We start from the raw sequence: 72089 nt of genomic DNA, 5'->3' as shown, positions 1-72089 counted from the left end.
AAATACGATATTATTTTCCTACTAATAAATTGCAGTAACTATAAATTTATTAATTGCATCCAATTAATCAAAGCAATAACAGGTTTTTTTTTTTCACAGCTTATAATCATAACCACATAAGCTGCATCTTTCCATGTTTGTAGGATAACAGAACTCACTCCTTTTGAGTTTAAGTTCAAAATCATGAGAAAATTACTGTCTGAATAGAGCTAAAGCTTAAAATTCCAATGGATGCAAAGCATTAAAGATTGTAGCACAAAACAATATAATTTCCCTCATAACGTTGCCTCGTTGCATGTGTTTAGCACCACTTAGACATTTGCAATAAAACCAAATGTTTTGGTTGCCATAGCTGCCTGAATCTAATAGAAAAATAAATTGACCTTCACCCAGTATAAACTCCAGCTCAGACACAAATTGTTTCCTTTTGTCTGTCAAAGCCCAAAATAAACAAAGCCATGAACATTTTCAGAAACAAGTTGATAGATAATTAACTGAATCAATTAACCACACAATGCATTATTAATATTAGCCTGGTGTAATCTGGTATAAAAAAATAATAATTAATAAATATAATTATATATATATATATATATATATATATATATATATATATATATATATATATATATATATATATATATATATATATATATATAGTCACTCTTATGTTGTAGCTGTCCTAACTTTTCCTTCCCAAGGATATTTGTTTCGCTCTCTTGTGTGCGCTGTCTACATCTGCAGAGCACTTTGCAATCATAAACCACTTTTCGACGTGAAAGCCCAAGATGTTTGGAGAAGGCTGAGTGATTTAAAAGATTTTCTCTTTTTGCATTCATCTCTGGCCTTACAAATCTGGCAGCTGTATTTGCCAGAAATTCAGAAATACGGTGACAATGTTTCAGGTATTATGAGATGGCAGTTTGATGCCTGCAAAATTAAAGATTATAGCTACAGGTATGTCAGTATTAATAAACCCACTTACTTAAACTACAAACATATTCTATTTTTGTGTATTTATTATATTGTACTAGTTTTTTTGTCATTGTTTGAGCTTGACAAGCTCTGGTCATAATTCACGTTCTATTGAATGATAAGGAGCAGCATAAACATTGATTTAAAATTCTTCTTTTGTGTTGCATATTTTGTAAGTCAGAAGGCTTTTGAGTGTCACAAGGGTGAGTAAACGATGACAGAACAGTTACATTTTGGGTGAACGGTTCCATTTGCTGTCCTTTTACAAATTACTGTATTTTCACCTTCGCAACATTTTCAATTCAATTCATTTCTCCTTTCCCCTTATACTTGCTGTCTAAATCTGCAGTGCAGTCTGCAAATACGACCACTTTTCAAGGTGAAAGCCCAGGATATTTTGAGAGGGCTGGCATTATGGTTCCAAAGATTTATGGCAAACAGAGGAAATTCTTTATGAGTTCAGTTCTGCACTGTAAAATGTATTTAGCTGTCAGAAATTTGTTTTAAAAATACTGTGATGTCATTTTAGTGTCTGTATATTGAAGTTTTTATATTGTTAGTACCAGCCAACAAAGTGTACTCATGTTATAACTGGTTTGCAAATAAACAAAATAAAAGAGAAGGGCGAGAATGTCAGCAGATCTGTTTGGGGTCACTTTCATGCTTTATTTAAGGAGCATCAGAGCACACAACAAGATTTCCAGTTCCTCACTTTCATTCTCCTTCTATTTGAGTGTCATAAGAATATGTGTACATTTATGGAATTTTGTTTTTGTTTTTGTCTGATCTCTGGCAATTATGTTCACTGAGTTGACTGATGACAAATTTTAATTGTCTGCAAGAAGATTTATATATATATATATATATATATATATATATATATATATATATATATATATATATATATATATATATATATATATATATATATATATATAAATGCTTTATTCTGCATGACAATATTTTAAATCCCTTAATCTTATAACAAAAAATAACCCTATAGTTAATAACCTAACCCTAACCTATAACACACCTAAACTTAACAACTTCCTTCCTAAACAGCAAATTAGGAGTTTATTTAGGCAAAATCAAAGTTAGTACTATTGTTAATACTAAGAATTGGTCCCCAAACTAAAGTATGACCTATAATTTAGAAATTGTTCATGGTGTTCAGACATTAATTAATAATGAATAATGAATTGCTGTGCCATTTAAATGGTTCAGAAAAGGATAATATAAAAGCCAATAAGAAATCCTCACACACAAACCAATAAGACAGAACTGACTGGGTGAATATTGAACTGTCACTGGTTTCAGTGAACAAGGAATTATGTTCAATTCTGACCTCAGTTTATTTGCATTAAGCATCCAACAACACCATTAAATCAAGCCTCACTCACAATTCATCACCTCATCTAAAGAAGGAAAGCGGTCCAGAAACAATATCTTCATCTCTGACAATGTGTTAATCAGGCCACAGAAGTCTTTCCTCAGGATCTGATTGCTGAAGTCCAAAGGCGCTGAGTTGTGATTGCTCTTGTCATTTAACTGCCAGCCACTGTGATTGTCATTTCTCTCGAATGTTTGCTGAAAACACCTGATGCATTGAGCTGAGTTTATTCCTTTATGGATCCTGAAATGAAAATATGTGACATGGTGACAGCAATAAATGCTTGTCTGAATGTTTTTCTATTATAGTGAAAACATAAAATAAAATGCAGCCAAATATGGCACCATAACTTATATACACACAACATTTTTAGTATGTTTATTTAAAATTTTAGTCAAGCAGAATTCAAACCTGAAACTCTTGTTTGTCACTCTTAAAAATGAAGGTTTGTTATTGGCATCTAAAGTTCCATGAAGAATCTTTAATATCCATTTGTCTGCAGTACCACGACAAAACTCGGAGAAGAAGCAGCTTTTCGGAGAAGCATTATTATAGCCGTCACAGTAGCAAATAAATATCAAATCATTGAATCGTAATTTAAAACTACAAGAGGACAACAACTACAAAAGGGCAGCGACAGAACCGAAGAAGATCACATTCTTTCAGAGTTGTACCACGGCAGATCAGCATTTTTTGTCGCTGTAGCACAATGAGTGAGAGTCACGGACACAGACGAGGTTATTGAATTGCCAGACAAATTCCCCGGAGGGTGATTTATTGAACAAAGTAAGAGAATACTGTGAACGGTGCTCTGAAGTGGTCGTGTTCAGAAACCAGGCTTCGTGCAGGGTAGTCTGTGTTCGTGGGAAGTGAAGCGTCGATCCTCAGTCGCTGGAGGCTGTAAGCACACAGAGAACACAATTTAAGTTCTGGAGACCTAGCTCCCCCTTCCCTTCTCTTTTTCGGTTTATATCGCGTCCTGCTGATGCAGTGCAGGTGTACATGATCAGCAGGTGTTCCTCGTTGAGTCGCATACAACTACTGATGTATAATGCTATGTAGTATAATAAATGATAAGACACTTGTTATTTGCTTTGTTTTATTTTATATAAGAAAATGTAACTTTAAAATATATTAAAGTGCACACACACAAAACTCAAGTACATACGGAGGGAGGGATTTTAGCAAACCAATCACAGCGCTTGAGGTCCGCGTAGAATTGATGCGCTGTTATATATTTGGAGAGGTGCAAGTCATGCCATGGCGTAAGGGAGTGTGTCTATGTGTAGGCTATGGTGTTGAGGTATAAATAAGCCTGTTTCATGTGTTTCCATGTGTGTTTTCGGTAACTTACAGTGACGATGAAATGAGCTGAGAGTCATCTGAAAGTTTCAGATCAAGTCAGTTTTAGCTGCTTCCATCAGTTTTGTGTTCTTGTACAAAACTCAAATGCTCTGCTCTCTACTCAAATATTAAAGCTGCTATTGGTTAATGAAGATTTGATGGAAGAACTCGTGGCTCGATTGGACTCTTCTCATGTCAGAACTGACAAAACTTTGAGCATTATGGAAGTCGCCACCTTTGATTTTACTTTGGTCACTGTGGCTATAGAAACTAGTAAGTTTACTAGTTTAGGCGGGCTTAACGGACTCACACCCATAAGTAAATGCCAACGCTATCTCACGGCCAATTCGTACGTATATTACAAGGTGGCTTATTCATACGAATTTGTACGACCTCACTCATACGATTTTATACGATTTGTCTAAACCCCCGGTTAGGTTTAGGGGTGGGGTTAGGTGTAGTCATTTGTACAAATTCATATGAATTGTTCAACTCATAAAATACATACGATTTGGCAACAATCGTATGAATTTGTACGAGTGTGGTCGTACGAATTCGTACGATTGAGCCACCTTGTGAAAAATGTACGAATTGCCGTGAGATCGGGTTTGTAAATGCAGTTGTCAATCCCAAAATCTGAAGGTGTGAACAGCCATACAGAATTGGAAAAGCTTTGGCTGAACAGGAGGTAAAAATGCTGTGTTTTGTAATGGATTCAGGCAAAATGATAATGCAAAGCTTTTGCTTGCCTAAAGGCTCAAAAGACAAAAAACTTAAGCATGACTCCAGTGGATTGAGACTCATGAGTTCACAGTGTGTTCATGTGTTGCAAAGGGTCTCTGTCAGCCCATTCATTTTCTTTTAAAATGTTTAAGAGTGAGTTGGGTTAAATTTTTTTTGCCATAGCAAAATGTAACTATATTAAGATCATGTGTCCGGCAGAGTTCTGCTTCATTGCCATTCCAATGCACCTAAACAAAAACCTATCCAAGTTCTTTGGTTGTTTGAGATTTGCAAGTAGGTGAGTTTGATTAGAGATGGAGCTAAACTGATTTGGGTCAATAGTCACATGCTCACACAGGCTCTCACTCTTTACAGTCTGGTCCAATTCACTGAATTACTAATCACCTGCATCTATTTCTAATTCCCATTCCAGTCACGGACTGCATATACACTTGCATTCAATCAGTCAATGCCTGGTCTAAAAGTACTTACAGACACCTATCACTTGTGTGGATAATTCTCTTTACACTCTATGGGGACTATTATTTGCTTTGAGACAAACTTCACAAAATCGCTTTCAAGCAGAAACCACGATTTTTGATTAGACCAATTTGAAAATGCACTTTATATAAATGACACACATTTTACATTTATGTAATTTTACTTTTTTTTCAGTGTGGTCTTTATTATACTCTCCTCTAATTTACCTCTGTTTTGTATGATGGATGGAAGAAAAAAAGTCCTGTACCAGACTGAAATCTCTCAACACTTGCCCAAACTTTATTTTAAGGTCCAATTCTCACTATTAACTATGACCTTTGTCTCAATAAACTCGTAATTTGTTGCTTATTAGTTATTAAACCAGTTGTTAAGTTTAGGTATTGTGTAGGATTAAAGGATCTAAAATATGGTCATGTAGAATAACACATTAATATGTGCTTTAAGTACTAATAAACAGCCAATATGCAGGTAGTGAGAATTGGCACTTACAGTAAGCTGTACCCAAAGTATATATTAAGCCAGAATAAAAGATGGCTAACACGTCTGTCTTCTCTTGTTTCTTCTCCTTTTTGGTGTCTTTTAGCTAAATTGAGTGACATGAGTGAGACACGAGACTAAGTGCCCAACAGTAACTAGGTGTTCTGTAAATACTGTAGTCTTAGGATGCTCCAGTTTGATTGATATTTATAATACTTTGAAGGATAAAGAGTGGCTAGATTGTCATAAAAAAGACCTTCTAAAAATACTCTGATTACCATTCTTTCCACTCTGAAGACCTACTTCTATTGTAGTGTAGAGCACAGCTCAAAGAGTGCTAATGATTGTCTGAAATGGACAGCTCAGGGAACCATAAGCTCAGCAGTGCTTAAAAATACCCCTTCTTAAAACCAGATAATAGACATTAAATATACACAATCCCAAAATTACTTGTTAGTATATCCTGCATAGATATTTAGTATTCTAAGAATTCAAATAAGTACAGATTACTGCACTAAACCACTGTCATTTTTATTATTTCTATTGGGAAAAGACAAGAGAAAGATCAATAGCCATACCTAAGCATCTAAGTGTTGTAGATACTGTGGATAACATGTATCATTGGAGGCAATGGAGACACTACAAAAAGACAATCGAAGATCTAAGAGTTTCTTTTATGAACAAGTAGAAAAATACATCCAAAAGGAAACATGGTTATTTGCGATTAGCTCTTGTAGCTTGGATTTCGTTCTTCTTGCATCATATCCTCTGGAGCCTCTTCACGTGCAAGTAAGAATTTATTGAAGAAAAAAATTCGACAAATCAAGCATTTCAAATATTACATGATGTGATATACAGTATAATCACAGCAAGGCAGGAAAAATCCCCATGATATACCAGACCTTGATTACTGAAAACAAGAGGATGTATATACATATATTAACTGACTGAAAAAGATGACACAGGTGGATTTAATCAAGGAAAAAAACTATGACAAAAACTAAAAAAAAAAAAGAAAAAAAAAAGTACATTTGATCATTAGTGCTTGAAATTATAGTTATTTTTTTTTTAGGAGAAGCTGTTTGAAGAGTTGGCACACTCTACCAAATACTCTCTATAAGTATTTTTTTTCACCATCTGCCTTTTTGTTTCTTCTTTGAACTGTGTTATTTTTAAAGTGAAAGGAGATGTCACTGCTCGGGGGACTTTTCTCCACTGAAATGCACAACAAATCCATCCATCCATTTTCCAAACCGCTTGTCCTACGTGAGCTGCTCTTTAGGCATAGCTGAACTCTGCAGTCATCTTCCTTGAACCTTTGAAAGTCAGATTTTAATTACTTTCAGCTTTCATTTATTTAATAATTGCTGAGAATAATGCTGTCTTCTTGAAGTCATAATTATTAGTAATTTTTGTGTAAGTATAAACTCAGGTTTATTTCAGGATATTTAAAATTATATCATATATATATATATATATATATATATATATATATATATATATATATATGTCAGCGCCTTCGGACTTCAGCAATCAGATCCTGAGGAAAGACTTCTGTGGCCTGATTAACACATTGTCAGAGATGAAGATATTGTTTCTGGACCGCTTTCCTTCTTTAGATGAGGTGATGAATTGTGAGTGAGGCTTGATTTAATGGTGTTGTTGGATGCTTGATGCAAATAAACTGAGGTCAGAATTGAACATAATTCCTTGTTCACTGAAACCAGTGACAGTTCAATATTCACCCAGTCAGTTCTGTCTTATTGGTTTGTGTGTGAGGATTTCTTATTGGCTTTTATATTATCCTTTTCTGAACCATTTAAATGGCACAGCAATTCAAACCGCTTGTCCTACGTGAGCTGCTCTTTAGGCATAACTGAACTCTGCAGTCATCTTCCTTGACCTTTGAAAGTCAGATTTTAATTACTTTCAGCTTTTATTTATTTAATAATTGCTGAGAATAATGCTGTCTTCTTGAAGTCATAATTATTAGTAATTTTTGTTTAAGTATAAACTCAGGTTTATTTCAGGATATTTCAAATTATATCATATATATGTGTGTGTGTGTGTGTGTGTGTGTGTGTGTGTGTGTGTATATATAAATATAGTAATTGACTTCTGTTCCTTTTGTTATCCCTATTTAGGTCAGGTTCCGTTCCTTGTTTTGTTAATTGATTAATCCCCACCTGTTTCCATTCCTCTCATTACTTACCTAGTGTTTAAAAACTCTCTGTTCAGTTCCTTTTTGTCCGCTATTAATATGATGTTCGTTTATTTGGTTTTCTTAAATAAATAAAAAAATTCTAATCTAACACTAGCTTTTTAGATAATTTTTCTATTCCATTTACTTGTTTTTATTTGTGTGTGTGTGTGTGTTTGTGTGTGTATATATATAAATATATATAAAAACCTTTCTACGTGTACTGTGGTACTGTGTTGGGCTAACATAAACTTGTCATAGCACTTGAATTTTATAGCTCTTTTGTTGGTTTTGATTGCTTCTATTGTCCTTCTATTTTCTGTTAAACGACTAAATGGAAAGGTATCTAAATGTGAATATATTAACTACAGGACTTTGAACCAAGACCTTCAAAAACAAAATAAGCCCTTGTAAAGTGATCGTGTAGCTAAAAAAGTATATCATACTGCTAGCCAAGGTCATAAATGTGTAAGTTTACATCACTGTTTTGACTCCATGTGGTAAAACTGTTCTGTATTTGCTGCTTTCAGAAACCCTGGTAATAAACACTTGAAGTGTGTTGTACCACATCACACATCCGATTTGAGGTTTATTCAACCATGATTGCCAACAAAAACAATTAAAATGTTTGTCCTAAGAGTGAATGCACAATTTAACTATATTTAATTATAAGATTGAATTTTCCATGTGCTTTTATATATAATACAAAATGCACTTATCTAGAAAAATAAATGTTAGGTTCTGAAGTACTTTCACAGTTATGCCTAAATGAGTTAATGTGTGTACGTAATAAATAACTCTTCACATCTAGAGATTTAACCATGTTATCTAATTGCAGGATGACAATCATCATTTTGACAGAGACAGCAGTGGTCAGACATTCCCTAATTTGTTCCTCACACTGCGGCTCATTACCTTTCAGGTCATGATTGCCATCCAGGTTTAGTTCTGCTTTCTCTGTTTCAATAACAATATGATTTGTGGATCAGACATTTTTTTATTAACCACAACAGGTTCAACTGGGAAGCCTTCAGAGTGCTTCAGAGACAATGAAAGTACAATCAGGTTTCCAAGTCAAAGCATTCTTTGTGCATATAGTATTCGTATGCAATTTAGTTTCTTAGATACAATAATCCTATTTCAAGGATGATGAAAATAAAACTAAAGGTTGCTTAAAAGTAGATATAACACTATACTGTGCTTTTCATATTTCTTCCAGATACAGGTTTTCATTATTTTTGAATGAATAAAGATAATGACCATATTGAATAAGGATAAGGCCAGCTTTTAGTTTTGCATGGCATTTAATTGAAGTAGTAGAAGTGTGTGTTATGTGTAGGGTTGGTGTAGGGCGATATGAAATAAAGTTTGTGGAGTATAAAAACTATTAAGTTTATGGAGAGTCCCCGTAAACCACAAATGCAAGTATGTGTGTGTGTGTATGTAAAAATATTCAGATGAAATACCTTTGTAATCGTTAACATTTCCATAAGTAACTAATTTAATTACACTTTTTTTCTCAGTATCCGTAACAGATTACTTATTTATTTGGTAATTAAATTACATATCTCCGATACATGTACTGTAACTAGTTACTCCAACACTCTTTATAAGTGCTACTAAACAGTAAATATGTGAGTAACATATATGATGATAAGCAAATAGTTAATAGTGAGAATTGGTGCCTAAACTGGTGTTACCAAAAACATGTTTTCTGTACAGAAAAAAATGCATTCAAAAAGCATAAAATCCAGTTTCATCACTTCTCTACAAGACATATGAATACTTCTCAAATAATATTTGAGAAGAAATGAGTTTCCAAGACAAAAAGTGTTTTTCCCAGTGATTCCAGGAACAGTAATAGTTCATCTCTGATTTATTTGAGCTGTAAGAGTCTTGAGTATGGTCATAAGAGGTAGAGTCTACAGAGACAGATGAGCAAAGGCTGATGTATGAGGCTGTCAAACCAGCTGGGAATCCCATTGCAAATGCGGCTGAGAAAAATGGCCATGATTTTGTAAGTGAACATGTTGAGAGAATGGATGTAATGGTTAATGAACATCCAGTTGGTATGGGGGTAGAGGAGGTGTTTGTGGGCACATGTTGCTGCAGAGACCTGCTGGTGACAGGAAGGATGATGTAGTATTGTCACATTTTCCCAAAGTAAAAGACGATTTGTTGCATTTGTGGTCAAATGAACAGCATGAACCACGATAACAAAGGCATTCATGAGAATGGAGGTTTAAGGGACAGTTCTGCTCCTGTTATAATCACTGAAATAGCCTATACTGCATAATCAGTCTCATATGGCACATAGACACATGATGTCTACATGCTGCTGGTTATGACGAGAGCATTCACAAGAGTATGTGAGCTTGTGCTGAGCAAAACTCTGGCCATTGCATTCAACACTGGCTTAGTGATCTGTATGTGTTGACAACTTGGTCAAGTTATACATGCTAATATGTTAGTACTCATGCATAACAATTACATAGTACATGCATTATGCTGAAGTAACGAAAAATGTATATAAACAAACTAAAACACCATAAATGGAAGGTTTTTTTTTTTTTTTGTCTTTTAGGACTACGGTCCCACAGTGTTCTAGAATCCTCGAAAAGGCAAGACTGCTCTTAAATATGAGACACCAGTGGTTCAAGAGATTATTCGATAACTGTTTAAATTTCTATTTTTTTTTAAGGCATTGCTAGATGCCAGTGTTTCTTGTCATATTTGCTATTGTTATGATTTTAAATCTGTATTTAACCTCAGTAACAACCTCAAAGTAAAAAGAGCTGCTAAAATCTGATTTTGTAGTGGCTGTGCTTTAAAATAATAAATTTTAAACATTCATTGGATATTTAGAAAATGAATCAAAAATGAATAAAATGCAATCAGGTAAATTACTATAATAAAATCACAAAAATAGTTACACTTGTTATTAGGGGTGTAACCATACGTGTATTCGTACTGGACCTTTTCGGTACAGGGTTTTCGGTACAGTGCACGTGTTACTGAATGACCGAATGCAATATTTTGTGTGTGGAACATAGGTACATTTTCATGTTCCCAAACGAACATACTAAGTGGCAGAGGTATCCGCGTTCAGCGCAAATCCCGCCCTGCAGCCGATTCAAAAGTTTTCAAAAGGCATAACGTGAGTGTGAACATCACTACAACTAGGAAAAAAGAAAAAAAAAAACGACCGTAATTCAAATGCAGCTCCCGTCGGCATTTAAACAGACCTTTGCTCTTAATCCCGATCGGTCCAACGCAATAACGAAATCTGAGCAAGTCTAAAAACTGAAACTGTGTTGCTGCACTTTACACTTTGGAAAAGTTATATATATTTTTTTAATATGAGCAGGCCTACAAGCTGGAATTGGTAATGCTGCACTGTAATCATAGTTATTTATTTATATTTTTCATTATATTTTATTATATGTTATTGGTTTGGACGTGGGTATTTTATTTAATGGAGAACTTTGCAGCAGTATTTTATTTCTTATTCTTTTTTTTATTTATTTATTTATATATATATATATATATATATATATATATATATATATATATATATATATATATATATATATATATATAAAATAAAAAAAATTTGTGTTTAAAAAAGTGTAAACAAATTGTAAAAAAAAACTTTATAGTAATAAACAACCTGCAGTTTAATGTTTGCATTTCTTTCCCTTACTGTACCGAAAATGAACTGAATCGTGACTTTAAAACCGAGGTACGTACCGAACCATGATTTTTGCGTACCGTTACACCCCTACTACTTATATTTTAAATAGGGTAAGAAGTAACCAGTGTTGGTGTTACCCAAGAGGGCACTCTTCTGTCTCTCAGCTAATCTTCTAGAGTCTTGTCACATCTTAGCTGATCTTCCAGAACCTCATCATGTCAAGCCTGTCAAGCAAAAGCCTGCTCATGTGAAGTCTTCCAAGTCAAAGTCTGCTCACATCAAGCCTGCCAAGCTTCAAGCCTGCTATTTACTTAAAGCATGAAATAAACATGAATGAACATCAGAACGTATATTATTTCAACCATGGAAAGTCATCAATACACAACATTTATCAAGTTTAAGTCCACCGGAGTTAATCTACTCTCATTATGACAGTCCAGATCATCTGTCAGTCAAGTTATTTGCAAAGGGTCAATTACATTAATAAATAATAACAGTAAATAGAGCAGAAATTTATAGGCCTAATGTAGGCTACAAACAATTAGCAAAATAGCTAGCCTATAGGCTATTTTAGTCCTCCTCACTCCACAGAAAATCTGTTGAATTTAAAACTATAACTAATTAATTTAAGTGTAATGCAGTGTTAAGAGTTTGTTCACAACCATAAAGCCATGACAATCAATATAGCATTAATAAAAAAGATTTTGACATAGAAAGCACCACTTATAATTAAGGTGAACTCTACGTTTTCACATCTCATTTGCTGTTTGAGGACAAAGAGAACTGAAGATAAAGAAGACAACAACAGGTTAGTGCTGCATCGTTATCTACACTTTATAAACAGAATGCAAATGGACTCTGCAATGCACAGTACACTCACCAAACTAACTTATCAGTCAACAAAGAGGGAAAATTGATAACAAACAACGAGGACAATTCACAGTTTCCTGTCCCTAAATTCACGTAGGAGTGAGTTAGAGAATGCAAACAAGGTAGAAGTTAGAAAGACTCAGAGATGAAAGAGACACTTGAAATAAGTGCCTTTTGTGCAATGGGGTTCAAAGAAATTGAAATGTCTCATCTGCATGTAATTCAGCCTAGGTGAAATAAAAAAATAAAATAAAAAATGAGTCATCACAGTCTATATGCTCTTTCATTGTTCTTTTCTATAAACTCTGAGAGCACACACATTCTGCACTGATTTAGTATATGATTATGCAATTATGGAAATCATTTAACAGCACAATTGCACCCACAATGATTTGTGCTGAACACAGTTTGCACGCCGCAGGTCTTCATCTTGCAGGTTGTTTCACAGGTTGTGTAGGATGCAGCAGATTACCACAGTCTGACATACTTTACTGATTTATTTCACCACCGCAGTAAACTACAGTCAGTAAGAGTTACCTAAACTGTGTGTGATTGATGGCAGTGATTTGTTTCAAATGCAAAGTGTATTTTTATAATTTACTGTGGATTTCAATATACATTGTAACCAAATGAGCACTTCTGCAACACTGCATAAAAGACAAAGTTATTAAAGCAAGTACATCAGTAAACCATTTTTTTTTTTTTTTACCAGAGCTCTCCTCAGAACTACCCACCTTTAATTAATTTCTACACTGAAATAAATAACTAAATAAATAAACTAGTTTTATATACTTCAGTGTGTTTATTACAGATAAATTGATTATTAAAACTACAAAAGCAGTTCAAACAAGAACAGCAAGCTTTTCTTTTGTTGTTAGATTTACATTAATGAGACAGACAGCCTATAGACTGCACATATCTAATGTAATGTTACACATCTGATGTTTTTCTCAAACATTCACTTAGGACATAACAGATTAGGCTTGCATGAATAGCCTCCACAGAAGTACTGTAATTCTGTGTATAAATTATGTATGTATATTGCTGTCAGAAGTGCCTTTATGTGCGCAATTAATATGTCAGAAATACGTCACTATCCTGAAATAAAGTTGACAGCAGCTTCCAGTTTATTCAGACTTTAGCTTGTGAATTGTAAAGTGCACTGGATTGATACTACACACACACACATACACACACGCGTGTGTACACGTAAGTATACATTTAGAATTAAAAATGCATTTTATGTGAAAAGCATCATTTTAGTCATAGGGAAAAGCCTTTTTCCTTGAATAAAGCAATGACAGATGTAAACCAAAAACAGTAACACTCAGCCAGAGGAAGTTTGTATGAGGGATTGAAATGGAAAAAGTATAAAAAACCCTGTTAACCTTCACCGGACTGCCGGCTGCACCATGATAAGATGCTTCTTGACAGCTTGAAAGAGACGGCATTATTCACACAGTTCATTCAGGGAAACAAATTCTCAAGGTAAGAGGGGTCTCACACAATTTTGCTCTTAAGTGAAATGAAATGGTCAATACTTATTGTTTTCAATGAAGCAGCATATGTTTTAGCCAAAGTGTGGGATTCTCCATTGATGGACGTATGTCTGATTCATCTTTATTGCCAGTGGGATTCAGCGCAGACCACAGTGTTGACTCATCAGTCCTTGCCTGCAGCAATGTCTCTCTTGTGTTACCAGGGTTTATGTTTCACTTCACAAGATTTCTACACTGCATGCAGTTTTCTGCCAGTATAAATATAAATATACAGTACTACAACTACTCATTCTATATTGATATTATTTCCTATTTTAGATTAATAAACTGTAAAATAACACATAAGGCATAAATTAGGCATAAGATGCTAAACAGTATTGACTACACATGCATTCCGCACAATTGCTGACTTCTTTTTCTTCGATAGCTGGTCCAACTCAGTCATCACCATGGAAGATTAAAGTGTTCTTACCTCAGGGACTTCATGTGATGGATTAATTACTGCCTGCAGATATTGAGATTGACATTTTAAATATTAGGTATAGTGTATTACTCTGTGGACGAAGCATTTAAATATGTCACAGCATTGATGTTTTCCTCCTGGGTCAGACAGCTTAAAACATATCAAAAACGATTTGTTATGTCAATGCAGCTTTGAGTGACAGCAACACTTCCTCAAGCCAGCCAACTGCCTTGTTGACTTAGGGTTTGGCTTGTCACGGATCAGTGTTTCTGACAGATTCTGCCTACTCTTAGAGGAATTATCAATCAAGGTCCAGCAGAAGGTCAGGTGTGTCAGGACCAATTAGACAGCATCTTCACATACATTTCATGCATCTGTTTTGCTTTGCATAACCTCAAAAAATTAACAAGCAATTGCATGCATTGTGAGCATGAATAAATTGCAAAAATGGATTATGTGGAGCTATAACAGCCCTGAATGAAAGCCGAATGAACCCAGTATGATGACTCGGTATATCTTCGTAAAGTTTTATTTCGGTGGAAATGCCTCCTGGCACTAAACACTTTGTAGTACATCATTTCAGATTATCTTAAAACCTATAGAGCCTTTAATGAGGAAAGGGAAAGAATCAGCAATAAGTGCTTCTGCAAAAAGCTTCACTCTAATGCAATTTACAGTTCTGTGTTCATGAATCATTTTAAACTGAAACATCATTTTTCCACTTGCTTTATGATCACGTACAAACAATCAGTTTGAATGGTGTGTATTCGATGCCCTTGCAGATAAAAAGACAAAGAGACGGAGAAAAAAAAAATAAAGAAAAAATAAAGAAAGAACAAAAAAGGGAATGCAAACGGATAGGAGAGATAGCACACAAACAATGTCACACCTTTATGAATCTGTGTTTTTCTTTTGTTTCAGTCTACATCCAGTCATCCTGTCAATGTCTGATCATCACAAGAGAAGTTTATAAAGAATCAAGGTCATATCAGGAAAGCACGGAATATAGTTTGAATGTATTTTGGGGACCTGGAGAAGTTTTGACATGCCCTGACATTTGTGTTTTTTTCAGTTAGGATTAGTCTCCAGTTTCCAGTTGTGGATAAGGGTTAGGGGTAGAGTTAGAGACGTCTCCAGTTGCGATCGACAGATAATGAGAAAGAAATAAAACGAGAAGAAGAGGAAATGTTTGAGCTTCTGTATGCACAGCAATGAGGAGGACTAGACTCTAAATTATGTCAATATGAATATATGAAGATATTTGTAAAATGCATAAATACAAGAACATAGGAAGAGCATGTGCATGACAGACGATAGACTAGATGAAAAAGATTTGACACATACGGTGACACAGATGTTTTATTTATAAGATTTTGCAACCAGACCATTTTCATTAAGATTAAAAATTTTCAAGGATAAGAGAAGTGAATACAAATTATGGGAATAACTTTAATTAAATGGCAGGCAGCAGTACTGAAAGGTGAGATGAACTGGTTTTAGACACTTTAAAATATTCTCTCACTGACTCAAAGAAAGGGGAAAAAAGTGGGGAAAGTTTTTCACTAGTTAGGGGTCTCCCAAATATAAGCGTAAACAGTTTAAAGCTGAATCTGACACTATCAGTAAATATTATAAAATGTTAACTAGCCAGCACAAAGCAACAAGCATTTATTGCATTTAAACAATGTGTAGCACATAAATATCATAAACTTCAGTTACATCCTAAATATGTGTTTTATTTTAAATAAACAATACCAATGTGAACTTTACTTCTAACCTCAAGCACTATTGTCATGTTATTCCAAGATTCTCGGTCATTTTGCATCAGACTTGGTCAGTTGTTCCAACTGGATCACTGAATTATTAACTTAAGATTTGGGACCAGATCAGTCCAGTTTATTAATGAATCATTCCATGTGATTTGTGCGTCAGCTTAGTGCAATTTGGAAAATAATTGGGTAAAAAAATGCTGCATAATACAAGTCATTAAAGGTCCTGTTCTTCGTGATCCCATGTTTTAAACTTTAGTTAGTGTGTAATGTTGTTGTTAAAGTATAAATAATATCTGTAAAATTCTAAAGCTCAAAGTTCAATGCCAAGCGAGATATTTTATTTAACAGAAGTTGCCTACATCGAACGACCCGTTTGGACTACAGCCCTCTAGTTCCTGCAGTAATGACGTCACTAAAACAGTTTTTTGACTAACCTCCACCCACATGAATTCACAAACAGGGGACGTGGCCTTGTTGCACTCCAACGGAGAAGAGGAAGAGCTGTGTTTGTGTTTGTCACCATGTCATCGAAACGCTGTTATTTTCATCTCTGAGTCCAATCACCTTTGTTTGGGCTTCCCAGGGACGCTGTACTTAGAGATCAATGGTTACAATTAATGTTTAACTCGGTTCCCAAAAATTATAATCCACATGTAAAACTACGTGCAGCACATTTTGCTGAGGACAGCTTCCTCAATCTCAATCAGTTTAATACCGGATTCACACAAAGATTATTCTTGAAAGATGGAGCAGTTCCCTCTTTGTTTGGAGAAGGCGTTGTTTATGGACCAAAACCGGTAAGTGTATTTTATTATTTAAGTTGGTGCGTTTAACAGTTTCTGTAACTTATTACACAAAGGGCAATGCTGTTTAGCTTTGTTAACTAGATGTTAGGGCTGTGCAAAAAAACGAATGTGATTTTCATGCGCATCTCGTCAGTAAAAACGCTCCTGTGACTATAAATACATCTCCAGCACCTGCGTTCTAGCCCAATCACGTTAGCAGAAGGGCAGTCTGCTCTCAGCTGCTGTCGAATCACAGCACAGGAACCGCTGGCCCAATCAGAACTCGTTACATATTTCTGGAGGAGGGACTTCGTAGAACAACGAAATCATCAGCCCGTTTTTATGACAGTGAAAACAGCGGTATACAGATAGGTGAATTGTGTGAAAAATACTGTTTTTACACGCGAAACATGAACACATGTTTTATTGCACACTGTAAACACAATCAAAGCCTAGAAAAACATGACAAACGTGACCTTTAATATAAAGTCTGTGTGTATTACAATGATATATGTCTGCCTACAGACCCTGAGTCTGACAATAAAGTTTAACTAACTACAATTAAAAATCTGCTTGGCTGAAATATCTGTGGAAGGATCTCAGTTAAAAAATGTTATCTCATGTATCCATACAGACAAGAATTATATACCCTTTCATCATCACCATACACAAAATATGATACTGCAACTTCTATTTTAACACAAATCATTCAGCATTATCAATATCAGTGCTGAAGTGGCCATTATTACAATCTGGAACTTAAAGCAGTCAATGCAGCTGAAGCACAGACTAGCCAAGTGCCTCCTGTTTCCTTTTAATGAGCCTCCAGAGCTTGTTTAATGAGATGTTTACAGAAATACCTATATAGATATTGGCATATATATGTCTCATCTGCACAAATTGATAACACAGAAGCCAGTCGTGCTTATAGATTTATAAACAAAGCAAAATCAAACTCTTGCCAAGTACCCCCTTGAGTACTTGTAGACAAGTATACCCCTGACTGGGAATGACTGCACTATATAACTCTAATCGTGTTTATCTACTCTTGTGGATTTAGACCTCTAATAAATGCATTTGGTTTGAACACCTTGTTTAAATCTTTAGCAATACTTTCTCTGTATCACAGTTCATTGATGAAGGATTTCAGAAAAAAAGCAGGAGACATTTCCTTGTATTTGAAACTAAAGAAAAAGGAGTTTTATGTAACATTAATTGAGTTTTCTTTTACTTATGTATGACACCCACAGATGTTTTATTCTGTAGAAAACGACACCTGTGATTTATAAAGTTTGAAGACTAGCAAACATGTTACATTGCTAATGAAATCTGCATAACGTGAATAGCTATTCCCAGATGCCCTTATTATCAGTTTTAAAAATATCAATGAACAGATCTCTGTGAGGTGAGCTGGTGCAATTACAGTCTGCAAACTTTCATTTGAATAAATCCACTAGTTACTAACTCATTTAAAAACTTCTCTGATCTACACATAGCTATTTTGGCAAAGAAATAAAGAAAACATTTGGGAACATTATTTTGAAAGTCCACTTTATCAACAATAAGTAAGTGGTTGCATTTTTTTTTTTTTTTTTTTTTTTTGTTTTTTTTTTTGTCAGTGTGTGCACTTTCCTGTACTTACAGTGTAGTTGTATATGAAAATCTTGGGAAATGTAAGGTCACTACATTATTGTTAGTGTCACAACAGGTCAAGAAGGCAAACAGGCAGATTCAAACAAAGCAGCCGTGTACCAGGGAAGGCTCCTGATCCTGATTTGTACCCAGGGAGGGCTCTTGATTCCCTGTTGAGCCCTGTAAGTTCCCCCAAGTATTTTTTTCGGGGTGGGGGCTGGGTGCAGTAGAGCTCCAGCCATGGTGGGAGCTGGAGACCCAGGAGGCCATGGCAGAGCAGCCTCCAAGGCCGCGGCCCCAGCCCCCACCTCCAGCTCCACCATGGCCACCCCATGTTCCATTTGTTCTAGGTATTCCCCGTTTAGTTAATTTGGTTCCAGCTATGTCTGTTTAAATGAAGTGTTCTTAGTTCTCTGTCCGCTGCTGAAAGTCATTAAGTCTAGTGACTGCTAGTTGACATGTAGTTGCAAATCAATGAGAGTTAAGTCCAATTCACACTGTACAATTTTGGACACGATTCCGTAGTCTGAGACAAATTTTGAAAATATTAAAATATTGATATAATACTAGGCTAAAATCTGTAGACTCTGATTGCTGGTTTGACATTTTCACCAACAGCCGACTCATGGCCATTGCGATCAAATTTTACCTCCAACAAAATTCGCACAGATAAACAAAAGATTTGCAGGAAAGTCCTGCAGAATGATGTCTCCTACGACAAATGCCAAAATTTCTTCGTTTTTCAAGCCACGATCAAAATTAATACTAGAGATTTTTCTATCCACCACAAACTCTGGCAATCCGTCCTATGCTCAAGGAATCCATATGATTTGTTGCCTTTGCTATGATAAACACTGGTTGCATCCTGGTTTCATGTGGGTGTGTAGTGTTGCTTACACTATTCTTCTTAAATACGGCGCTTTTGCCGCCATTCATATACTTTCCATGATAGCCAACATTTCAGCACCATGTGTAAGGCAGCTTGCAGTCAATGACCATGTATGGATTAAAAATGTAAAACTACGGGACAAGTTTTCTTTCAGACTGTCATACAGTCTGACATTAATTACAACTGAGATCCCACAGTGTGACATGATTATTATGTTCGTACAGTCTGACAAGCAACAATTGTAAAAGCCTTTGGTTGTCATATGGTTGCAATGTTATTTTATAGTTAGTTAGTGGACTGTATTGAAAGTGTAAACTGATTTTTTCTTATTGAATGATATCTTGCCTTAATGTCAAAAACAACTGGGTTGTCCAGCTGAATATATATATATATATATATATATATATATATATATATATATATATATATATATATATATATATATATATATATATATATATATATATATATATATAGCACAGCAAACATTAATGCACTAAAGACTAAGCTATTTACAAGCCACTCATAAAATGTACAGCAACAATCCTTAATCGATAACATGACATCTTATACTTCCATTTCTAGTTTCCAGAGAACTCACAAAAGGCTTTGGTAAATATACAGTTGGTGTTTAGGAAAAGAAAGACTGTTTACATACATTCACTGGCCAACACAATGTCTAATTTCACTCTGTTTGATCGATAAACAACAAAAGCATGACCAAATTAAATATTTATAGCGATTTGACTTGTGTATAGAATCAAGTAAGTTGACTCTGAGTGTATTTTCGCCTTTAACCATTTTGAAGGTAATTACGCCTCCAATTACAGCAGTGCACAGCCACTAGAAGCGGTTTCCAGTATTTCCATTTCATTTCAGTGAACTTTGAAAATGAGCTCTGAGAAAGGTATAATATTTCCATCAGTAACCCTTTGGGGGAAGCAAATGAACTGCATTTTGATTAATAATAACGGTGTTTGCCTAAACAATAACCTTTAATTATTAATTACCACATCAGCCATCAACCAACCTAATGGATTTTAGCAAGCCTGCTATGTCAAGACAAAATTACATCGTCAGCTACGTAGCCTACCGAGGGAGGTACCCTTGAGATAAAAATAGCCCACGGCTGGCCTCTGGCTCACCTGTCAGAGCGGTTACCTCCTGCTGTGACATTATGCAGGTTTCACTGTGAGAGAAATAATAATCTGTCAAACAAATGACATTGATTTGCTGTAGATGAGGTATTTTGCTCATATTGAACTGTTTCAACACTGTAAGATATACAGCTGTCGAAAATTATAAGCTATGTTGGCTAAACCTGACATCTTTTGCAAAGATAACGTATGAATGCAATTTTATTGGCTGTTAATTCTTGAGGCCTGGTTGCTATAGCAGTTTCATCCAGTATGGTAGCATTATATGCAAATGCTAGGGCATATTGCTGCTATAGTATTCTGGGATGTGTTTTCCAAAAGCATTTAGCAGTTAGCCAACTATTTCTGTTACAATTCTGTGTTTAAAAATCAGTTAAAATGAGCATTCGCAAACAGCATCGTAAGTTTAGTAGGTGGACTGTGGTTAGAAGCAGAGTTTCTTGTTAGTATAATGTGCGAATGCAAGCAATATAAATAAGATATCATATATTATTCCATTAAAAAATTGTTTTGGTCTATGGTATATATTCATAGCAATTATTTTGTGAAGAGTGTGCCAATTGCATATTTTAAAACAGTTTATTTTTTTATTTTTTTTTTTATGTAAAATTAGTTATATTAATCTAACATTAAATTTGACCTCGAGGGGTCAGAGAAAATGAGAAGGAGGACCCATATGCTGCTTTAAGTCAAAAACAAAGAAGATAATTCACTTAGAAAGAATAAAGAATGCAGTAGAAAAAAATGAGGCAATAAAATCAAGACAAAACAACGAACTGAACAAACCCAGGGCAAAAAAAATAAATAATAATAATAATAACCCAGAAAAAAACAATTTGTAAAACAAGAAACAGCGAGCAATGAACAAGAGGACCAATGGAAACAGGCATAGAAAACGATGGAAACAAGAACTGAACACAGACAAGTACATGATAAAGAAAACTGAACTGAACTGAAACATGGCATAGTCGATTAATTAGAATTACTTCACCACCTGCACATAATGTCATTAAGGAAGATCCAGTGTGTTTCAAGGAACGGAGGAGCGATCACATTACTACATTTTAGGAAACTGTCACGACTAGTCGGTACTGTAGATTTCACCAATGGTGAATTTTACTATGCTAGCTAAGCAGATACTTTTGTTGTTGTACTGGAAATGCAAATCTCAGTGGTTTATTAATTTTGATCACTTAATTTAACATTGCATTTGATAATTTTAATCATTTTAGTAATCCCTAACCCTAAAATGAGTAATAGTCGCAGTATGTCAGTGAACAGCACTAATTAGCCTTTCAACTCAGTAAAGATTTGGTGAGATATACTGAAATAGAACATATATCGTTGAACTTGTGTCCTGATTTTTTTTTTATACTTCTCATTTTATACAATCATTATGGTAATCACCTGCATTAACACTGTCTATTTATGCAATACGAATTGTAATGCAAGAAGCAAAAGGATAATTTACTCTTAACTCATGCCGAACTTTGACGAGCTGTTACAGAATCATCTTTGGCTCACACGGGCTGTTCTTTGAAGAGAGTGTGATGCACATTTAAAGCATTCATCTTGCCAGTCTTCTTGGCACCCTGCATAATTAGGCCCAGTTTCTCTCTTCTTCTTGAGAGAACCTTAGAAAAAGGCTCTGTATTGGGTACAAAGACAACCAATATTTGATATTCATGACTGAATCTTATTTGCATGTAATGTTCAGTCCTGAAAACTCAAACTGTGAATAGGCATTTGAAATTATTCTAAGATCAAGAAAAATAATAATTTCTGGCTCTGTGCAAGATGTGTGTAGAATTATTTATTAATGAACCTGAAGAAAACAGTGTTCTATTAATTCCTATACTAAGCTACTATACAGAAGACTTGAAAATTGTTACTTAATGTTAGGTCATGCGTTAGTATCTTGTTGTAAAGTGTTACCACAGTTTCATGGGTTTGGAACTTTTTCAAGTAAGTTTGCTATTTAATTCCCATTTTCTGACCAATAAGATTCAGTCTCAGAAGATTCTATCAATGTGGGTCCTAATAAATCAACTACCAAAGCAATTAAAAGAGGAACAAAATGAAACTGGTCGACTACAGCATCATTAGAGGCTTCTGGGAGTCAAATATTGATTATCTGCATTCAGGAAACCAGTTCCTTGTTTAGTCCAGTCTACAACTCTTGACCAGGGACGAAAGTATTGCATCATAAATGACATTTAAGAAATGTCGCAGAGGGTGATTACAGATACAGTTAGATTAAAGGTGACATGCCTTACGGAGGCTTTTCTAGAACAAAATAATAAAAGAGCCACCAGAGAAATGAGTCCTGGAGGAGGGTTATGAACCTCTGGAGGGGTGATGTCATCATTGTGAAAACACTGAATGAATGTTCAGAGCCCAAGGTCAAAGTTCAGGTAAAAGACAGTACAGCTGTGTCAATCCATGCTTCATTGCCCAGAATCACTGTTCATCCACATACAGTAGGTAACCTACATTTTCATGGAAGCAATAACAAGTCTGTGTCATTCAGTAGTCTACCTCAAGTGAGCAAGGGAGGTCAAGTCACCAGGGTCATTATTGTTGCAACATAACTGATGCTAGAAGTTCCTGCAGCTCAGCTGGTACAGCACTGACACTTAAGAAGACCCTGGGTCATGAGTCTGAAATCTGGAGGGTGGGTTACCTTGGGGAATATAGCCTTCTCCATCCTGACTATGGTCATGATGTATTTAATGTATTCGTAATCCTAGAAGGAACAACCATACTTAGTCCCAAACTATTGTCTACTGTTTCCCATTGCTGCTCCAGGAAAACATGGCCTGTATCTACCAGTCTAGTGTCAGTTTCCCCTTCCGAAGCTAATATAAACATTACTAACGTGAAATGGAAAGCTGGTCCTAGACCAATTGCTACAGGCGAATGTACCATCTTGATGTTTCTATAGGCTTGGGTGGAGTGCATTGTGACACTTTGAGTTGCAACCCCATAAATGGATGCCCTGTTATATTTCTGACGTGCTTGATAAACTTCAGACAACATGGCAATTTGATTTGTAACGTAACATACGCTTTAATACAAACATTGATGCACTCTAATCTCACAATAGTTGCATCTAATCTCATTAAGAATTTTTGGTGCGAACAAATGTCTCCCATTCAAAAATATTGCTTCCCCTCCTCATCTGACAACCGTAAGGTGAGAAATGCTAGTATGCTAGTATGCTAGTATGTTATCTGAAAAAAAAAAAAAAAACGGCACATTTTCACAATAGCCAGATTATAAAATAAATGAATTACAAAAGTGGAGAGAAACTTGAATACAAGTACTGAAATGAAAGGGGAAAAAATATACAGCATACTTTCCAATTTGAAACTAAAACTGCCAGCAAAAATAGAGAAAAAAATAGTACTAGTATTGTTGTGTATAAAATGTATGTAACACAATAATAACCTATTTTATTAAACTTATTAAAGCAAGCAATATCTGTATGTAATCGCATGTCTTTAGAGATAAAACAGTATAATAACTAGTCATGTCCCTTGAAAGCACTCTCCACCAGATTGTGACATTGTTGGTGTTAACTGTTGATATGAGAAACTCATTTCACAAATTATACTGTGACAGAGCATTTGACTAAAATAACAGAGAAAGTGACACAGGGTCTTCCTAAATGGGCCATTACTTTGATGGGACATGGGAGGTCAGGGTAATTAAACTGTGCTTTCAGATAGTTGCATTCCTATTTAAATAGCCATATAAGCACATTAGAAATGCAGGGGGAAAGTCTGGCAATTATCATCTCTAGTGCTAAAAGAGTCATATTTCTCCAACACTATAAGTCACTATAATGGCATATTAGGTGAGTGATTCATCTTCGACTCAATAAGCAAAAGCAAGTATGGAGATTGCATTGAGCTCACAGCTCTTATTCAGCTCTTGTCAATGCTCTGCAACATCAACATATCCAAAAATAATTTTAAATATAGTAAACAGGTTGTATAGTTCTTTAATAATTACAAAAAAAAAAAATAGTTTTACTCCACTCCTTCTATATGGTATTCCTCCACCAATTCACATTCTCGTGTTGTCCCATGTCCATGGTGGGAGGGTATACTCTCAGGAAAAAATAAAATAATTAATTGCACCCTTAAGGTACAACAGCTTGTTACACAGTACCCTCAAAATGTCACCTATGAACCTTCTTTATCCCAAAAGGTTTCATAATGGTATGATAAGAGTACATATCACTACTTTAAGGATACATGCTGTATTACTACTCCAAGGTACCCTATAGGGGTAAAGAAGTTACAAAGGTTTCCTTTTGAGGATACTGTCCAAGTTACAAGCTGATTTACCCTACAGGTGCAATTTGTGCACATGTAATACCCTGCCTCCATTTAAGCAGTATAAGGGGTAGAAGGATAAAATTTTTGTAATTTGACACTGCAAATCAATGTTCATACCTTCTAGGCACAGACACACACACATTCCATAAGAATATATTTTTTTACACAATACAAAATGTATTTTCTTATTACCCTACACCTAAAACTACGCTTGCTTCATTTTTACATTCTCAAAAATCTTCATTCTGTTCTGTACGATTTTTTAGGCTTGTTTCCTCGTGGAGTTCACACAAGGACAAAGGATTTTTGATATGATACAACATTAAAAGGGTGATAACAAAGCTAAAATAAGGGATAAAGATAAGGGTTATTTATTTATTTATTTATTTTTTTATTTTATTTTTTGATTGAGCAAAGAGTCATGTCCCAAAGTCACACTATTGGTTGTGTTAAAGTTGCTGTGTGTGACTGGTTGGGCTTGACAGAGCTACAGAGATAATTTTCTCATTCTTTTCAAATGTGTTTCTTATATCACCGAACACACACAGTTACATTGTCACAATCAGTTTACATATAGAAACATTTAAATACAAGTGAGTGAAGTATAGGGACAATATATGAGACAATATCATATACATTTGAAATGTAATGTCTTCCTCATTTTTCACCAACCTGAAAAAGCCAAGAGTTATTCAGCCAGCACACGTCATGTCGTGTTAAAGCACTGGGCAAGTAGCTCTGTCACAGATGAGAGATATTCCCACTGATGGTGTCCTGCACCTCTGCCAGGCTTTATTGCCAGTTTCCTGCAGATATACACCTCTTGAGTGTGTCACCATCTGGAGCCCACAGAAACACAATCCAGAACTCAACATGGAGAGAAGAAGAGAGCATCTAACTGCGGAGCTGCAGAAAGAGTATAAGGAGATATTGGATAAGAAAGAGACCTCACCTAAAATGCAAAAACCATTGCCAAGATACTCATCTACACTTTTTCGCTCCTTTCCTCTGAATCTTAATTTTGCTTAAAAAAAGGATAGAGAAAAGAATAAAAATGTGATGTGAAATAAAATGAGTCAAAAAAGCATTTTGGGTTGGGGTGATGTCTACATATCCAGTCATGTGCCTTATTGGTTCTGGATAATGTTATTATAAAACCTTGTGTGTGTGAGAGAGAGAAAGTGTGAGCTTTCCAGGTCTGTCCATTGTGCCAGCAGACACAGAAAAACAGATGGATCTCAGATGAGCAAGACGTCAAAACAGATTTGCCACACTCTTGACTTCTCACACATTCTGGCAGCAGATAACACAGCAGGTCAGTGTGTGTGTGTGTGTGTGTGTGTGATAGTGTTTGGAGACGTATCTCTCTCTCTCTTTCATTCTCTCTCTTGCTCATAGGTGACTCCGCCCTAATTGGACGTACAAAGACACACCTGCTCATTTGTCCCTGGAAATCTAGTGTGTTTCGAAATATCAGGACATATGCGAGGTGGAGGAGAGAAAGCATGCTTGTTGCCATCGTTGTTTATTGTGAATTGAGTCTCATCGTGTTGAACCCTTTTTCATGTTGATAATTTTGTTGTGTGTATCACCGATTATCTAGATATTTATAGCCTTGTGTTAACTATTGTTTTGTTGTTTAAACTGTTCAGCATTTGTGTGCATATTTTTCAAATAAAGACATACAGCACAAAGAGAAAATGACATGAATATGATGGTGCAAATGCATAAAGCACAGCATAATTTTAAATCATAAGTTTACATTTTTAAGCATTCAATTCACACGGACCGAGCATCACACAGAGAACATGTGATCATGCTGGATACACACTTCACAAGATCTCACAGCTGGATTCGACTGTTTGAAAGGTTTGTCAAATTAAATGTTCATTAGTCATTCAAAGATTTGTTTAAATGATTTAAATGCGTATTTGCTTAATGCTAAAGGCAAACGAGAAAGTATTATAATGTTTGCCTTTCTATTACTGATAATATAAAAGCAATAGTTATAATACTTTTTGTATAAATTATCAAATATCGGCCGATATATCGGCCTTGGCGATATATCGGTCGACCACTACTCACAGGCACATTCTAATAATGGGTTTCAGATTTCTTTGTTATCTTTCCTGACCCTAGACCAGGGTTGTAACAATAGATAGACAGACAGACAGACAGACAGAAATAGATAGACTGATAATCAAACATACAGTCAGATATATTTTAAAAGCTTAAAATCAGATCTATGTATCAGCAATTATTGAGTAGTAAGTCATGGTGAAAATGCTTAAAGAAAAAATCTCTGAAAAAAAAGGATTAGTCGTAGTGTCAGAAAGTCTGAAAATTAAGTGGCTTTTTGTATGCACGCATTTTAAACCTGAAATACTCTGTAAATGGCCAACATCGACTAAGTGCCATTTAAAAGCAAATCTTATTGTGGCTTTATTTATCTCGTCTTAGTTTGTAGTCATTAGCACTCACATATAATGCTCTCCAGAATACATTTATTGATTAATTCTGAGACATCTCAAGACCAGACTCACTGCCGAGACCACTGCATGGATAAAAACAAACTGAAGTGCATTATAGGTAAAATTAAGCCTGCAGCATTAGAGACAACCTTTATTCGGGCCAGAGACTGCTGGCACTTTGCAGTCAATACATAGATATACAAGATCTTTAAAAATAAGATTGGATTTTTAGATTAGCAAAAGAATATGTGAAATGTGAGAAGTGCTCATAAAGCATTGCTACTGCATGCTGCAAGGTGTGAGTGGTTTCTAGGGGTTTTCTGGATGGTTGCTCAGTGGTTCAATTCAAGGAAATCCACCCCCAATTCATCATGATATTCTGCATATCTGATGTCCCTGCTTCTGTGTAAGGACTATTTTTTCTTTCTAAAACTTTATAATAAAAAGTCTGATTGCTTCTAAAAATAGCTCATCTCTCCTCACTCAAATGCACAGTCTGAAGTGTCATTCATGTACTGATGCACATGCTGATGTTTCATAGTTTTAGGACTTAGTTTAAATCATTACCTGAAAATGCAAGCATTAACAAGCAAGCTTCTCTCAGAAGAACGCTCCATAATTATGAGCTTATGTTCACTTATTGAGTCTGTTACAGTATCTATTTCATTTGTTGGCAGTGATTTTCATTCATTTTTCCATTTTTTTTTATTTAAGTCTAAAGTCATTTTTTTTTGTTGCCACGGAAACTTAAGAAGCTTTTTGATTCGGAAACAATTTAGTAATTGTTGCACTTAACAGAAGAATTTATCATAACCAGTGCAGTAAAGCAGTGTGTGTCCTTTTCAACTGACAGTTTGAGGCAAAGGAAAAAACACTATTACACTTTAATGCAGCCATTATTACCCAGAACTCTGCTCTGTAACCGTAGCAACCCAAGTATTCAGAATCGCCCCCACTGGATGGCTTTTGAAAGGTTTGAAAAGATTACGAGGTTCAGTCACATTTGTTTGGGTGCCTCGTAATGGCTAGGCTTAAAGTTATTGATGAAATGCTATTAGTTTATAAGGATCTAACCATATATTACTGACGAAGAATCATCCATTGAAAACTCTGAATACTGAATATTAAGACATGCATCTTACAAAGGTGGTCCTCCTATGTTTATAGTGGTCACAGCCCTGGTACTTTAGTGGCCTAAAACCTTTTGTGTACTGTATGTGTGTTTATACCGTAGACTGTAAAAAAATGGTAGATGACACATTTCAACTTCCTTCCACTGTAAAAAAATGAAGCCAAAATATCCAAGATATGGCTGATGTCATCTTGGTCAAATGACGTCAACTGAAGCTAGACACACTTTCTGCACAGTAATGGTTCATTTTGGAGCCTGAGTCTACACAGTAGTGATTCATTTCGAGTCTGAGTCTGCGCAGTAACCATGTGTCACATCGCAACTGATGAGAGCATCAAAATTCGCTCTGGCCACCCTGCTAACAACTCTGTATAAAGATTTGTTGACGCTGTGATGATCGAACACTTGGTTTTGTAATTAAAGGAGCGCTAGTCTAATTTCAACATGCAGTTTATAGGAGACGTTTACATTCATTTTGAACTCAAGTCTACACGGTAGTGATTCATTTGGAGCTTGAGTCTGTACAGTATTGCCCTAAAAAAGGCAAAAGACCTTAACTCGCAAGAGTGAGAAACTGAGAAAAAATTACTTTTGTGTTTACTTTTAAATTAAAGTTTTTTACTTGTTCAGCTAAATTAATTATAGGTAGGACAATGGAAATTTAACAATTATGAAAATAAAAATTATCTACTTAAAAACATTGTGAGCTCAAACAAACTTGATTTTTACCCCTATTTTGAAGTTAATGTACTCTGCCTTTGCATTGTCTGCAAAACGTGAGAAGTCACACAAAAGCAAAAGGCAGTTACATCCATATTATCAATATTTGGTTGCTGAGCACCATTTACAAAATCATTTTAGTTACACCTGTATAAAATCTAGTGATCATGGGCTGTCTCATATAGGCTATTTCATGTAGCAATGTGACTGTTTTAAGGTTTATTAATTTTTTTTTTTTTTTTTTTTACCGTAACAAGCTTACTAAAAGTTAAACATGAGTGAATACCATGGATACCAATTTATTTGCTATGCTCAATAACGTAAAAGAATGCTAGACATAGCATAATTGATTTTATCCTTATCTAAAAAAATGACTTGTGGATTGATTTGAACACCAACAAGTGGGAAAAAAAATCTTTAAAGGTTATTTACGCTTGCGTATTGCTGGCAAGGTATCTGATAATCAGATAAAAAGAAACCTGAAAAAGTTTCCAGTAGGCAGAGATAACAGCACATGCTTCAAAATCACATGCCAAAATCTCCGGTTTAGTTATCTTCACGATAACACTGCAACCAGAGTTTTTGAAAATCTTCACCCTGGCAGGAGTTTTCAAAAAAATAGTTTCACTGACCTGGTGCTGCATTTGCATGTGGACGAATGGCCAACAGCGTAGAAAAAAGCTGGGGTTCATGTGGACAGGGTATGCACGGTAATAATCATGAGCTGGAGTCAAGGTACTAGCCAAACTTCTGCAGACTGAATTGCAAGCTCATAGTCATGACACCACACCCTGCATGAAATAACTTGCTAAATGTAAACACTAAAACAAAGATCAGCACACAAACAATTACCTAAAATAATGTTTTTTAGCACACCTGGTTTATACAGTGAATATAGAATGCTAACATCAGACTGGAGAAATAAATCTCTGAACATTATTTGGAAATGATAGTCTAATCTTCCAAATTTGCTGAACTAATCACTGTCATGGCTGAAATGACAACGATTCTGGTACTGCTCATTTAAGCCAATGACGATAAAGGACATGACATTTATCATCTGACTACAATGATTAAGATAGTAACAATGTTGTTTACAGTGAAATTAAATGCAAGATTTAGTCAGAACACAGTGTTGAATTAAAGGCTAAAATCAAGGATGTTAACATTAGCCTACTTGACAGTGAATACTGGGGTGCAGTTAGATTTTTTGCTTGTGTTCTGTTTGCACTGGTTTGCATTAATTCGTAAGGCAGTCAAGGAGATACAATCTTAATTTATTTGCTTTTGCGGGTCTTAAAATCCAGAATTTTTTCAGTCCGAAAGCCTTTCAGACATTGGCAATCTAAGTGTTAGGGAGTCATTTCAGTAAAATGTTTTTGGATGAAAATCGTGAAGAAGAAAATAAAAACATTACAGTGAAAAGGTATCTGAGCATAACAGCATAACCAGACTTGGCTACTCTTTTGACTTTGTCAAACTGGCACCCATACAGTAAACACTTACCCCAACAACTGCCTAGCAATGCATTAGCAACCATCCGGAACATCCTAGCAACCACACACTCAGAAAACCCCTGCAACTACAGTACATTGCAACCCTCTTGAAAATACCCACAAGACCCCTAGCCTACATTGTGGCAGTGTATTTTGTGTTGATTGATGGTCCCCACAAAAACTTTAATCCCAATAAACATTGACTTTAAGGGCCATGCATTTATTTATGTATATAGTCCCAGTAAGGAAAAAGCTTATCATTCATAAATCAAACATAGCTATAAGTTACTGTTGATACTAAAATGAGAGATGTGAGAATTGCAAAGTATCCTAAGCAATAAAAAGCATAACCTACTAGCATAAGCTACTTAGTTATGCTATATGTTTTACATATTTACAGACCACAAATGCAACCGTTTTTTCGACTGCTATTTAATGTCACGTAGGCTAAACGTGTTTTCATCCTGAAGTTCTCTGCTTGATATGGCTGCTGTTAAATATCTGCCTTGTCGGTCATAAATCTCACGGGTAGTTTAATTATGTGTCGGGAATCCGAATAATGCAGGTTGACGTAGTGAAGCTCTCCTTCGACTCGCCTCCCTCACATAAAAAAGCGCGAGTTTGAGGCGGGGATCAGATCCGTTCAGAGAGCAGAGTGCATCTCACACCTGTAGACGAGAGAAACTTTCATCCCTGCTGTCTCTAACCCCGGCTGGACGCGAGTTTATACTGATTCCTGCACAAACCGAGCTCATATTATAGCTTCTCATATATTTTCCCGCGCTCAGATCGAGTTCAAACCGTGAAGCGCAACTTTGGGCAGCGAGGCTGAAGCGATGGAGCCGTCCGTCCTCCCCGGCGCCGACATCTCCGACCTCTACTCCATTAACCCGTTTAATGTCACTTTCCCCGACGAGGTGATGGGCTTCGTTCCCGACGGGAGGAACTACACCGAGCCTAACCCGGTAAAGAGCCCGGCGGGAATCATCATCGCCATTTCCATCACTGCTCTGTACTCCGTTATCTGCGTGGTGGGACTCTTGGGAAACATCCTCGTGATGTATGGAGTGGTCAGGTAAGAGAGACAAAACAGAAACGCGTGGGGAATCTATCTATCTATCTATCTATCTATCTATCTATCTATCTATCTATCTATCTATCTATCTATCTATCTATATATCTATCTATCTATCTATCTATCTATCTATCTAGTTTCAACTGAACCATTTTCCACAGTCATTGCCTTGAAACAATACAGTTTATGAAATATACACTGACCTTTTATGACATTTTAGTGATGCATGTAATATATGTGACACTGGAACACAAAACCAGTAATAATGATCATCATCATCATCATCTGAAAGCTGTATAAATAAGCCTTCCATTGATGCATGGTTTGTTAGGATAGGATCATATTTGGCTGAGATACAACTATTGGAAAATCTGGAATCTGAGGGTGCAAAAAAAAAAAAAAAAAAAATCACCTTTAAAGTTGTCCAAATTAATTTCTTAGCAGTGCATGTTATTACTCAATAATTAAGTTTTGATATATTTACGGTAGGACATTTACAAGACATCTTCATGGAACATTATCTTTACTTAATTTCCTAATGATTTTTAGCATTAAAGAAAAATTCTTGAGAACAGTTCTTTCTGTTAAATCATCAATGTATAGTTGACTCTTGTTTGCCCGTTTAGGTTTACCATGTTTACCTCTTTACATAAGAGCGGTTATAAAACTATGATGAATTATGAAATATAAGAACATATTCAAAGTAGGTGCCTGATATAAAAACCACTGCTAGAGAAAACAGGCACGTGTGCAATTCTTCTCTTCTTTTTCACTTTATGTGTTGGTTTTGGGTAAATTAATGTGTGAATCAGATATCCGGCTTAAAGGAACAAATGCACAATGTGATAAATGACTCATTAGAGCAAATTCCTCACCATTTGTGAACACACAGCGTGCAAGTCATGTATTAATGTACATCTGTAATTCGTTTCATGCCTTAGACCCTGGGGGTCAGCAATCTTAGATGATCGCCATAGGTTTTTTTGTTTTGTTTTTTTTTCTCAGGTTGCAATGAGCAGTGTGGACGAACACAAAGATATGTTATCAGGTATCGATTGGTGGTGCTGTCCCTGATTGTAATAGATGTGCATCTCCCCCCATGTTAATTGGGCTGCTGACGGGGGGCTGTGCTAGAGCTCTGCTTATTCATCAGGTGTCAAGTCTTGAGAGAGGAGATGTAAGGAGAGCTAGGACAGGAAACGACCTCATTTCAGGACCATCTGATGGAAATAGCATTATGGGCACAACCATGGCTATCTCAAGAGACATCTTGTGTGCACTACGGTCCATTTCATTCCAGAGTGTGGCATTCAAATGTGATAAATGTCTCTCTATGAGGTAATATATGCTCTCGGTGAGTGGAGGCGAAGAGGTGGTGCTAAAAAACTGACATTTCTAACCTTACTCATTTAAACTAAAGATCTATCAGACACCACTGTGGGCCTTGACTCATCATTTTAATAGCCTTTCATTCTTTTCAAAAAGCTTTTGTGTGTGTGCGCAAAGCAGAATATCTTTTTAATGTGTCAGCTTGAAGTTGACAGCCACAGCGAGAGTCTTGAAGTCGCCGGGATGTCTGGAAAATGAGTGTAAGAAGCAGCCGCCGCAGCTGTGGGTCGTCACAATGACAGTAATTGTTCTATTCTCCTGATACTGAGGTGCTTCGACACAGACAGCTTTAATCAACATACTAATTAAGTGCTAATTCTTCTCTGCCTCAGAGTAGACTAGAGCTTAGCTGTAACATGAGGTTCTTTCACTTTGAATAATTATACAATTGTAAGTTGCACACTGATAAAGATATAAGTGTGCAGTGGAAACATAAGCAGAAATTATTATGATTGGCAGTTTATGATTAACTGATTTGTTTATTTTATTTTTCATGAAAAGAGTAAAAGGTACTAAGATACGGGTGGATCTTTTTTCCCCCTAGAAATGACAAATGATTGTTAAAAAAAGAAAGTAAAATAAATTAAACAAAATGTAAGTAAATAAATAAGCATCAAATAACAGTTTGTGTTTACGTGATATATGTGTGTTTACTGTGTGTGTGTGTGTGTGTGTGTGCATGTGTGTGTATACATATATCATATGTGCGTGTATATATATATCATAGATAGATAGAGAACAAAATAGATAGATAGATAGATAGCTTCTATACTTGTTGTTGAATACAATTGTGCACATATAAAAATACTCCGTAAACACACATATTATGAAACACAATCCTTTATTTTGAATGTGATGAATATTGACAAAATAAATAAATGTGTTAATTTAAATATGAATTTAAGGAAATAGAATTAAAACATAATGTATATGTATGTATGCACATTATTGGAATTTAAAAGAACCCTTTTCTGTTTGAATTCTGAGTAGAATTTTCAGAAATTATTTTAAATTAGAATTAAAAAAAAATATTTACAAATCTTAATGATTTAAAATAATGTAATAATCATTATAATATTTATTTATTTATTTATTTGTTTATTTACTTACTTTTATTTTCCATGGTGTAAAATCTGTTATTGGTAAATCTGCGTTTTTTGATTGGTAACATTTAACTCATTGCTTTTTTTTTTTTTTTTAATTTTTTTTTTTTTTATTGCAATTACATAAATTCCTCCTTTTTGAATTCAAATTCCAATTCAGCATCATTTCATATCTGGTGTAACAAATTGAGTTTACGAGAGCCTTATATTATACTCAACCCTGCTTCAGAATATTTTCAAGGTTTGTAAGCTCTTCTCTCACACAAGATAAGATAAGGAGAAATACACAGTCATTTAGCAGCAGCGGTCACCAGCAACTCGGAGCAGACCAATTGTACTGAAATTGCAGCAGTAAAAATTCAATCCTCTTAGCATTATTTTATGAGCAAGCCTGGAAACAGGAAATGATAGATCGAACAAGAAGCAAGAAAGAAACAAAATGAGTTCATTTTGGAATGAAGGCAAAGAAAAATCCGTTGAAATACAACCAGGTTTTACCCTCATGCAGGCGGACATCAGAAGATGGTGGGAGTCTGTGCCGTACGACTGATAATGATGGCGGCTCACACAATTGAGTTAAAGCTGAAGGCACTTGTCAGTCGTCTGTCTGAGGGTCTTTTCATCACCCGTCACTGAGAGCTCTGTGACTGAGGAGACCTGCACATGATTATTAAGGCTGCACTAGAAAGCCTGTTGTGCTGGTACAATCTTTAAAACAACAGCATCATTATTCTGCAAATGAGTCTCTATGGTAAAAGTACAGCATCACTACACAGGTCATGGGTAGCAGGTGGAACGGGTGGAGAGGAAGGCTTTGTGATGGGAAGAGTTTTGCCTGTAATTGGTGTTCAGTTTATGTATGTCTGTAATTGCCTTGTCTTTTTGTTCTACTGTATAGTGGTGGCCATTAAGTATAGACTTACCCACAGGCAGATGTAATACATCTATGTCCAAAAAATATATTAATGCTGTGGAATTTTGCTGGAAACCTAATAATGGCTGATATTTTTTGAAGGAATAATTCTGTTGTTATTTAATCTCCCTCATGTTGTTTCAAACCCAACCCAGACTCATTGGAAAAATATGCCTGTGGCAGCAGTTCAGCAAAGTGATATTATGTTCCTTATTGCACATTTCAGGGTACTGTCAGAGTGAAAAGTTCTGTGAGTGGCATAAAAAGTGTGTTAACAGATGAATGTGGCATCTTTTATTTCGCTGGTTGTGGCAGTTTGGGGAAAAAAAAAAAGTCTGCTAAAAGGTTAATGCTCTATTGTGTTTGAAAATAACATACCACCTACGCAAAAGCTGACCCTAAACCCAGACAGTGTTAACAAAAGCAAACATGAGATAAAAACACATTTGCAGAAGCAACCGTGCCATTTTAGCTTTTGTGTTTTTTCGTGGTAACTCATGTTTCCCAGGACTCATAGCTAAATGCTTTGCATCGCAGATACAGTGCTGTACCGGGTGAGCGAATGAGCAAGTTTACTATGACAGAAAAGCCATAAATGGAGCTATGTGATGCAAAATGTATTAGTTTACAGTTCATGCACTGTAGAAAAATTATTTCAAGGTCACATTATAGACCGCAAGTAACTGATAATCTGCCCTACAATCATATTACAGTAGCTTGAAAAGTAATAAATGTCATTGGTGCTTTACTACCACTAGTGTTCATTGCAAAATGAAGTCTATAGGTATGTGTTTGCAGTTTTGGAGGCGAGTATAGAAGGATGTTTTTTACCAAACCTACTATAAGCATGTTTTTTTTGTTTTTTTTTTGAGTGGAACACAAAAGGTAATTTTTGAAGAGTCTACAATCATCTTTGTTATAATATTACACTCCACTGAAGTGTACAAAGTCACTTCCGTTATAGCCCTTTAGATGTGCTGTGCCTGGTCTCATGTTACCGAAACCTAGTTCTTGGTTCTTGTGTGCTGCAACCAAAAAGCACATGTAGAATTACAATTCAACCTTGAGAGGTAAGATTTTCATTTAACAGATTTTCAGTAAGCTTCACTACATTAAGACTGAATATGGCTTCAGAATATCTTAAATACAATGTATGTGTGATATGAATTATTTCAATGGTACTTTTTGTTTTTTATTGATTGGAGCTTGACAGCGGTGGAAAAAGGAGGAGCAAGCACATTCTTCTAAATTTCTGCTTTCGGGTTCTTCAGAAATCAACCCATCAAAAAAGAAATATGATTGGCAAATTTCGAACAACCTTGGCTGAGATTTTATTTAAGAGTTTTTAAGAGTCAAACTATTGTACCTCGGAAGGAACACGTTTTTGGATGTTTTGTTTTCCTTGGTTGGAAATGTTGCAGAAATAATCCTACATATGAGACAAGACAAAGATTGTAGATGCAGAATATTTGTGTTTATATGCAGCTGAGATATACATAATGTCTTCATTATACATAGTTGTGTGTGCGTGCTTCAGTCTGACTCAGCGCAGCATGCTTCCCTCTTAGCACAGTTCTGTGTGTGTGAGTTGTAGATCAGCCAACAGGGCAGACGGTCCAAACCTAACATCCTGCTCGTGACGTCAAAATCATCCACAAAAAACAGCATATTTGCCAGAGATATTGTTCTCTGTTGCTCACTCTAATAGAAAAACTGAACCAACATGAATATGCTGTGTATACATGTGATTAAACCAATTGTTAGTGGACTACAAAGCATCACAATCATGCTTCAGTGTTTCTTAGCAGATTTAGAGAGATCAGCATATGGCAATGTGCCATTAACCATCAACTGTTTTTGTGTGAGTCATAATGAGCGTTATGAAAGGGGCTTATGAGTTACACAGTGACTTCAAAAAACAAAAGCACTGATCACGTACATGTCTCTTTGACAAATACCAGCAGATGCTGTCAGTGTGTACTAAAACATTTATCAGTACACAATGAAGTCCAGAAAAAACATGCTCGCAATTACATATGTCAGGTTGTCAGTAACATAATTAGATTTTTATGAACACTTTGAGAAAAAGCACTATTGGGAATTTAATTGAGCAATTTAATGAGCCTGTTAATTGTTTGGCTGATTGAATAATTTCTTGGAATTGGCATGAATTATCAAGGCTAGAAATGCTTTAATGCACAGGGAGGTTGTTCTCCTAGAGAAACATAATGTACCGATGCTTAAAATGGATACATCAGCATTTCAGATGCACAGTGTTCAGAATCGAGCACAGCAAATGGCCATGAGCCAGAGCTCCTGTTTTGAGAGCCAATAGTCATATACTATATTACTGTGGACATACCAGAATTAATTGGATTCGTTTTGTAGGCAGAAAATGAAATAGATGGAAGAGATGAACACAAAATGAACAAATATAAGAAAGTGTACTGAATCAGCCTGAACTTGACATTGAGATAATTACAATGTTACAGCTTATATACTGGAAACCAGAATTCTTTTAAAAAGAAGAAACTTCTTCAGACTTAAAGGGGTCATCAGATGCAAAATTCAATTTGAACTGAAACGTGTGTTGGCAGTGTGGTACACAACCAACCTATAATGATAAAAATCCACCCATTGTTGTTTTTATTTTTTTATTTTTTAAATAATATCCACTTTTTCAAATCAAGCCATTCTCAGATTTTTGGCTGTGTGATGTCACACAGACCCAAGCCCCTCATATAGGAAAATTTTATTGCTCATTGGTTGCTTTTCCTAAGCTTAGGAGACTTATATGAGATTCTCTTTACATCTCTGTAATTTTAGTATCAACAGTATTTCAGATGTCACAGATGAGGAGAAATGGAAGTAAACACAAATAAGAAAATAAGAGTCGAAACAGAGAATGTGTTGGAAGAAACAGAGAATATCTCTCCATTGTGTTGCTGCAATATCTGTCAAGACTCCATTATAGGAATAGTTTATTGCTTAGTGGTTGCTTTTTCTAAGCTCAGGAGACTTAGTTGTGATTCTCGTGTTTTTCTCATTTTACTCTCAACAGTGTCTCAGATGTTTCTCCTAAAAATACTTAGGAGAAAAAAAGTAGACACAACTGAGACATGACGAATGTTTGAAAGAAAGGAATCCAAAATGACAATACGAGAAAAACGTGTGCGATCTCATTGTCTTGCTGTAATCTCATGCAAGACTCCATTATAAAAATGTTTTACTGCTCAGAGCTTGCTGTTGCTTTTTTTATTATTGCAATGAGGTTTTTCACCTTTAATGGTCAGGACAGTAGGAGTAGAGACAAGAAACAATCTGATCGTAATGGGGTAGATACATGACATTGAAGCTAACCAGAGGGAAGAAAAATAAAATAAAAAAGAGATCTCTTCACCATCTCAAATATTTATCCTAGACAGAAATACTTACCTTAAGATTGAAAGGAAACTTTTGCTTGACTCTCCTGCTTCTTAAACTAGTCTTGTGAGACAAAAACTCTAACACTCTCACAATGGTCTTCTTTAAAGTGCTGATTAAGTGATGACAGAATTTCCATTCGTTTAACATTTTAAAGTTTAGCCTTGGGTAAAGTGATGGAATCCTCTTGGGATGTGGGATTAAATCAAAGACAGCCTCTTTTGAGTAGATGAGACTGACTTATTTTTATTTTATTATTATTATTATTATTATTATTATTATTATTTAGTTAGGATTAATGTAGTTCAGAAAAAAAGTTATATCAATTAGAAAGGTCGTCTGACTCAAACCAGATGCCTTCTTGCTGTGAGGCACCTGTGCTACCTTTAAACAATTTGACATTTCATTAATGACCTTTACAGGTTAAGTCAAAATCTTACTTTTATGATGTATTGTAAGCACAAATCTTTCCCATGCTGTCAGGTTTTGTTCTCATACTCTGTGATAATAATACAGGAGTCTGTGTTTGTGTGGTAATCAACTCTATATATGCAGACGGATATGTTCATGGGAACAGACCTCACGTTGAGTTAATTCTGAACAAAACCACTTTTTATAATGAATCTTCCCACACTCAGCATGAACAGACATCAGAAGGCATTTTCATCTGACGCTGTGCTGATGGGGCTAAAATACAAAGATTGTTTGCTAAGGGATGCTAATCCAAAAAACTTGGAAGCCCATGATTATTAATCAACATTACTGTACATTTTCATGCACAAAACACTGGCAAGGCAGCTTATTTGATACAACATGCAAATTATACAAGAAATCATGGAAATCTTGGAAGCAGAAGGGGAATTCACAGAGAATGAATTGTGCTCTCTTATCAAGTTATTAATTTGTATGCGCAGTTAGCGTTTATTGACCACCTGATTCACAAATATTAATTATGCAAAAGTAGTAACTGTTCACAGACATGCCCAATAAATAAGTGCTGAGCACAATTCGCTTGCGTAGTTCTCCATGTTGCAAGCTTGCACAGAATGGCAGGGTACGGAAGACGTAGCAAATTACTTGACATACTTTACGGAAAAACGCTTCTTAAAGCAAATGCATGTAAGTTTCACTTGGAAGATGGTTCACTGGCTTGCAATAATTTGATTGGCTTCTGTTTCAGTGACACTCTCTACCCAAACATCTGTTCTGGGAGTATGTAAGTTTGGTGAGTGGCTATGAAATTACAAGAAAAGGACAAAGTTATTTAAGGCACCAAAAAAAGAATGCTTGTGTACATCTGTAACATCTGCATCCACTATCCATTCATCCAACCGCCAGAGGGAGCCGTCTCCCGAATACTGAACACTGTCACTTCTTCTCTCATCACTTCCTGTCTACACCTGTTATAAGACATGATGTTTGTACAACATGTTGCGAAGTATTGCCAGTTTACCCTGTCTCTACCAAGCGTTTCTCTTAGTCACGGATTGTTTGCTGATATATGTCTTTCGCCTGCCCTTGACCTTGTCTTTTGGATTGCTGATTCGGATTTGTTTGCTATTTGGATTGACGCTATTATATACGACCCTTGGCTTGCTTTCTGACCACGATTTCTGCTCACCTATTGCCTCTGTTTGTATTGTTGTGCTTAATAAAGCTCTGCACATGGATTCCAACCCACAACCGAGTCAGTCTTCGTCACAGAATACTTCGCCTGACCAGAATCCAGCAGAGTTATCTCAACTACAGGCCGCGTTCAATTATCAGAGAGAGATGATACAGGAGTTCCAGGGCCAACTCTCATCTCTGCAAGCTGCAAATGAACACCTGACACGTTACATTCAGTCCCTTCCTCCGACCAGGCCTGATCCGGTAAGATTTTCTTTACCCGATAAGTTTGATGGTTCACCTGAAAAATGCAGGGGATTTTTGCGTCAGTGCACCATCTATTTTGGTAGCCAGCCTGAGGCATTTCTGAGAGACTCAACTAAGTGCTCTTTCATGATGTCATTGTTAACGGGAAGGGCTCTCGAGTGGGCATCAGCAGTTTGGGACCAGAATGATAGTATTCGAACCTCATTTGATTACTTCTCCAAACAAATACATTAAGTATTTGAATACCCAGCGGGTGGGAGAGACGTTTCAATGCAACTACTACAGTTACGTCAAGGGAATCGCACTGCTGCTGATTATGCAGTTGAATTTCGCACCCTAGCGGCACAGAGTGGTTGGAATGAGGTAGCACTGAAACCAGTGTTTAAGCAGGGTCTCAATCAGACACTACAGGCCGAACTGGCATGCAAGGATGTTGGCTCAGATCTCCACCAAATGTTTTCAATGGCTATAAAAATTGATAATCTGCTACGTAATAATCCTCCGAGTTTGCTTGCTACTTCAATGTCCACCCCAACCACTAATTATCAGGAACCCGCTGAGCCTATGCAGATTGGTTTAACTAAAGTCTCTGTGGAGGAAAAGGAACGACGCCGAGCTAATCGTTTATGTTTCTACTGTGGTCAACCGGGTCATCAGTGTCGTTCATGCCCTAACAAGCCCTCCCAGATCAAAGTGAGTACGTCCTTAACCAATATGCTGACCAGTTGTTTTACTCTTCTCCTCACACTCAACCATGCTAATTCTGCTCATAGTGTTCCAGCATTAATTGACTCCGGTTCTGCCCTAAATTTGATCCATCATGAATTGGTCCGTGAACTCAACATTCCTGTTATCCAGTGCATACCACCTATTAACATCACTGCCATAAATAGCCAGCCTATTGGTGGAGGAATTACCCATCAAACTGTGCCCGTTACTGTCAAGATTGGCCTGTTCCACTCAGAGACCATTTCTTTGTATGTCACATCTACACCACAGCATCCAGTAGTATTGGGTAATCCATGGCTGACGTCCATGATCCACAAATTTCCTGGAGCTCCAAGGAGCTTACTAAACGGTCGCCATACTGTAACAGCCATTGTCTTCAACTCCAGTTACAATTTCCCTGTTTAACCACCAGTATTGAAAGCCCTGCATCTAATGAATCAGTTTTTATTCCCCAACAGTATTCTGACTATAATGAGGTCTTCAGCAAAACCAAGGTCACCCAGTTACCTCCTCACCGCCCCTGGGACTGCGCAATCGAACTGTTACCGAACACTACACCTCCCAAGAGCAAGGTATATCCATTAACCATTCCTGAAACGCAGGCCATGGAAAAATACATTGAGGAGGCTCTAGCATCTGGTTTCATCCGTCCTTCCACGTCACCAGCAGCATCGGGTTTCTTCTTTGTTGAAAAGAAGGATGGAGGTCTACGTCCCTGCATAGATTACCGTGGTCTCAACACAGTGACTATCAAGAACAGGTATCCACTTCCATTAGTTCCTCCTGCATTAGAACAGTTAAGTGAAGCCACTATTTTCACCAAATTGGATCTGTGCAGTGCCTATAATTTAATCAGAATCAGAGAAGGTGATGAGTGGAAGACCGCCTTTATCACCACTAGGGGGCACTATGAATACTCCGTTATGCCGTATGGCCTGGCCAATGCCCCGTCTGTCTTTCAGTCATTCATTAATGAGATTTTCCGCGACCTTCTGAATCACTATGTTATTGCTTACATTGATGATATTCTGATCTATTCAAAGACACGTGAGCAACACATCAATCATGTAAGAAATGTTCTGTCCCGACTACTGGCTAACAAACTATATGTCAAGGCAGAGAAATGTGAGTTCCACGTCTCTAGTACCACCTTTCTTGGTTACAAAATAAGTCACAAAGGAGTAGAGATGGACACTGGAAAGGTTGAAGCAGTCACAAAGTGGCCACGTCCTACCACGATTAAGGAGCTACAGAGATTCTTGGGATTTGCTAACTTTTATAGGAGGTTTATCCGTAACTACAGTTCCATTGCAACCCCTCTAACCTCATTGCTTAAGGGCAAACCAAAGAAATTATCTTGGATTCAGTCTGCCCAAACAGCCTTTGAGACTCTGAAAACTAGTTTTACTACAGCCCCAATCTTGAAACATCCGGATCCTGACTTGCCATTCATTGTAGAAGTAGATGCCTCTGACTTCGGCATTGGAGCAGTTCTGTCGCAGAGACATGGGAACCCTGGAAAAGTATTTCCCTGTGCTTTTTTTTCCAGAAAGCTAACAACCGCAGAAAGGAACTATGACGTGGGTAATAAGGAACTATTGTCTATTAAAGCAGCACTGGCAGAGTGGAGACACTGGTTGGAGGGAGCTCGCCATCCTTTCCAGGTTATTACGGACCACAAGAATTTAGAGTACATTAAGTGTGCTAAACGTCTCAACCCTAGACAAGCCCGTTGGTCATTATTTTTCACTAGGTTTCAGTTCACAGTCACTTACCGTCCAGGAAGCAAGAACGGCAAGGCTGATGCGCTTTCACGACAATTTGATTCAGATGAAACTTCTTGTTGCCAAGGTCCTATTCTACCTCCTTCAGTGATTGTGGCACCCATTCGCTGGGATATAATGGAGGAACTACAACGTGAAGGACAAACAGAAATCACGCCACCAGATTGTCCCCCTGACCGTCATTATGTCCCTGGGTCTCTCCGCCAACGAATTATACAATGGGTGCATACATCTTTAAGCTCCGGGCATCCTGGTATTCAACGGACAGTAGAAATGGTGCGTAACTCCTTTTGGTGGCCTAATCTAATTAATGATGTCTCTATGTATGTCAAGTCTTGCAGTGTGTGTGCTCAGTCCAAGACACCACGAGAATTACCAGCTGGTCTTCTTGTACCTCTACCAATTCCTCAACGCCCCTGGTCACACCTGGCTGTGGACTTAGTTACAGATCTGCCCAGCTCCAATGGCTACACCACGATCCTGGTAATTATTGATCGTTTCTCTAAATCTTGCCGTCTTATCCCACTAAAGGGCCTACCCACAGCTATGGAAACTGCACAAGCATTGTTTCACCATGTTTTTCGTGTTTATGGGATACCAGAGGATATAGTTTCTGATAGAGGTTCGCAATTTACGTCTCGTGTGTGGCAAGCTTTCTGCAAGCAACTGGACATTAATGTGAGCTTAACATCTGGCTATCACCCCCAGGCTAATGGACAGGTTGAGAGATTAAATCAGGAGTTGGGACGTTATCTCAGATCTTATTGTAGTCGGGAAAAACAACGTTGGAGTGACTTTTTACCTTGGGCGGAATATGCACAGAACTCACTCACTCATTCATCTACAGGACTCACCCCCTTCAAGTGTGTTCTAGGTTATCAGCCTCCTATGTTCCCTTGGTCTGGGGAACCTTCTGAAGTGCCTGCGGTGGACGATTGGGTCAGAAGAAGTGAACGTGTGTGGGACAGTGCCCATGTGAGGCTGCAAAGGGCAATCAGAGCTCAGAGGATCAAAGCAGACCGCAGGAGGCGTCCCCATCCCAACTATCAGCCGGGTCAGAAGGTCTGGTTGTCGACTTGGGATCTACGGTTGCGGCTTCCCAGCAGGAAGCTCAGCCCGCGGTATGTAGGCCCATTTCGTATATTACGGCAGATTAATCCAGTAACTTACAGGCTTGAGCTTCCTGCTCATTACCGTATCTCTCCTTCTTTTCATGTATCTCTGTTGAAACCGGTCCACCCTGCTTCCGGCTCCACTACTGAGGAGAGAGAACCTCCTCCACCACTGGACATTGATGGAGCTCCTGCGTACTTGGTAAAGGAGATTCTGGAATCTAGGCGTCATGGGGGCCGGTTGCAATACCTGGTGGACTGGGAAGGCTATGGTCCAGAGGAGAGATCATGGGTGGCTGCCAAGGACATTCTAGACCCATCGTTGACTCAGGAGTTCCACCAGGCAAACCCTACTCGTCCTGCACCCAGACCAAGGGGACGTCCTCGGAGAACACCTGGAGGTGTTCATAGAGGGAGGGATTCTGTAACATCTGCATCCACTATCCATTCATCCAACCGCCAGAGGGAGCCGTCTCCCGAATACTGAACACTGTCACTTCTTCTCTCATCACTTCCTGTCTACACCTGTTATAAGCCATGATGTTTGTACAACATGTTGCGAAGTATTGCCAGTTTACCCTGTCTCTACCAAGCGTTTCTCTTAGTCACGGATTGTTTGCTGATATATGTCTTTCGCCTGCCCTTGACCTTGTCTTTTGGATTGCTGATTCGGATTTGTTTGCTATTTGGATTGACGCTATTATATACGACCCTTGGCTTGCTTTGTGACCACGATTTCTGCTCACCTATTGCCTCTGTTTGTATTGTTGTGCTTAATAAAGCTCTGCACATGGATTCCAACCCACAACCGAGTCAGTCTTCGTCACAACAACGATCCACTGTAGTTATTACAGTGGCATATTTAACACTTAACAGCTCCAAAGTCATAAAAATACACTTAATAATAATACCTAAAATTACTGACAAAATATAAAATGTACACACACACTTCTTTCAGCTAACATTTCATTTACCACATGCTTTCCACAGGCAGAAAAAAATGCAACATTGTGCCAGGAAAATAGCGCTATAGAGTTATATACAGTCAGACTAGAGTTGAATAAGATGCTATGTTCAGAAATTCTAATTTATATAAAAGAGGTGTGACGGCTGGTGAAAGGACAGTCTGGAAACAATAGCGAGTTAAAGGTTTTAATGAGAAGATATGGTGATGGTACACAAACAGACAATGACGTAGAGACAGCGAGACTCCGAAGGGATGGTGTAGCAGTGAGAAGTCCAGGCGGTGGTGTAGAGAAGGTGAGGAATCCGGATGTTGACAGCGTGAGGCAGCAGGAGAGAGTGGCACAGGAACTGCGGGGAATAGAGCCGAAGTTAAGTGTCCATGGCTTAGTGAACGTGCGAAGAGTGGATGAGGTTCTGGGAAAACACAGACATCCAAACGCAAAAACAACACTGAAGCCAGACGGGGGGTAAACACAACGACATAGAACAATGATCTCACAAACACAGGACGTGAGACAAGCCATTATGTAGTGGATGAGTAATGAGTGGCAGCTGTTGCTGATACAATTAACGGAGACACACAGAATTCACCACAAAGTGTAAACAACACGAGATCACGGTTTACCAACCGTGACAAGAGGTAAAGAAAAGTGTCTCTGTGCAGATACACATATCCAGGCCTATCAGTTATATTGGATTGTGGGTGGTTAGTGAATAAAGGTGCAATCAAATTAGCCAAATTCTGGTAACATTTTGAGAGCACGTTCACTCTCCATTGTCAGAAATATAACGATGTAAGAAACACAGCTCTCACAGAAATCCCTTTCAAACCAAGCAGGTTTCAACTTGGCAAACCAAATTAGTAGTTGCAAAGTTACTTGTAGTTAGTACAAGGTCTAAAGTGGACTATCAAAATAATGTCTTTCATCCTCATGTTACATGGGTCCTCATTGAAATATCTAGGTTTGAAAATTTGCTGAACAACATTAAATGTGAGTGCACATCAAAACACAGTTTGCAGTTTTTCTGTGAATCCACCCAGCCTGTGTCCTTAGTCCACAGGCCATCCAAATCTCTCCATCCTACGGGTGTTTAGAGGAACTGCTCAACTGAATCTCAGCTGAATATTGAGACGTCTAGAGATGAATGGTTTCTTGACAGTGGCTTATCACTCTTGACTGCTGGGTAGGAACAGAGTGAGGACGATTTCAGATGTTGTTAGTGATTTAAAGTGACGGTTAACAAAAGAAAACACAATAGAACACATGCTGTTCAGCTTTGACTTTGATATACCTTTGCAATAATAATAATTAAAACATTTATGCAACATAATATCTGATGTGATGTTTCAAGTAGAAAATTCTTTATAAATGTGAGACAGATATATGAAGAATAAAGATTATACATAATTTAGTCATAATTAAATGGATGAACTGACATTCACCAAATACAGCTTATTCTAGCAAAGCAGCTTATTCTACACACAATAGGAATAAAAAAATACAATAAATTGAACCACCATCAATTCAAATACGCAAAGACGTTTCCCTTTCGATACTTCACTCATACTGCGTATGGGGAAAAGCTCCTTTTTTCCTCGATACTGAAGCCTTTTTTCAATAACGCAGTGCAACTGCACTGCCATTGGTTTAATCTGTAAACTTTTTTAAACCAATGACAGCGCTGCGTAGCTGCGCGAGCCTGTGGTGATGCAGCGCGCCAAAGCCCGCCAGAATGGGTGGGGCGAATGGCTATATAAGCAGGCAATCGCCAGAGGAAATCAGATCTTACTCCTTCAGCGACGACTTCACTTCGTTGGATCTCTGCTGAACGCTTTCGCCTGGAACGAGCTCTCGCCATCGAAGAGGCACCGCAGCGGACCAGCGGACTCCATGTCACTCGCGGCTTCTGAAACGGAGGACTGGGCCGGCGATTCTGACCCTGCCCACCTGCCGTCACTGGAGCCCATCGACGCCAGAGCTGGGATGGATGCCGAGCTTCTCCGCATCCTCTCCAAGGCCGTTGAGGAACTCCATTTGGAGTGGGCCCCCCCTGAAGAGCCGACACGCAGCAGGCTGGACGAGTGGTACCTGCCAGGACGCCGCCAGGCCCCCCGCCAGCGACCTGCCCCATTCTTCCCTGAGGTTCATGACGAGCTGACAAAGTCGTGGCGCGCCCCCTACTCGGCCCGCCTACGCACTTCCTCTGCAGCTCTCAGCTCAGTAGATGGCTCTCAGGAGAAGGGCTATGAGCAATTGCCGCCCCTGGATGAGGCCGTGGCTGCTCACCTCTGTCCCCCCGCGGCTGTGGGGTGGAAAAATAAGAGAGCCCTTCCTTCCAAGCCCTGCAGGGCGACCTCTGCCATGGCTGGCAGGGCCTACACTTCTGCGGGCCAAGCCGCTTCATCTCTGCACACCATGGCCATATTGCAGGTGTTCCAGGCAAAGCTTCTCCGTTCCCTGGATGAGTCTATCTCTAGTGAACCTGCTTTCCGTGACCTCCGCAGCGCCACTGATTTGGCTCTGCGCGCCACGAAAGCCACGGCCCAGGCCATCGGACGATCCATGGCCAACCTGGTTGTGCTGGAGCGCCACCTCTGGCTCAACCTAACAGAGATTAAGGAGAGCGACAAAGTGGCCTTTCTCGATGCCCCAGTCTCTCCATGCGGCCTCTTCGGACCAGCGGTAGAAGGGTTTACAGAACGCTTCACTGCAGCACAGAAGTCGTCCCAAGCCATGCGACACTTCCTGCCCAAGCGCTCCACCTCTGCCCCGAGTCGCCCCAGGACTGCGCCGACTCAGCACCAGAGCAAACCTGCCCCTTCTACCCCCCAGGCGGCACCCCCTAAGGAGCAGCACCCAGCTCGCCCCACTAGGCGCGCTAAACCGCCTAGACGTCAGGGCCCCCGGCAAAGGATTGTGCTGGACCCGACGCCCTCTAAATCCTCCTGATCGTTGGGGAAGAAAGAGGAAGGGGCAAAGTCCCGCCGCGGCCGGACCACCCCAGAAGCTCTCTCGCCTGTCTGCTGTGCGACCTGGGCCCACTGTTGTTGCGTCCACGCAAAGCGCCGTTGTTATGGCGAACACAATAAATATTTCACATTTTCAAAAAGAGAGCACTTTTCCTCTTCCACACTCGTCAGTGTTCAGGCCCCTGATCAGCGGTCTGCCATCCGACACTATCCAGCCCCTTGTCATGCGGGCCGAGGCCTGGCAGGCCATCCCCGGAGTGTCCAAGTGGGTGTTGGGGATAATAAAACACGGATACTCACTGCAGTTCGCCCGAAGACCCCCGCGTTTTCGCGGAGTGATTCCCACCTCGGTAGAGCCGGACGATGCTCAGGTCCTCCGCACCGAAGTGATGACGCTGTTAAGGAAGGGAGCCATAGAGATAGTTCCTCCCTCAGACAGCGGGTCGGGTTCTACAGCCGTTATTTCCTTGTCCCCAAGAAAGATGGCGGTCTCAGACCCATCTTAGACCTCAGACACCTGAACCTTTCCCTCATGAAACGGAAGTTCAAGATGTTGACACTGAAGCAGATCCTCACGCAGATTTGCCCCGAGGACTGGTTCTTCTCGCTGGACCTGAAAGATGCTTACTTTCACATCCAGATAGCCCCCCATCACAGACGATTCTTGAGGTTCGTGTTCGAGGGTGTGGCTTACCAATATACAGTCCTTCCCTTTGGGCTGTCTCTAGCTCCCCGCACTTTCACGAAGTGCATGAACGAGGTGCTCTCCCCTCTGAGACAGATGGGAATTCGCATTCTGAACTATCTCGACGACTGGCTCATTCTAGCCCAGTCATGAACCGAGCTAGACCACAACAGATCCATGCTCCTGAGCCACTTACAGTGCCTAGGACTCAGGGTCAATTTCGCCAAGAGCTCACTGCTCCCCAGCCAACGTATTACGTTCCTGGGAGCAGTTTTCGACTCCGTCAATATGAGGGCAGTCATATCACCAGAGCGCGCTCTTGTACTTCAGCAGCTCGCGGCCTCTGTCAAGAACAAAGCCTGTTTCCCTCTGAAGTTCTTTCAGAGGATGCTAGGGCTGATGGCTTCCGCCTCCCCAGTTTTACAGCTCGGCCTCCTACGAATGCGGCCCTTGCAGTACTGGCTGAAACTCCGGGTCCCACCTCATGCTTGGCGGCACGGCCGCTTTCGCATCAGGGTCAACCAGGCCTGTCTAGCAGCCCTGGAGCCTTGGATGAACCCTGTTTGGTTCAGTCGTGGAGTACCCCTACAGGCGGTTTCCAGAAGGACGGTACTCTCAACGGATGCGTCCAACCTGGGTTGGGGTGCTCTGTGCGAGGGCAGACCAGCCTTCGGCTCGTGGTCACACGAAGAAAGCCATCTTCATATCAACTGCCTCGAGATGCTGGCAGTAGAACGAGCCCTTCAATCCTTTCAGGCAATCTTGGAAGGGCGCCACATCCTAGTCCAGTCGGACAGCATGACAGTGGTGTCCTACATAAATCACCAAGGCGGCCTTTCGTCCAGCCGCCTCTGTGCACTGGCAAAGCGCCTCTTGGAATGGGCATTACCCAGGTTGCGATCGCTCAAGGCGACACACATACCTGGCAAGACGAATCTGGGAGCAGACATGCTTTCACGGAGCAATGTCCCCTCGGACGAGTGGATGCTCCATCCCCAGACGGTTCTCAAAATCTGGGAGATTTTCGGGAAGGCAGAGGTCGACCTCTTCGCCTCAGAAAGCAACTCTCACTTATTTTTCAAAGGAAACAGATGCGCTGGCCCACAACTGGCCCAGCCTCCTTCTTTATGCTTTTCCCCCGATCGCTCTGATCCCTCAGGTCATCAGACGAGTCAGGGAAGACAGAAACAGAGTCCTCCTAGTGGCCCCACTCTGGAGGACCCAAGTTTGGTCCTCGGAGCTTTTCAGGCTTTCCATGAAAGCCCCATGGCCGATCCCCCTGAGGCGGGACCTCCTCTCTCAGGCGAACAGGACAATCTGGCATCCACAGCCAGAACTCTGGGCTCTGCATGTATGGTCCCTCGATGGGAGCCTCTGAGCCTCCCCGGGGACGTACTACACACCATTGCTCAGGCAAGAGCCCCGTCTACAAGACGCCTCTATGCCCAAAAATGGGCAGTCTTTGTTGACTGGTGCTTAGCACAAAACAAAGACCCTGTTGAGTGTGATGTATCTCTGATACTGTCATTTCTCCAGGAGCGTCTAGAAAAGGGTCTCACCCCTTCCACACTCAAAGTGTACGTAGCAGCCATTGCAGCATTTCATGCTCCTATTGCTGGCCAATCAGTGGGTCGACACAGCCTCATTGTGCGTTTCCTGAGAGGTGCTAGGCGGTTGAAGCCCCCACGTCCTCTTACCGTTCCCACTTGGGACCTTCACACGGTCCTTGGAGCACTCAAAGGACCTCCCTTTGAACCGCTGCGGTCAGCTGACCTTCGGCCCCTAACGCTCAAAACCGCTCTGCTACTTGCTCTAGCATCGGTCAAGCGTGTTGGCGATTTGCAGGCCCTCTCGGTGAGCCCTGCATGCCTTGAGTTTGGGCCCAATGACTCTAAGGTCATTTTAAAACCCAGGCATGGCTACGTACCTAAAGTGCTCTCGACGCCATTCAGAGCACAGGTAATTTCCCTCTCAGCTCTGCCTCCGTTGTCAGGTGAGCGAGAGCTGGATTTACTCTGCCCAGTGAGGGCTTTGAGAATTTACATTGAGCGGTCTCAGCCGTTCAGGCAATCTGACCAGCTTTTTGTCTGCTTTGGTGACCGCACCAAAGGGTCTTCGGTCTCAAAGCAACGCCTCTCGCGTTGGATAGTTGAAGCTATCGCTCTATGTTACTCCTCTATGGGCCTTGAGTGCCCCATAGGAGTTAGAGCCCACTCTACTAGAGGGATGGCCTCTTCATGGGCCTGGTCTAGTGGTGTCTCTATCAAGGACATCTGTGAGGCGGCCGGCTGGTCCTCGCCGTCCACCTTTGTCAGGTTCTATAACTTGGATATCCCGACCTTGCATGCTCGGGTTCTTTCGGTTTGATACGACGGCCTCTAGCAGACTCTGTCATCATACCACCTCCAGGGAGCTAGCTCCCTCTCAGCAGTGTAGCGTCAAGGGTTCGATGGCTCCGGCCCTCTCACTTATCCTCTGGACCCCAGGGTGTTCAAGTTAAGTCTTGTCGTTCCCTACCGTGGCACGGCGCGGTTGAATTCGTTCCCCATACGCAGTATGAGTGAAGTATCGAAAGGGAACGTACTCGGTTACGAACGTAACCTCGGTTCCCTGAGATACGGAACGAGTACTGCGTTATATGCCGTGCCACGAGGCTGCGGGTTCAGTGTCGTCGCTTCAGTCGTATGACCTGATTTCCTCTGGCGATTGCCTGCTTATATAGCCATTCGCCCCGCCCATTCTGGCGGGCTTTGGCGCGCTGCATAGCCACAGGCTCGCGCAGCTACGCAGCGCTGTCATTGGTTTAAAAAAGTTTACAGATTAAACCAATGGCAGTGCAGTTGCACTGCGTTATTGAAAAAAGGCTTCAGTATCGAGGAAAAAAGGAGCTTTTCCCCATACGCAGTACTCGTTCCGTATCTCAGGGAACCGAGGTTACGTTCGTAACCGAGTACGATTTTTATTTTTCAGCCAAAACCAGCTCATGCCTTTTTTTCTCATGCTCTTCTCCTTCCAGATACCTTCAATACTGCAAATGCTTTAAATCTCACTGAGCAATGAGCAGGCTTGTGTTGATAGCTACAGATGAAGAGTGGAGAATGCAAGAGCCCATAATGCACTGCCAATTGTTCTGGACGATTGCTCTGGGAATAGGCATGAGATGAGATGGTTTTTCTTTAGAGCTCTCTCTACGGACTAAATGTGATTCATAGACATTTACATAACTGCCAATTACCTGGGAAAAACGGAGATCAAATTGTCTGCCTTGGGGATGACTAAAATTTATTTTAAATTAGTTTTTTTCTGAATTGCATTTTAAAGTATTATTTTGTTCTTGGGTAAAAGGAAGAATTTAGTCCAATGTTGATATGTTGTGTGACCTCTCCAATTAACACACACACAAAAAACCTGCAAATACATCCTCAAATACCATGTATGGTTAAAAGGTTGAGCTTCATGCCAACCTGATATACGGACAACTGGGAGTAATAAATGGAGCTGTAATAAGTGTAGTCTGTGAAAACGCTCCTCTCCTTTGGGAAATCACATCTCTCCAGCATTTCACTAAAACACCTCCACCCACAACCTGCACAATTCAGCGTATGATCAGCAAGATATGAGATCTGCACTTGCATAACTATTATATAATACCAGCTGTGTTGGTGTTAATAAATGTAGCTGTTATGTTATGCCTCATTGCCTAGCCCTAGGTGAAGTTGTATGATTGAAGTTTTAAGATGAAACATTTCTTTGCTTTTAAGTCCTATGTAAATTGTATACTATACATTGCATTTAAAAAAAACAAAAACAACAATACCTAAATTGTTTTTTGGTACTTCATTTTCCATTGCATGGTTTTGTTTATTTTGTTTATACATTCCATCTGATATACACAAAATACAGAAATGTTGATAGAGTGCTTTTAAGGCTTTGACATTAATCCAAAAAGCATGAACAATTTATATTTACTGTTATGCACTTAGCGAAGCATTCTAATTAATCTGATTTATTAAGACCGAATTGTTGTGCTACCTTAATAAACATTTGGAATACAAAAATGTTTTCACTTGTTACATAACATTAAGTGTTTCTTCCATGATGTTGCCTCAGGGTAAACTAATTTTCACTTTACAAGCACATGATGCATGCAAGATGAAAGCAAAATGGTTGATAATGAAGAGATGTAGGAGGGGAATGTCTTATGTCTCCATAACCATGCATTTTTGGACATACATTTACATACATTTTCGCAGATCATTTTACTTATTTAAAAGGAATGTTAAGATTGGAAGAATACATAATAATAATAATAATCACCACAAGGAGATGTGCTTTGCAGTTCTTTGATGGATGAGTGGATAGTAAATTATCAATAGAAACTATGCAATAAAATAAACTGCACACTTTTCACATATGTACTTACATGAACAGGAGTGCAATCACACAACTGTGTTTCATACCACTTTTGTACAACTGTATGATGGAACAAGTATGTACAAGTAAATAAATAAGGAAAAAACTTGTGTGTTTATTGTGTGTGAAACCACCTTTTTTCATCACAGATTTTAAAAAAAAACAGCAACAACAGTATTTACAGTTATAAAGTGTTATGTAAAATAGAGAATGGGATAGATCCACTGAGCATGCATGTTTTCCTGGATCTGATGAGCTTTCATTTTTTGCTGTGTTCAATGAGGAAATCAATATCTTTGTCATAGTATCCTTTCAATGACTAAGGGGATTCCATAAGATTGATATCAGCACTGGCAAAAAATGACTGCAAAAATAAAATATTTTTCATCTTTGTTCTCAATGAAGTGAAGAACAAATTTGGTTTCTGTTGTTTGGTTCCCAGTGTTTCATTACTGAATGAAATGGTGTTATTGAGCAAATTTGTTGAATAGTATGCTGACTGCTGACTCAATCCTGTTCACTAATTGATGCGAGACTTATAGACTTGCACAAACTCAACAATAATGTCCTCTGCATTTAACCCATCAAAGTGCTCACAGAGCATTGATTAGAGATGCACACTGCAGTTGGCAACCATTTTTGATACCATGCCTAGGGAGCAATTGAGGTTAGATAAAATAAATAAAAATTCAGCTCACTAACCTTTGGTTCCTGCCAGATGAAAAAGTCATTAGTGTTCTGAATAGTGAGAACAGAATGAGCCATGCACTGATCCTTGAGGGACCCCATGGTTAGCTCCTCTTCTCTAAAATAAGTAGGACCTAACCTAAAACCTACCTGAAAGTGTGGTTCCTGTTATGATGAGTTTATAGACAGTGTACAGAAGGGTCTGAAAATAATAAAGAAGCAGAGACAGGTCACTTGGATATCATTAAATGTAACTAACTTCTAACCAAACTTTTGACTACTAAATGTTTTTGAGGTAAAAACTAGTGCTACCACATTTAAATGCTTTCTATTGTCTGCAGGCCTGTGAGGGAAACCAGAGCACCTGTTGATTTGACACAGATGTGCAAGTTCTCCTCACAGACAAAGGGAAAACATACAGATCTTCACAGAAAAACATAAAACTCTTCACAATTTCCTAGCTCAGCTGGTTTCTGAACCATTTCTTGTGTTTGGCGACAGTTTTACCCACTAAACCAGTGTGCTACACCAATTTTATAAACTGCAAAGTGTAAGACCACAATAGCCATCCCATACACATGTCCTAACAAACTGCTCTTTTGTTTCTGTGTCTGCAGATACACAAAGCTGAAAACTGCCACCAACATCTACATCTTCAATTTGGCACTGGCAGATGCTCTGGCCACTAGTACACTTCCATTCCAGAGCGCCAAGTATCTAATGAACACCTGGCCTTTTGGTGAGCTTCTATGTAAAATCATCATAGCTATTGACTACTATAACATGTTTACCAGTATCTTCACCCTAACTATGATGAGTGTGGACCGTTACATTGCCGTGTGCCACCCTGTGAGAGCACTGGAGTTCCGTACCCCCATCAAGGCCAAAATCATCAATGTGTGCATCTGGATTCTCTCCTCTGCTGTTGGTGTGCCAATCATGATAATGGCAGTTACCAGAGTGACAAACCAAGGTGGGTACATATTTAAAAGTAAGATTTTTAGAAAGCAAGTTTTATTTGTTGGAAGATGTGTCTTGATAAAATCAAGCAATTAAAAGTTAACCTTCTTTAAAATCTAATTAGATTTCTGATTCTGATTCTAGAACCATTTTGATTTATTCCAAACCAGGTGCAACTGTCTGCATGCTGAAGTTCCCTGATCCAGACTGGTACTGGGATACAGTGACAAAGATCTGTGTGTTTATCTTTGCATTTGTGGTACCAGTGCTAGTCATCACAATCTGCTATGGTCTAATGATCCTGCGTTTGAGAAGTGTCCGTCTTCTCTCAGGCTCTAAGCAGAAGGACAGAAACATGCGTAGAATCACTCGAATGGTCTTGGTGGTTGTAGCTGCCTTCATTATCTGCTGGACACCTATCCACATCTTCATCATTGTGAAAACACTTGTAGACATCAACCAGAAGAACCCCTTTGTGATTGCCAGCTGGCACCTGTGTATTGCACTCGGCTATACCAACAGCAGCCTCAATCCTGTCCTCTATGCTTTCCTGGATGAGAATTTCAAGAGATGCTTCCGAGACTTCTGCCCACCCTTCCGAACCAGAGCCGACCAGAATAGCCTTAGCCAAGCAAGGAATGCCACAAGGGAGCCAGTGTCCGTTTGTGCACCTTCAGAGACAGGAAAGAAGCCAGTATGACTAGGCCTGGAGAGGATCCCACGGGGGTCCCAGACCAGAAGAGTCCAGCAGGACCTGCAATCTGAGGTCACTCAAATCTCCACTACTGAATTCTAGGAAAAGAATGGAAGAGCCACTTCCTACATTTTGAAAGCGTACTCAACACTGTCTCAAGTTTTGCATATTCAGAAGATAACCAGAGAAACTGAGTCAAGCAGCTCCTCTCCTGCACCATTTTTTTGCACTTTATATCTTTCAGAAGAAATGCTAACACAGTGATGAGCCTCTTCTGAGCCCAATGTCCAAAACAAGGATTTTCAGGGTCTGAAATCTTACTGGTTTTGAGGACCAAAAATCTAAATGAAGGACCATTAACAGAAAGTCTGCAAACAATGGATGAAATCCGAAAATGAAATTTGAGACAGGCTACAAACCGTGAAGATGGGTTCCATTTGGAGGGAACTGCCTCAAAAATAAAAATAAAAGTATTTTCAGCAGTTTATATATTTAATTTCTTCTATCTCTCAGATATTGGACTGGTAGAGGACAAGCTGTGGGGAAATAGAAAAACTCAAACAAACATGGGAAATAAATGTAAAAACTCTGCTCAAAAGCAGTAAACCCTAGTGATGGAAACTCCAGGGGAATGATGGTAAAATATGTCCTGCTACAGAACAGACTGCTGTCTGGTTGGAGAAAAGTGAAGAATGGTGGTATGTTATGACATACAGACCAGAGAGTATATGGTTTAAACCATAATTTAGTGGAAGAAAAAATAACAATATGGAAAAATTCATATTGGTGGATTATTTGCCATTATTGCTGAAGACATGATCATGATACCAAACTCTGCATCAACTGTGGCTTCCTCTCAAACTTACTCCATTACTGTAGCCCCTGAACAAACTTATTTTGCCGTTCTTTGTTCAGTTACAGTGAAGGGGTATACAAACAGACATCTGAAATCCACCATTTCAAGGACATTCACAATAAGGTTTGCTTAAAACAGAAAGCAAATCCTACTGAAGAAACACAATAAATTACCATTTAAGAGTGTTGGAATAATGATCCATTAAAGGGGTCATATGATTTCACTACAAAAAACAGTATTTTGTGTATTTGTTGTAATGAAATGTGTTTATGCGGTTTAAGGTTGACAAAATGTAGTATTATTTTCCACACACTGCACATTATTGTTTCTCTATGCCACACCTTTCTGAAACGTGTACATTTTTACAAAGCTCATCGGTCAAAAAAAAAAACATTACAAACAAGACATTTGTAGCATCCAGTGGGGACATAATTACGGATTATAATGACTTGTACTGTCTTTTTATGCGTTGCATTACATTGTTCTGCATAAACAAAAAAAACATGTCTACATTTGTGATGAGAGAAACAACTAACAACAAGAGCTACTTTACACTCGCGTTTGAAACATCAGTGGCAAATTATTTAAATATTTAAACGTACTTACAGACTGTGAGTCAGAACAGCCGACATTGTAACCAGGAAACAGTCCTCCATAAAATGCACTGTACACATCTGAATATTTGGATTGAACTATTCTGGAACAGTGTTGTTCCTTACAACTTAACCACTGATTTCTAATTGTGTCTTCTTTTGGAAGCCCAAACAAAGTAGTTTCACTTTCACATCGAAACACTGCGTCTCCAATACATGGCGGCTGCGGTAGCAGCAACAATTTATTATTGACAGCAATGTTACGCCTTTTTTCTTTGCTTGAACATATAGGCGGTGAAAATCTTCCCACATTCTAACGTAGACATGTGGGGGCATGTTTAAACGAGGCCTTTTAGGAGGGTGTGGACCAGTCTTAATTTTTTATAAAGAATATCTCTTTGGGTTTGAGATTTTAGTCTTTGCAACTTTAGCGATTCTATCTATTCACGAACAGCTTGTAACACTCCAAAGAGAAAGGAAAACTTGAAATTGAATCATATGACCCCTTTAAATGTCATATTAAATTGCATTAAAAGTGGCTTGTCTCTGCTTTTACAAGAAATATTGATTGGGTCCAGAAGCAAGGTCAAAATTCACAAGAAGCTTTTCGCTGGAGTTCCTTTATATATATATATATATATATATAGAGAGAGAGAGAGAGAGAGAGAGAGGGTATTAGTTGAACGTAACATTGCAGTTCTTTGACTACAATCATTTCTGAATGTCTTGATTTTGATCTGTAATGAATGCAATTTGATCAGCTTTATATCTTATATTCCTACCAAAACAGCAAGCAGCAAGTCTGATTATATATATATATATATATATATATATATATATATATATATATATATATATCACTGTTCTTTTACAGTCAAGTCAGAGGTGTAGAAAAAGATGTGTACATTTTATCCGTAGATATGTACATGTTGTTGTTCCATTGTGGTTGGCAGCTCCATTTTATTACATTTCCATTTAAAATCTCTAGAGATTTGCCATTTAAGAGGTGAACTAAACATTCCTCCTAAGTGCTTGGTGAATTTTAATTGCAGTATGTCATTTGTGTCAATTAACTGGATTGATTTTGGTCTAACCAAAAATAGCAAAGGCGTGCTAGATGACTCACAACACAAGAATAAGGGTTTTTATGCATTGCCTCTGGATATTTTCTAATTGTACTAGCTCGCCATGTCAATTGTTTTATTGTTATGATACTGACAAATGTATTGAGCTGTAATTTTGCTGATGATAAGTGATTTTAGTAAACGTGTGTTTGTGTTGCTTTTTAAAGAAATATTTAAAAAGGTGCTTATAAGAAACTACAAGAGAGACAAACCTGCAAAAGTATAATCTGATTTGTACATGGTCAAATTATATACATGGTCTTGTTTAGGCATCAGTTTGTAGGTCCATGGTTAACAGATAAGACATCCACGTTTTGTTCTACAACAAGGCTGTTCAGCTCGGCTCCTGCTGAGTTTAGTTCCAACCCTAATTAAACACACCTGAACAAGCTAATCAAAGTATTCAGTTTAAAATTGATGAACAGGTGTGTTGGATAAGGGTTGAAAGTAAACTATGCATACACTGGCCCTCCAAATCCAGACTAGCTCTGTTCTACAACATAATTGTTTTTTTTATAGTCATATATCTTAAAACAGAGGTCCTCCATTATAATTTTCACGCTCCATTAACTGAGCTGGGTCCCAATGCAGTGTTCACTGCTCCATATTTCCTGAGCATGTTCACTTGGCACAATACATTCATTTGGACCAACCTGCAAAATCATCATACACAGACAAAAAATCAGTAGTAGTAATTTATGATGACATATACCTTGGTAAATAAAAAAGAGACATTTAGAAATGCACCAGGACCGGAATGGATACTGCTATTTTAAAATAGTATGCATTAAAGGGACAGGTTACACAAAAATCTAACCCTTTAACTGTCACACCTTCCCGTATATGGGACGCCCATATTTACTTCACTATATTACAATTAAATCTAATCTAATCTTGACAAACTATATATCATTGGAAAGGTCTAAGACTCACAGATACATATTTTGACATTTTGTTTTTGTTAAAAATTATGTAGGAAAAGTAATAGATTATTTTATGACAATAGTGCACTCTCAAAAATCTACATTATAACAGCAGTTTTGACCTTTGTTAAAAAAAAGACTTCTTTATTGCCTTTTTCTCTATCACATTTGAGAAATTATCAGAAATTATACGTATATCAACTGAAAACTTAAAATCTCATCCTTTAAAACCCTTTTTAAAATCAGACATTGCATTGCCATCAATATCATGTTACAAAATGTTTTCATTCATGAATTATACAAATTTAAGTTTTTATTGTGCACCATAAAGTCTATGTGTGAGTGACAGTTAACTGTGCATTTTGTGCAAATTGTAATTTTTGGGTGAACTATCCCTTTATTAAAACACATGGTCATATGCATGTATAAATCAATGCTAAATGTCTTATTTTGGACTACAAGCTGAAATGCTCTTTACACACCATAAAACCAATAAGGACTGCACAATCTGTGTTGAAAGAGTTCTGAACTGATGCTGTATTTGAGATCATGGTACCTTTCAGGTGTCAGAATATCACTCTAATTTCTGGATTTGTTAAGCGTTTGATTAAAAGCTTCTACATTTTTGTGGAGTTATCTGTACAGTTATTTTCCTTTCCCTTACTTTTTTTATTATTTATTATTGATCAAATGTGTTTTATTCCTGTTATCTTTGCTGGTTGTTAATATTTGGCAGAACTGAAGGTATATTTATGTTGTTTGCATATATCTAGACCAGTTGTGCTGCTGTGCTCATTGTATAATATTGTCAGTCCACAGGCCGTAATTGTAGAATTTCTCATTAGCTTGCACAAGATCTGCTTATATTGTATAAATCCGTGAAAAGAAAAAAAAGATTATTAAAACAAATAAAAGCATATACTATTGTATTCGTTGACTAATAATTGACAACAAAGCTTTGTGTGTAAATGTTGACTACAGAAATATATGAAGCCCTGATTGAACATTGCTGACCTGCTTCTGTCTTAGTAAGCTATTATGAATACTTGAGCTCAGTTTTAGATAGTCCATTTACTAAGTCTTTAGACCTGAATTCTGGACTACACCTAGCTGATCTTATTACGTCTTGTACTTTTGGTAGGTTGCATTCATTTTGTGGTGTCAAGCCTCAAAAGCACAGAACATGAAGACCTTTGTGTAATGACACCATAATGAAACAAGGTTTTTATATATATATATATATATATATATATATATATATATATATATATATATATATATTGAGAGGGCCACTTTCTTGTATCACTTTTAAATTGCTGCTAGCTTATTAATTATGCCTTTCCGCCATTTTGTGGAGGACAACCTAAAGGGAATTTTTACACAGAGGATTTTTTAACTGAATGGAATTAAGAAACACTATAATATTCTCTTTAAGCAACAAGTCTTTTGATAAAGCAATCACAGCTACAACATCATCAGCATCATCCAAATAAATGGGGCATGTTTTGGAAAGAGTAAGCAATGTGCACTCCACATTCTGAGAGGAGGCATATATTTCCTCGTTCTGTTGAATGACAAGCAGTAGAAATCCTAGTGAAGATGAATGAGCTCAACATGCCACCTAATGAACAGCATTAGCAACCTGCAGCTATGTTCATAATCCAGTAACACACACGTCTCCCTGATCATTAAACAGAATGTAAATGAGGCGTCCTTATGATGAAATATAGATAATGAAATTCTCAAATTCTTAAAAGTCCACGAACAAAAGAAAAGAAAAAAGCTTGAGGCTGAGTAGGATGGAATAAAAAAGCAGGGATGGTTGGACGAAGACGAGAGAAAAAGGGAATATATCATTAATACAGAGTTTTCATGTATATTCATGCCTGTTCTTCTATGTCAGAAACATATTCATTAAGCCACTGGTTAAATCCTTTCAGTAAGCCATTGTTCTCCTCAGAAATGAGTACACTACTATAGTGCCAAGTACTGATGCAACACCTTCAATAAAAAAAAAAAATATATATATATATATATATGTATAATGGTCTGTTGATGCTGCATTGAACTTTTTCTCTACCTGCAAATGTCCTGTTAAATATCCTTCACAGAAATGTGACAGGGAAAATACTTTGAACATCTATCCTGTATAGTGCTACCAGCTACACAGAATTTAAAGTGATGTAGTCAGTCAGTCATTATCACAAAATAAACCCAAAGTTATTCAAGACCCCACCCTTGCTTTGCGTAAATAAAAACATACTTCCACACAGTTCTTTGCACGATACTATGTTATTACCAGCTTCTTTCTGACATATTAAACGTCCTCGGTGGCTGACATGGTACAGCAATGCACTTGTGATGTGAAGACCTGTTATAGACTTGTAAAAGCAAGCTAAAATGGCATAGTTGCCAAATGTGTTTTCATCTCACATGTGCTATTGTCAACACTATTATGTGTTGGTGTTACATTATTTTCAAAGGCGATAAAGAGAGCACTTACTGTTTAACATCACTTGCCAGACATTACATTTCTGAACAGCTGTGATACGTATAACAACCAATGTAATAAAACATTACTGCATTCAGGTTCATCTGTTTTCGGACATTTCACTGTGGAAGTGTCACAAACCATGAAGAAATAATTTTACAATAATAATTTTGCCGAAATGTTGCCACAGGCACGTTTTTCAATTGAGTCCAGGTAACAAATAGTACCCCGTTTAATAAAATAATTGAACAATCTGAAATTAAAGTGCCAAAGAAATATAAGATATGAAATAGAGCAATGCAGCTACATTTATTAGTTCATCCCATGACTTATAATGCAACTGAATCCACTCAAAGAACAAAGAAGGGGAAAAAATAAAGCATGCAACATATAATGAACATTATGTGAGAAGAACCTGCACAGGTGGCATGAGCTAGTGTTGTGCCTAAGTCTGACTTCTGTCACACTGCTACCTATCAGAAATGCCATCTGTCATTCAGGAAGGTGCATCTATTTGTAGGTACATTTGACATTAATGTAGGCAGATATATTTTTCCTTAAATTATATCTGAATGCCACATGCCTTTCTCAGCGTCAGTGCATCATTTTCACCAGCAGCTCCAGGCTCTGCATGAGTGTTAGTTAAAGATGAACGTTTTCCCATATTACCCAATCATTCTGCTGGTCTTGATAGTAGAAAACAATATGGTATGGATAAAAACAAACATCTGAAGAGGCTGTTTTTAGGCACCTCAAATAAAACTGAATGATCTTACTTGACATTTCACTTTGAAAGTATCACGAAACATGCAAGAAGAAACCTAATAAAATATTGCAGAAATGTCAGCAGAAGCACATTTGTCCACCGAGTCTGGGCAGCAAACAGTGAAGCGCTCGATATCGCCTTTTTCCATTATCCAACATCAAACAGCGTTTTTTTACACCTTACCATAATTGCTTAGTGGTGGATATCATGTCTGTTTTAGGGTTTTGTTTCATGTTCATTGTTTTTATGTCTCTTATTTTGTCATAGTTCCTGTCTAGTCACGTGATTCCTGTGATCCTCATGTATTCCTGCTTATTGTTTGCCTCAAATTCTTTCTTAATCTACTTTTCTAAGAGTAGGAGACTTTCATAAAGAAGCTAAAGCAACTATCAGTAAAGGCCAAAACTAATTCTTAAGTACTGTGAACTAAGGGCTACAATTATGTCACCCAGAGGTGATTCAGAAATCAGCACAATACCAATCATTTAATGTAACTACAATAAAATCATCGGTTTAAGACACATAACTTTAATATTGTGTTGTTTTTTTTTTATGATTTGCATTATGCAAAATGATCACTAATTATTACTGATGTCTTGTTTTCTATTTGAATGACATGTCTCCTCTTTGCTGCCATCTTGTTACTTCTAGGTTAGGAGACCTCTCCAGCTCTCCTAAATAATCTAGTCTTAACACATAGAAAACTGTATGAATCACTCTTATTCTTAAGTATAGGAATAAAAGTAAAAATATGTCAATTTTAGAATTTTGACACACTTAAGACTAAATGTTACTCTGAGTGGCTTTATACATACGCCCCCTGTACGGTTCATTCCCTCGACCATCAAGCCCTTTTAGTGATGCTGCATGCTCCATTAAGTGTTTTTTCTCTCAAGGTCCACACAGACCCCACCAGCCTATCACATGACAGCATTAAGACCACTATATTCAGAGCTTCAGTACACAAACATTGAATAGCTGATTTGCCATTGTGTGTTGAAAATCGTTTTTGCTCTTAGAGCATTTGCAGTAAGCATATAATATTGCATGTACTGTAGTAAAGTAGTGGACATGGCACTTATGTTGTTGGATGCGCTGGAGATAAAGTGCCTAATAATTCTTTTGATTGCATATTGATATACACAAACATTACACAGCATATTTTGGTGTTATGATGTAAGCATGGATATTTTAGAAGGGCCTAAAAGAGGGCTTTTTACCCCATATACCATGCTTTCACATATTAAACAGTTATGAAAACCTGTTTGTATTTGTCTCTATATTGATATTTTTCTGTTCCCCTTCTTTGTGTCGCTTCCTGTCTTGTATCCCTGATCATTTTCTTTTTTCACTCCTTTTTTAGAAAATAATACTTTAAGATCACATAAATGGCAAAACTATTCTAACTGTGTGCACCATGCATAATCAATGTGTTATGGTGATGTATGTAGCATTGTGCACTCTATGTTTTATTGTGATTTATAAGGGAAAGTAGTAGTAAACGAGAACATTTACTACAGCATGTACTGTAGATCATGTTTATTTCTGATGCAGATGATCTCTCCAGGCTCTAACATATTGCCTATGGATATTTGTGGATATATTTGGATATAATTAAATGACTGGACTGGTGCTCCTCATTCGAGTGGCTTCTTCATTCTTCATCCCTGGACACATGACACATATTACTCTGTTCTCTAGTAACCTAAAGACACACTCCTCTACACTTGTGTGCTGTCTTGAGGAACAACACACAGGTCTGCAGAGCTGGGAAGACCAGGCTTCACCATGGTAACAAAATTATATATATATATATATATATATATATATACACATTTTTTTTTAAACAATTTTAATTTATTTATTATAATATACTATATTTTCACACTCACCAGTCACTGCATTACGTACACCTGTTCAATTGCTTGGAAACACAAATTGCTAATCAGCCAATCACATGGCTGCATCTCAATGCATTTAGGCATCTAGATGCGAGGACGACTTGCTGAAGTTCAAATCGAGCATCAGAATGGAAAAAGGGGATTTAAGTGACTTTGAACGTGGGATGGTTGTTGGTGCCAGACAAACTGGTCTGAGTATTTCAAAAACTGCTGATCTGCTGGGATTTTCACACATAACCATTTCTAGAATTTACAGAGAATGGTTGGAAAAAGAGAAAATATGCAGTGAGTGGCAGTTTCTGTGGATGAAAATGCCTTGTTGAGGTCAGAGGTCAGAGGAGAATGGGCAGACTGGTCAGAGATGATAGAAAGGCACACACAACACATCGAACCCTGAATCAGATGGACTACAGCAGCACAAGACCACACCAGGTGCCGCTCCTGATGGCTAAGAACAGGAAATGGAGGAAACAAAATTGGACAACAGAAGATTGGAAAAACGTTGCCTGGTCTGGTGAGTCTCAATTTCTACTGGTTCTAAGGGGCTGAAACATTGCAGGTAGAATCATGTCATGCTTGTTATAACACAGACCAAGATCGATCTCAATGTGCCAAACTGTTGTGGGGATATAGCCTCACATCCATTTTTTGCATGCTTTTCGTAGAATACTGCAAGTTTGGACAAGTGGTGGCGCTACAGAGATTGAGTTTACTGTGGTTGATGTTGGGACTGTGCTCTATCTATGTGCCAAATTGCATAACTTTTCCGCAACCGGTTCTATGGGCTGCCATGGGCTTCCAGAGCAGAAGAAGAAGAAGATGAAGAAGAAAAAGAACGCCAATGGACACAATAGGTGCCATCACACCTTCAGTGCTTGAACCCTAATAATATATATTATTATCATAATTTTAATTAAGTTTAAAAGGTATTTCATAAAAATATCAACCAATCGTGCAGTCTAACATTACATTACCACTAACACTGACATTTTTTTTTTTATAGGCCTATAACTATAAGCCTAATTAATAACCATATGCATTAATATTTAATTCCCCAAAGCTTAAGAAAAAACATTCAGTATATCCAAATGGAAACAAGAAGCATGAAAGCAGCTCCTTCTGATGACTAGGTGCTTTAACATCACACTGCTGGATCCACGACGTGCCTCTTATCAGAAGTCAGCAGGATGCATCATTCATGAGACTTATGAAGAGTAGAAGACACAAGGGAGAAAGAGAGAATGAAAGGCAAGACATGTTGAGCTGGGATAAGGAGACCAAAACAAAACATGTCACACTCCAAAACTGGTGAATACACATGCATATCAGACCAAATTTGAAAGACAGAAAGAGACATAAAACGGGTAGTTTGTCTCAAATCAAACGTATTTATCAGGAGGACGACAGGCACATATTCATGAAAAATTAGTGTTCTCAACAGTCAGCACCTGCTGTGATTGATGGACAGTCACGTTTATAAGCTTGTGCTGCCAAATTCCCAAAAGACCTTCATATGTACACTACACTGTAGTATACATTTTTTTTATATACATACTTAGATTAATTTATATAATTAAAAAAAAAAACTGTTATTCATGCCTATGCATCAATAAGTAAATTCTGTAACAAGGAATTTCCCTATGAGCAATTCAAGCTTGAAATCCACCTTTCATGTTTTGGCGAGCTCAAAGTAAACGCAGCTCCAAAGCTTGCCAACCACCCCACAACAGAGGATGAATGAGTAATGAGATGAGTAGTTCACACAGCACACACTCCTACATTAGAAACAGCTGCCTGCAGCACAACTGAGTGGAACAGACACTGACAGCACATTTTATAAAGTTATCTGACACACACTCACAATGACACTGAAAGGACCCCTTAAGTCACTGTATCACTTTAGAACACTTGTACAAAAACAATGTATATTGAAAATATATTGAAAATTTAATAAATATATTCAATATATTAAAAAATATATATATATATAGTACTATGTATGGTGCAGACCAAAAATTTGGACACACCTCATTAAGAGTTTTCTTTATTTTCATTGTGAATTGTAGATTCACACTGAAGGCATCAAAACTATGATTTAACACATGTGGAATTATATATGGAATTATATGCATAACAAAAAAAGTGTGAAACAACTGAAAATTACATTGTTTCTGGTTACCTTTTACGATTTTAGTGGATTTAATGTTATGTTTGTGTTAAGAGGTTTACTGTAAAATAAGGTAACCCAAACAAACAAATATCTTAGCCATATGTATACCTGCTGTGGCCCATAAGAGACCTACGTAACACCTAGCTGGATCCCATCTCTAACCCATGTAGGCAGACTGATGTAGGCACCAAATGGGTGCTAGCTGGTTAACCCATATGGGCCCTATCATCAGCCCAATTTGGCTAACCCATGTGGGGCCACCATGGAAACTGAGAACAAAATTAGCTGGGTCCCAGTTGAGTAGAAATCAGATATCAGCCCAGTTGCAATGGGTGTGGCTTGATATATTAATTCTGCTGTTAGAAACAAATAAAGAATCCATGTAGAAGAGTGGTTATTAGGTCTATGTGCAAACCGTGAGAAACTCTATATTTATGCAGTGTGTGTATGAAAAGAATAAATAAATAAAATCCGAATATGAAGCTTGTGACATAGGTCTATAAATGCACATCAGAGAGCACATCAACCTGCTCACTTTATTTAGCTTTCATGTAAACACTACTGATTCATTCAAAACTGATTCAACCAAAACTTATGCGTGTAAACGTGCCTTATGCATGTAAACATATTGCCTCGATTGTGCAAGTGGTAATTCCTGTGTCGACTGTGCAGCGTGCAGCTCGCTTATTGTGCAGACGTGATGTGATTTGAAGCCATTTGAGGGAGAAAGATAGAGCGTGTGCGGTGATTCACTGAAATTATGGCTCACGGAAAGTTTTCAAATTACTTTATAAGTCATATAATCAAGAAATATGAATTGTACCTCACCTTCAGCATTATAATTATTTTACCCATGCCAGACAGAGACAGTGTCACTGCATGTCATGCAAAACCTCTCACAGCAGTTGCGTTTCGCACGCCATCAGCTTAAGGATCTTTCTTTTTTTTTTTTTTTGGTCGGCCTTTGTTGAGATGGACGATTAAACATCCCAAAGCAATTATCGGCCGATGGTGATCGGTAGCTGATCAATCGTTGCACCCGTAATTTCAAATGATTTAAAATGTACAGTATAAATATAATAACACTATTCACAACTTCACACTTACATAAAATAAACACAGTAAATTTATGCGTAGCTATTTGGCGTGCTGTCCGGGGAGAAGGCTCTGAGCTGGGTATTTGCCCGAACACAAAAAGGCATTATGTATTTTCAGCAAAGCAGGATTATGGTGACACCATTGCCTTCTGCATGTGGGACAAGGCCCATAATTTCAGCAATTATGCACAAAAATATTCACAGGTAAGTGTACTCTTACTGTCACTAACACTAAGAACATTAGTACATTGTGATTATTGGTATGTGTTCACTGCAAAGCAACACACACACACACACACACACACACACACACACACACACACACACACACACGTTGGTATATGTGGTTTATGGGGACTCTGTATTCTTTACAAACTGTATTTTCTATTGCCCTACCCCAATCCTATACCTAACCCTCACAGGAAATTTTTAGCATTTTTGGATTTTCAAAATAACTTATTCTGTATGATTTATAAGCGTTTTGAATTAAGGAGATTACTAAAAATGTCCTCATAAACCACCTCCTCATTGTAATACCTGTGTCATACCTATGTCATTATACAAATTTGTGTCCTCGTTAACCACATAAACAAGCTCACAACCTGCAAACACTGCTGCAATTTTTAAGAAAAAAATGCAGCAAGTATATATATATTAAAAATAAAATGTTTTCTGTAAGGACTGCTATCAAGTATAGTCTATCACTTCAGAGTTTTAAGAAAGGGTGATTAAATAATTTGCATTTTCAGAGACACCATCACCCAGCTCTTTCATTATCTTACACATTCATGTTGGATCTAACACAATTTATACATCTCTATTTTCATCTAGCAAGATCTATGTAAATCCTCTGCTGCACATTTCTGAACATGTGTAACCTGCTCATTATGTATGAGGACACCAGCAACAGGTCAAGGTACCTCAGAGAGGTCATGTTACTGGCGCTGGAGGTGCAACATTTCATCTCTTCTTCATGTGAACGCTGATGTCTGACAGAGTCTCCACAGGCGTCTGGTGTGGGAGGTGTTTGACTGACAGCTGCCAGCAGTTGTAGAATAACCAAGGATTAATGGAGAATGATACAAAGAGTTTTCTTTTCTTCAAGAATCAAAGATTCACGTAGCACATAGAAAATTCTCAAAGCTGAAAAATGCTTTTACAGAAATGACCCGATGTTACTCAAGACATTAATCAGAATCTTCAGATCATTCAGAGTGGTGACCATTCATGAATAGAGATCCATTAAAGACATTCTTTAATAGATATGCACACAGTGCACTATGACCTAAAGAAAGAAACATGATCTAATCAGTGTACTCAATCACTTGGAGCTGGACCAAGGCATAAGCGGCACTGGAGCGGACTCAGGGGCTGGAGCGGACACAGGAGCAGACTCAGGGACTGGAGCTACCACTGGAGCGGACTTAGGGGCTGGAGCGGACATAGGAGTGGACTTAGGGGCTGGAGCTGACACTGGAGCAGACACATGGGCTGGAGCTGACACTGGAGGGGACACAAGGGCTGGAGCCAACAATGGAGCGGACTCAGGGACTGGAGTGGACACATGAGTGGACACAGGGGCTGGAGCTGACACTTGAGCGTACACAGGGGCTGGAGCTGACACTTGAGCGTACACAGGGGCTGGAGTGGACACAGGAGTGGACACAGGGGCTGGAGCGGACACAGGAGCAGAGACAGGGACTGGAGCGGACACAAGAGCGAACTCAGGGGCTGCAGCCGACACTGGAGTTGACTCAGGGCTGGGATGAGGGTGTAGAAAAGCCTTTTTCTCCTCATCCTCCTCCTTTGGTTAGAGGTAAATGGAGTGGCCGGCAGGCTTGAGAGTGGAGAGTCTGGCGGGCTTGACAACAGACTTGACGGCAGGCTGGTTCTGAATCAGTGCTGGACACACTCCAGACACCGGAGAATACCTTCCCTCCAGCACAGTCCAGTGGTGTCTCGGAGGTCCACGGGCAATGGTAGTTGGCCTCGATCCAGAACAGTGAATTCATTGTAGCATCATCAAAGGCTGTCATTATGGCTAGCCTGCAGAATTCCCAGTGTATTCAATGAAACGGAGATCTCTGTGGGCTAGGGCAGAGAATTGAGCAGCAATCTACACAGATAGCAGGGAGAAATGAAAAACAAAACACTCTCAAAAAACAGAAACAAAATCACGGGGGGAAGGTTTACTGTTGCTGGTCTGGTATTCTTTCACGATGCTCCTGCTACTGTGATGGACCGAGGAGCAAAGGAGGGAGGAGACATGAAGTAAGTCTTTATTTACAAATCAAAGCAATGCACACGTAGGAGAGAGGATAGACGAACAATACCGGACAACAAAGGAGGACAGAACACACTTTATATACATGACAGGAGGAGGGAGGAACACCTGAAGTCAATAAACAATCAACATGAGGGAGAAACTGGGTCATGGAGCACACAGTGGATGGAAAACACAAGACACCTACTAAAACATATAAGGCCTTAAAACTAATAATAATAATAATAATAATAATAATAATATTAAATATAATTTCTTAAGAACTAAATTCTAGAAGAATATCAAGACATTCAATACTTCTTAAGTTATAGCCAAACAGATCTTTCCCATTTTTAAACTGTCGCCACTGACATATAATGCAACACTGATCGATGAAGTCAACTGATTTTACTAACAGACCTACCAATCTCTTTGAAAATAAAATAATAATGCTGCCATCTTTCTGAAACCATTTCTAGCCCCTGTAATTTGGCTCCAAATCTAAGGTGAAAATTGTTGCTGAAAATTTTGACCCCATCCACAAAAGTACTTTTGACCTCAAATAAGATTTATTAGGATTTTTGTACTTTAACTCTTTTATATATGTCCAGCACCGCTTGTTTGCACAGAACGTGATGAAAATATGTGATGCACAGTAATTACCAAACTGGAACAAAGTGTTGGCTACAGCATTTCTAATGTGTGCTGCAGATAATTGGGATTCATACATGAAGTTCGTTCCTCGACTCACACTTTGTCTTCCCACTATCCCTCATTATAACACAGCTCTCTGAATCTGCTACTACATACATAAAAAAAAAAACTACAGACTACAGACTTCTGTCCAGCCTGAACAATTCAGTGCCACTAATGAACTAGTGTTGATAGCCGTCTCTTCAAGGGTTAGCCAAATTCTTAATACAGCTGTAAAATGACAGACTAAAGCACAAACTTCGAGAGTAAACTTCCTAAAAGGGAAATTGTAGCTCTTTACAAAACTTTTGAGAAGACAGAAATAATGCCTTGATCAGACATTGCTTTCCATGCTAAAATTCACTTTGAATAACGATAATCTGCAATTCTGTAAAATGTGTATGTTGTAAAAAAAAACAACAATCTAAATGTACTGAAAACAAGATTATTTATAGTAGATAAAATATGTCAAAATTGCCCTCAGATAATATATGTCAATTATATTTCAATTTAAAATAGTCATTATTATACTTAAGTTGTTTCACTAATGCTAAATATAATATATAAGATATTATATATTATATAATATAAAACATAATTAGATAATAGAAGATAATAGAAGATAATAGAAATAATAAATTTAATTTTATAACAAAATTAATTAATTTATTTAAATCCAACCTCTCTCTCTATATATATGGCTATTCATTGTGTTGCTTTTCCATTCTAAACGATTAGACCCCTGTTGTACAAGCTAGACGAGACAGTAATCGCCCTCAAAGGGGATTTCAATGTCTTAGTGTCCTAATGGGAGCAGCTAATTCTCTTTTATGTTGTATGGTGTAATGACTCCAGCACATAGCTACAGTGGATGAGCAATGGCTGCAGCGAATCAAATTTAATTAGTTTAATTCAGGGATTCCGACCCTCCCTGATAATAAACACTGCCAATGAGAAACATATGTGTTCATTAATCTCAGACAGACTGTACCTTAGACAACAGATAGGCTGTGTTCACATGCTCCGGTAAATATCACATTAGCCACGCGGTTCTTGACAGTTGCTAACCGTCTCGGCAAAGCAATTAAAAAATGTTACCATTAGCAACGGCTGCGTCTGACAGAGCTGTGTGCGGCTGAGGATGTTGGTGGTGTTAGCGACAGACCCCTGAGATGCTATTCAGAGCAGGACAGGCAAGCAGCTCTGTGCTCTTGATGAAGGCTGGATGTGGTTTCTAATAAATCTACTTGTTTCACTGCTGCACAGCAAACAGATGAAATCCAAAACCCAGTAGCATTGTAATGTTTAACAGTTTATTGAAACATTCAGGTTATGCTTGAGAAGATATTAAAAACTACACCCAGAGGAAAGAAAAATCACTTTAATATCTCAGTTGTTTCTCCTAGACAACAGAAGAAGTCAAGTCAAGTCACAAAATGTATTTATACATAATACATTATGTCAAAGCAACTGAACAACATTCATTAGGAAAACAGTGTGTCAATAATGCATAATGACAGTTCATCATTGAATTCAGTGTCATCTCTTTTCATTTTAAATAGTGTATGTGCATTTATTTGCAATCAAGTCAACGATATCGCTGTAGATGAAGTGACCCCAACTAAGCAAGCCAGAGGCGACAGCGGCAAGGAACCGAAACTCCATCGGTGACAGAATGGAGAAAAAAAAAAAACCTTGGGAGCAACCAGGCTCAGTTGGGGGGCCAGTTCTCCTCTGACCAGACGAAACCAGTAGTTCAATTCCAGGTTGCAGCAAAGTCAGATTGTGCAGAATAATCATCTGTTTCCTGTGGTCTTGTCCTGGTGCTCCTCTGAGACAAGGTCTTTGCAGGGGATCTGTATCTGGGGCTCTAGTTGTCCTGGTCTCCGCTGTCTTT

At 38.2% G+C, this 72089-nt stretch overlaps 1 protein-coding gene across 1 annotated transcript; it reads left to right on the top strand.

Moving 5' to 3' along the window:
- The first annotated feature begins 31150 nt into the window (after positions 1–31150).
- Positions 31151–57578, top strand: LOC127979290 (delta-type opioid receptor-like). The gene is made up of 3 exons (XM_052584642.1): positions 31151–31611; positions 54279–54634; positions 54792–57578. The coding sequence occupies exons 1-3, from the start codon at positions 31373–31375 to the stop codon at positions 55319–55321; spliced, it is 1125 nt and encodes a 374-aa protein (XP_052440602.1). The 5' UTR covers positions 31151–31372; the 3' UTR covers positions 55322–57578.
- Positions 57579–72089: the final 14511 nt, after the last annotated feature.

Source organism: Carassius gibelio, chromosome B19 (genome assembly GCF_023724105.1).
Source record: "Carassius gibelio isolate Cgi1373 ecotype wild population from Czech Republic chromosome B19, carGib1.2-hapl.c, whole genome shotgun sequence".
In the NCBI taxonomy this organism is placed as follows: Eukaryota; Metazoa; Chordata; class Actinopteri; order Cypriniformes; family Cyprinidae; genus Carassius; species Carassius gibelio.
This window is presented reverse-complemented; position numbering and strand designations above follow the sequence as displayed.

Bases quoted from the DNA above. Each gene is read 5' to 3' on its own strand.
- LOC127979290 (XM_052584642.1), top strand. From the start codon at position 31,373: ATGGAGCCGTCCGTCCTCCCCGGCGCCGACATCTCCGACCTCTACTCC. The intron at 31,612-54,278 runs GTAAGAGAGACA...CTGTGTCTGCAG, and splicing joins GTGATGTATGGAGTGGTCAG to ATACACAAAGCTGAAAACTG. The intron at 54,635-54,791 runs GTGGGTACATAT...ATTCCAAACCAG, and splicing joins TACCAGAGTGACAAACCAAG to GTGCAACTGTCTGCATGCTG.